General features: G+C 46.1%; 1 protein-coding gene across 2 annotated transcripts; it reads left to right on the top strand.

Moving 5' to 3' along the window:
• The first annotated feature begins 10,731 nt into the window (after positions 1-10,731).
• On the top strand, positions 10,732-51,436 carry LOC114586839 (carbonic anhydrase 15-like). 2 transcript variants are annotated; one of them, XM_028710666.2, is made up of 9 exons: positions 10,732-11,060; positions 33,259-33,279; positions 34,008-34,043; positions 38,500-38,670; positions 39,556-39,716; positions 44,111-44,203; positions 45,731-45,797; positions 47,362-47,528; positions 49,013-51,436. In XM_028710666.2, exons 1-9 carry the CDS (start codon positions 10,991-10,993, stop codon positions 49,223-49,225), a joined length of 999 nt encoding a protein of 332 aa, XP_028566499.2. In that variant the 5' UTR covers positions 10,732-10,990; the 3' UTR covers positions 49,226-51,436. The 2 variants fall into 2 exon arrangements, with proteins under 2 accessions (XP_028566499.2, XP_028566500.2); XM_028710667.2 differs by lacking the exon at positions 33,259-33,279 and having other exon boundaries at positions 10,733-11,060.
• The last annotated feature ends 18,463 nt before the right edge of the window (positions 51,437-69,899 follow it).

Below are 69,899 nucleotides of genomic sequence, written 5' to 3'. Positions count from 1 at the left end.
CTGTATAATGAAATTCAGTCAAGGGAATTTGAGGAAGTCATTTAACTATGATATTAATATTGGACTAAGTTTAGTTATGATTTGTGTTTGTTTGTTTGTTTAAAAATGTGGAAAATCAATAAATTTTTTTGGGGAAAAACCCAAAACCTCCAAGGAAGGAGAGTACCTGAGGGAGACTGTTCTACTGTCTTACTGCCAGAGAGTTTTTTCGTATGTTTAGTCGGAATCTCCTTTCTTGCAACTTGAAGCCATTGGTTCGAGTCCTACCCTTCAGAGCAGGAGAAAACAATTCCCTACCAGAGAAGAATGGCAGATCAAGTTGTTGGATTTTGCTGAAATGGCTTAAAATGACCGGAAGAATCAGAAATCAGGAAGACCAAAATTTTAATAAGGAATGGGGAAATTCTATAACTTGTCTTAAATACAATTGTAAACAGTTAAAATCGTTAGTAGGATTGGAATGTCACTTGTAGTTTAATGGTGAATTTTGGACACAATGGAGAGGTAAAAGATTTGGATTATTATAAAAGATGCAGGAGGAAATGATTAAGAAAAGGACCCACAGGGGAGGAGGGAAGTCCAAGAGATTCCTCGGAATCTTGCTTTTTACGTTGTATGTTGTTGTTTAGTTGCTTAGTCGTGTCCAGCTCTTTGTGACCCCATGGACCAGAGCACGCCAGGCACTCCTGTCTTCCACTGCCTCCCTCAGTTTGGTCAAACTCATGCTGGTAGCTTCGAGAACACTTTCCAACCATCTCGTCCTCTGTCGTTCCCTTCTCCTTGTGCCCTCCATCTTTCCCAACATCAGGGTCTTTTCCAGGGAGTCTTCTCTTCTCATGAGGTGGCCAGAGTATTGGAGCCTCAGCTTCAGTATCTGTCCTTCCAGTGAGCACCCAGGGCTGATTTCCTTCAGAATGGATAGGTTTGATCTTCTTGCAGTCCATGGGACTCTCAAGAGTCTCCTCCAGCACCATAATTCAAAAGCATCAATTCTTCGGCGATCAGCCTTCTTTATGGTCCAGCTCTCACTTCCATACATCACTACCGGGAAAACCATAGCGTTAACTATACGGACCTTTGTTGGCAAGGTAATGTCTCTGCTTTTTAAGATGCTGAATGTATGTTGGATATGTGACTGTAAAATTTTAATCTGAAAAACCAAATAAATAAAATTTTAAAAAGAAAAGAAAACAAGCTTGTTCCCTCTTCCATGTGACAGCCCGGAAGATAGCTATTATGTCTCCTCAGTCTCAGTTTTTGGGGATTGAACCTGGGACCTTCTGCATGGAATAATAATAATAATAATAATAATAATAATAATAATAATAATATCATGTCCATTTGACTGCATTTCCCCAGCCACTCTGGATGCCAAAGCAGTCGCTGTGCACCTCAGCTATGGCTCCAGATAAGACGATTGATCCCACCACGGTGAAACTTCATTGGGACTAAAAGTTTGTGAGGCAGAGCATCAAGCCGAGCATTGGGCTCGTTGGCTGTGATTGCGACCATCTGTTCAGCCAGGTAGTTGAGGGTTAATTGCCTCGGAAAGAAGGCTTTTGTCTTAAGCTTGGGGCAGCTGCAAAAATCGCCTGCCCCCACCGCTATCCAACACAATCAGCCATTGAGCGCAGAAGAACAGGGAATCCAGAACAGGGCCATGGAGCTGGGAGGAGTCCTGAGGACTCAAAACTGGGCTGTTCTCTTCCACCTCTGCAATCCTGCCAACTGCCCCAAAGATCAGCTATGCTAGCAAATGCCGCTGGTAAGGGGAATTTGGCTGTGCTTGCATTTTCATGTGGTTCTACCTTTAATTTGGCCTTCCTGGAACTGAATGCAAACAAAAGGGGACAGCTATCCTTCTAACGTGGATTTCTGGGACGCGGGTGGTGCTGTGGGTTAAACCACAAAGCCTAGGACTTGCTGATCAGAAGGTTGGCGGTTCGAATCCCCGCGACGGGGTGAGCTCCCGTTGCTCGGTCCCTGCTCCTGCCAACCTAGCAGTTTGAAAGCATGTCAAAGTGCAAGTAGATAAATAGGTACCGCTCTGGCGGGAAGGTAAACGGCGTTTCCGTGTGCTGCTCTGGTTCGCCAGAAGCGGCTTAGTCATGCTGGCCACATGACCCGGAAGTTGTACGCTGGCTCCCTCGGCCAATAAAAGCGAGATGAGCGCCGCAACCCCAGAGTCCTCAGCGACTGGACCTAATGGTCAGGGGTCCCTTTACCTTTTATCCTTCTAACTGTGTACGTCTCTGAATTTTGTGATGCGGTTCTGTAACCAAAAAGGGGCGCACAAACATATGTACTTTACGGGAAATCGTGCATAAAAATGTGTATGATTTTAGTAAAAGTAGCATGTGAAAGAGCATTGCATTACAGATAAGAGCTTGCAAAGGTGTTTCTGTTAGGTGCATGGATGGTGGGGAAATTTGATCAAGGTCTCATTTGAAGTTGAATCGATCAAATCTGCACTTTCTGAAAAGATTATGAGAACTGGATCAGAGCTAGCCCTCAAAATTTGAACTCATCGGAATTTAGCTATGGAGTTATCCAACCAAACAATGTTCACCAAAATGCCTATATTAGGGGAAAGCTTGCCTAAAAATGAACATATTGGTGAAGAGAACACAGGCACAAACATATTCTGTTAGGGGAAGTTGCATTAAAAATGTGTATGGTAGTCAAAACTGCATATGGAAATGGGTTGTCAGAAGAAATCCACACTAAAATGCCAATGAATTTTCAGGAGGATTTTTTAAACCCCCCCCCCCCCCAATTGCTTCAAAATGGGGAGAATTGAATTTATGACTGGGAAAATGAGAAATGGAGAGGACCGAAATTGACAGAGCCCTCCATCGCTAGTGAGAAATGAAGGGAACTGGGAGATGAGGATATATCCCGCAGAGCTGAAAAAGGCTCCTCGCTCATGTCTTAGAATTTGGGCATGTTTATCTAGTAGCTGGGACGCGGGTGGCGCTGTGGGTAAAAGCCTCAGCACCTAGGGCTTGCCGATCGAAAGGTCGGCGGTTCGAATCCCCGCGGCGGGGTGCGCTCCCCTCGTTCAGTCCCAGCGCCTGCCAACCTAGCAGTTCGAAAGCACTCCCGGGTGCAAGTAGATAAATAGGGACCGCTTACTAGCGGGAAGGTAAACGGCGTTTCCGTGTGCTGCGCTGGCTCGCCAGATGCAGCTTTGTCACGCTGGCCACGTGACCCGGAAGTGTCTCCGGACAGCGCTGGCCCCCGGCCTCTTGAGTGAGATGGGAGCACAACCCCAGAGTCTGTCAAGACTGGCCCGTACGGGCAGGGGTACCTTTACCTTTTTATCTGGTAGCTACTATATTCCCTGCTTTAGTAAGGTTAAAGCTTACTGGGAAATGATATACAATGCACTGAAAAGGATGTTCAAAATAACTTTTGTAAAAACAAACAAACCCAGAAGCTTTTCTTTTGGGAATTATGGAGACAGAACTACCTAAATTGTATAGAAATGTATTTACGCTACTTGCCCAGAAGTGGAAAGAAGCAGAAGTCTCAGTAAAGGAAGAACTGATACAAGAAGTGATGGAATATGTAGAAATGGCAAAACTTAAGGACAAAGGAAAAAATAAGGACTCAAGATAACAAACTTTTTTTAAATAAAAGAATGGAAATGGTTTATTGAATATTTACAGATAAATTGCAAACAGATAAAGACATGAACAGGATTACTGTAATAACCTGTAGTTTCCTAAGAGTATATATTTAAAGCAGATAATGAAATGAGCAAATTAAATGATCTTGGCTATGCAGAAGATTAAATAAATAAGTAAATTTAAGGAACCACAGAAAGGGGGAGGAAGGAAGTGAAACTTTGAAATGTTGAATTGATTGTACAGTGGTACCTCGGGTTACATATGCTTCAGGTTACATACGCTTCAGGTAACAGACTCCGCTAACCCAGAAATAGTGCTTCAGGTTAAGAACTTTGCTTCAGGATGAGAACAGAAATCGCTTGTCGGTGGCACAGTGGCAGCAGGAGGCCCCATTAGCTAAAGTGGTGCTTCAGGTTAAGAACAGTTTCAGGTTAAGAACGGACCTCCGGAACGAATTAAGTACTTAACCCGAGGTACCACTGTAAAACGAATGAAATGTATAAACTTGAAAAGTATAAATAAAAACTTAAAAGAAGAATAAGAAGAGTGGTACAGGTCCCACAAGGTAGATTTAATGTGGGACTCTGAGGCTCCTGAAAGGTTGTGGTTCGGGTTTCAGTCCTCTGCCATTTATGATCTAAAGGATGGAGCATCGATCTCCTGTCATTTCATGGCTCAATGAATTGCGCCCAAGTGCTGAGCAAGCTAATTTGGTAGGTGAGTGCAGAACTCAGCGTTCTGAGATTTCCAGCTTCCTTAAAATAGTAATAATTGCAAGCTTCCAGTGCTTCTTTGTTGTTTAGTCGTTTAGTCGTGTCCGACTCTTCGTGACCCCATGGACCAGAGCACGCCAGGCACTCCTGTCTTCCACCGCCTCCCGCAGTTTGGTCAGGCTCATGTTTGTAGCTTTGAGAACACTGTCCAACCATCTCATCCTCTGTCGTCCCCTTCTCCTTGTGCCCTCCATCTTTCCCAGCATCAGGGTCTTTTCCAGGGAGTCTTCTCTTCTCATGAGGTGGCCAAAGTATTGGAGCCTCAACTTCAGGATCTGTCCTTCCAGTGAGCACTCAGGGCTGATTTCCTTCAGAATGGATGGGTTTGATCTTCTTGCAGTCCATGGGACTCTCAAGAGTCTCTTCCAGCACCATAATTCAAAAGCATCAATTCTTCGGCGATCAGCCTTCTGATCATACTAGTACTTCTAGTATGTGGCAAAGTCTCAGAATCCAGAACTGGGGCTGATCAGGATACCAAGGGTTCTTCGTCGCCCCAACCACTTGCTTACTGGCAGAAGGAAAATTAACATTTTACCTGGTATTTGAATGATTGGTATTAATAATTGTATTATAAATTGGTATTGTCATAATGAGGCTATTATTGGGTTGTAATTGAAAACTAATAAAAATCATTATTAATTGTGCAAAATGAGCAGATATTTGCAGATTGTCTTTGAGTTTTCAAAGAGAATACTGATGTGGAATCTGATTTTTCTTGTTTTTTTTTTCCATTTTGCTTTTAGCTCGCAACCCTCCTATTACATTGTAAATCATGTTGCATGTATTGATCGATGACAATAACGGCTACATGCACCCGGTTAATGTTGCTTACCATTTCTCAAAAATGACACTTAGGGCATGTGACTTCTCTTAATACATAACAATGCAGAGAATGAGCTCTCGCCAATATGGTGTTGTTCAACTGTACATTAAAGGTAAAGGTACCCTTGCCCGTATGGGCCAGTCGTGTCCGACTCTAGGGTTGCAGCGCTCATCTCGCTTTATTGGCCGAGGAAGCCGGTGTACAGCTTCCGGGTCATGTGGCCAGCATCACTAAGCCGCTTCTGGCGAACCAGAGCAGCACACAGAAACGCCGTTTACCTTCCCACCAGAGTGGTACCTATTTATCTACTTGCACTTTGACATGCTTTCGAACTGCTAGGTTGGCAGGAGCAGGGACCGAGCAACAGGAGCTCACCCCGTCACAGGGATTCAAACCACCGACCTCCTGATCGGCAAGTCCTAGGCTCTGTGGTTTAACCCACAGCGCCACCCGCGTCCCAACTGTACATTAGGCTATGTGTATATTCCACATCCTACAAGTTACAACCATAGCCGGAGAATCTGATTCCCCTGCATCTTTAAAATATCAAGCAGCTAGCCCTCATGGTGGAGCAGAGACCATGTTTGAAATGCCTTCACTATCCTTCCTGATCTGGATTCCCTTCTGCTTCCTTTTCTTTGTCCAAAATTCCAAGTGCTTTGAATTAACGACTTGTTTTAAAAGCCAGTGTGCTAGGCAGAACAAAGCAATAGTAAATTAGAGCCTCTGTGGTTTATTTAACAAAATGCATATACCACTTGATTGTAGGAAAACCTCCAAGTGGTTTACGAGAAATGCTAAAACCATCAATAAAAACAGTTAACAACAGTCAAAAACAGATACAGTGGTACCCTGGGTTAAGTACCGTATTTTTTGCTCTGTAAGACACACCAGACCACAAGACGCACCTAGTTTTTGGAGGAGGAAAACAAGAAAAAAAATGTTCTGAATCTCAGAAGCCAGAACAGCAAGAGGGATCGCTGCGCAGTGAAAGCAGCAATCCCTCTTGCTGTTCTGGCTTCTGTGATAGCTGCGCAGCCTGCATTCGCTCCATAAGACGCACACACATTTCCCCTTACTTTTTAGGAGTGAAAAAGTAAGTCTTATAGAGCAAAAAAGACGGTACTTAATTCGTTCCAGAGGTCCGTTCTTAACCTGAAAGTGTTCTTAACCTGAAGCACCACTTTAGCTAATGGGGCCTCCTGCTGCCGCCGAGCCGCCGGAGCCTGATTTTTGTTCTCATCCTGAAGCAAAGTTCTTAACCCGAGGTACTATTTCTGGGTTAGCGGAGTCTGTAAGCTGAAGCGTCTGTAACCTGAGGTACCATTGTAATTAAATTTAACAGTAAAAAGAAAAAGATTAAAACACCTCAACATCTACATGTCTGGATAGGTTTGCCCAAACATAAAAGTTTTAAGCAGGTGCTCACAAGAGTGCAGCCAAGTCCTGGGTTCAAATCTCCCCAACGCCATGTTTTCACATCTTGCCTCTGCCAGGCCTGCGTCATCTTTCCATCTATTAACTTCTATTGCCATGGGAGGAACGGAATATGCTGGGAAACTGTATAAGTGGCTGGAGCTCTGAACAGCCACTTGTTCAAGCTTTCAAAATAAGGACAAATGAAGAGCCCTGTTGGCTCTGGCAAATGGCCCATCTAGTCTACCATCTTGTTCAGGGGTAGGCAACCTAAGGCCCGGGGGCTCCGGATGTGGCCCAATCACCTTCTCAATCTGGCCCATGGACGGTCTGAGAATCAGTGTGTTTTTACATGCATAGAATGTGTCCTTTTATTTAAAATGCATCTCTGGGTTATTTGTGGGGCATAGGAATTTGTTCATTCCCTCCCCCCCAAATATAGTCCGGCCCACCACATGGTCTGAGGGATGGTGGACTGGCCCATGGCTCAAAAAGGTTGCTGACCCCTGATCTTGTTATTGGAGTGGCCATCCAGATGCTTCTGGGATGCTTGCAGGAATGGCTCTGATGACTGCTGGGGCACCAAGTTGGGGAAGGCTACCATACTTTTCCATACTTTTATGGTGCTGGAGGAGACTCTTGAGAGTCCCATGGACTGCAAGAAGATCAAACCTATCCATTCTTAAGGAAATCAGCCCTGAGTGCTCACTGGAAGGACAGATACTGAAGCTGAGGCTCCAATACTCATGAGAAGAAAAGACTCCCTGGAAAAGACCCTGATGTTGGGAAAGATGGAGGGCACAAGGAGAAGGGGACGACAGAGGACGAGATGGTGGGACAGTGTTCTCGAAGCTACCAGCATGAGTTTGACCAAACTGCGGGAGGCAGTGGAAGACAGGAGTGGCTGGCGTGCTCTGGTCCAGGGGGTCACGAAGAGTCGGAAACGACTAAACAACAACAACAACCATACTTTTCCATCTATAAGACAACCTCATGTATAGGATGACCCTATTTTGGGGGACTCTTATTTTGGGGGGGAGATGGCACAGAGTTGTTCAGCTTTTTTTGGTGGAGGATTGCCCAGAGTTGTTTAGGGGGAGATTGCAGAAAATCGCTCATCCACACACGTCCATAAATCCGCCTCCTGCCTGTCCCATCACTGGCAGAAGCTGCAAATCGCCCGTCGAACTGCTGGAGCATCGCCCAATCAACACCACCCATTGACACAGCAACCAATAGCATGCACAATAGCCGCTGACAGCTTCAGCAGCAACCAATCAAGCGTCCACCCTATGCACTACCCATGTATAAGGCGACCCCAACTTTTTAGCATGATTTTTACAGAAAAAAACGTAGTCTTATACACAGAAAAGTACAGTAATTTAAGGTATGGCATGCACATATATGTGTGTGTGTGTGTGTGTGTGTGTGTGTGTGTGTGTGGTTTTTCAAATTAAAGTTTTACAATCACATATCCAACATACATCTTAAAAACAAGATTCCAAAGAATCTCCTGGATTCCCTTCCTCCCCTTTGTGGATCCTATTGTTAATCATTTCCTCCTGCATCTTTTATGATAATCCAAATATTTTACCTCTCCATTGTGTCCAAAATTCACCCTTAAACTGCAAGTGATATTCCAATCCTACTAACGATTTTAACTGTTTGCAATGGTTTTTTAAGGTAAGTTATAAATTTTCCCCATTCCTTATTAAAATTTTGGTCTTCCTGATTTCCGATTCTTCCGGTCATTTTTTGCCATTTCGGCATAATCCATCAACTTGATCTGCCATTCTTCTCTGGTAGGGACTTTATCTTCTTTCCATCTCTGGGCCAATGACATCTGTGCAGCCGTGGTCACATATATAAATAGTCATTTCTGCTACTTAGAATTCCTAAAAGGAAGGCTTCAGTAAGGCATGGCTTATACAGAATGACTAAAACAGTGGTGCCAATAAAGAAATAAGTAAGTAAGGATGTACTATTGAATAGAAGGCAAACACCTGTTTGCTTATCTGCAGTAAGGAGCAAGGGACATGCTCTGTAGCATAGATGCAAACTGTATACCTGAAGGAGCGTCTCCACCCCCATCGTTCAGCCCGGACACTGTGGTCCAGCTCCGAGGGCCTTCTGGCGGTTCCCTCGCTGCGAGGCTACAGGGAACTAGGCAGAGGGCCTTCTCGGTGGTGGCACCCACCCTGTGGAACACACTCCCATCAGATGTCAAGGAAATTAACAACTATCCGATTTTTAGAAGACATCTGAAGGCAGCCCTGTTTAGGGAAGCTTTTAATTTCTGATGAATTATTGTATTTTAATGTTTTGCTTGAAGCCGCCCAGAGTGGCTGGGGAAAGCCCAGCCAGATGGGCTGGGTAATAATACTAATACTACTACTACTACTACTACTACTACTACTACTACTACTACTAATCCTAAGGTCCTCTCCTTATTTTGCAATTATGCTGATTTGAGCTCATGAAGGTACTGGGGCCATTATACATGATGATATGGCTTTCATTATTTGTTTGCCAGTGTGTTTTTTTTGGGATGGACACACTGCTTTGTGTCTAGTTCATGCATGTCTTGTAACATCCTGCTGAAATCCTGCAACTTTTTATACCCCAAATCTGATTATTTTTTTTTGGTCCTCGTTCCCCCCACCCCCAGCAAGAGTGCTCATCTAGACAGTAATGACACAGCAACATTGGGGGAGCATTGTAGAACGAAGAATAAAGCAAAAATGATCACTCTGTTGGTCATGCACTGGCATCAATGAGATATAGCAGAATACACCCCCCCCCAAAAAAAAAATCACCACTCTGGACTGGTCACAAGTTTTGCAATCAGCTTGCTTAATGCAACAGAAGGATAGCTAAGACATCCTCTTTTTTTAAAAGGCACCCAGCAATTTTTTAAAATAAAAAAATTCCCTAAATCCAAACCAGGACTATGATTAATCAGATCCCTAGAACTTAAATAGGGACTGCTTACCGGAAAGATAAGAAATCAAGATAACAAACTTTTTATATAAATGAATGGAAATGGTTTATTTAATATTTACAGATAAATTGCAAGCCGATAAGAACATTGTAACCACCTGCAGTTTTATAAGAGTATATGTTTAAAGTAGGTAAATAAACGAGCAAATTAACTGAATTTGGATCTGCAGAAGATATTAAAAAATAAATTTAAGGAACCGCAGAAAGAGGGGGGAGGAAATCAGGTTTTCAAACATAGAATCATAGAATCATAGAGTTGGAAGAGACCACAAGGGCCATTGAGTCCAACCCCCTGCCAAGCAGGAAACACCATCAGAGCACTCCTGACATATGGTTGTCAAGCCTCTGCTTAAAGACCTCCAAAGAAGGAGACTCCACCACACTCCTTGGCAGCAAATTCCACTGTCGAACAGCTCTTACTGTCAGGAAGTTCTTCCTAATGTTTAGGTGGAATCTTCTTTCTTGTAGTTTGGATCCATTGCTCCGTGTCCGCTTCTCTGGAGCAGCAGAAAACAACCTTTCTCCCTCCTCTATATGACATCCTTTTATATATTTGAACATGGCTATCATATCACCCCTTAACCTCCTCTTCTCCAGGCTAAACATGCCCAGCTCCCTTAGCCGTTCCTCATAAGGCATCGTTTCCAGGCCTTTGACCATTTTGGTTGCCCTCCTCTGGACACGTTCCAGTTTGTCAGTGTCCTCCTTGAACTGTGGTGCCCAGAACTGGACACAGTACTCCAGGTGAGGTCTGACCAGAGCAGAATTGTAAAATTGGAACGATTGTAAAATTAATGAGATGTATAAACATGAAAAACATAAATAAAAATTAAAAATAAATAAATAGGGACTGCTGTTGGATATAGCAAGCCTTTCTTGTCCTTAAGATCCTTTTGATCACATTGGCATCGCTTCCTGCCCAGCCCTAATGTCAGATACCAGGGCTGGCAAATACATATTCTTTTTCAAGTGGGTGTTAACCCTCCTGTTGCCCCTCATTTTTGAGCTTGCTTCTTGTCAGGAGACAAAGAGTTAAGCGCTCAGCCTTGGTCTCCTTGCGATGAATATTTAACAGCAGCCGGTACAGAAGAGGCTGGCGCTGGAGATCCCTTCTTCCCCTGCTTCTCTTGACAGCCGTGGCTGGCTGGTGTAGAAGGAGCTTCCTCTGGTCGGGGGATTGATGCCCGGGGACTTTCTCCACAGCAGCAGGAGGAAGAAGAAGCAGAAGGGCGCAGAAGACAGACCTGAGGACACCGCTTGCTGGATCCTTCCCCCTGCCTGGGGTTTCCAGCGCATCTCATCCCTCGGGGAGTCTCCTGACTGCCAGGACCCGTCTGGCTGCAATGAGGATGCTGCGTCTTCCTGGGATAACTTTTCTCACTTTGCCTTTTGTCATTCAAGCGGGCACAGCAGGTGAGCTGGTCACTGAGAGATGATGCTCTTTATCTCTCTTCTGAATGGATGTGGTTAGGGATGGGTGCTTTAGTCAAATTTCAATTTCTCGGTTTGGTCCAGTCTTCCCTTCCGCTCTCCACCTTTTGCCCATCAATTTACATTTTAAAGCAAAACAAAACAAAATTCGCAGTCCCTGTGAGAATTCGTGTTAGTGTCAATATCCTCGTTTTTTCCTTTGTAACCTTACCTAATACAAACATTTTTTATGGCAAAGCCGGTTCCTCATACACCATGTTTTTTTTTAAAAAACAAATATATGCATTTTAAGGCACGTTTTGCTCTAGTGTGTGTCGTTTTTTGTTTTTGTTTTAAAAATACATGTTACCTGCTGGAAAAGTGCAAATTTTGATGAGTGGCTGTGGTCTGGTTCAAATCGGGTAGAGTTTGCCTTGAATTGTGAACTGAACTGAATACCCCCCCCCCCCAAATCACGAGTTGGAGGGACCTTTTCAAAGTGTGGGTGATTGCTGGTTAAGACCAGGGTTCAGGAACTCCTTATCTCCCACCTGGACACACCTTGCTCTAGACACCTGTTGGTCCTTGGCCAACTCTGTTGAGGCCCCTCAGCGCTTCCTAATGCTGTTGAACTGAGGCAGAAAAACCTCCCTCAAATTCCAGACTGGGCTGCCATTGTTCGTCCTCGGCTGGGTGTCAATCTCGATTAAGCGCTGTGCTTTGTAATTTGCAGATGGGCTAAAAGAGAGGCATCCCTGTGCCAGAACTTTGAAGTCTTCTCCTCCATATTTAACAGGAGTCACTGATGGGTTCTGCTGCTGTGTGTGAGAGATGGAGATACTTTTCAATGAATCAGAGGGCTGATTCATGGCAGGTAGCATGCACACCTAAGCCTTGAGAATATTCAGACTGGATCTGTGGCCACATTGTAATGGCCACATGGCCGTCTCTCTTGGCACATGCTGGAATCATTCCAGCATGTGCCCATGCTTGTTGCAAAAGGCAGGAATATGTTGGTGCATTGGGATTGAGGTCCATGCTGGAGTCGTTGACAGTGTGTGCATGTCAATGTAAAATTTGGCCACGCATCTTGACTCCAGTGGATTTGATTCTCAGTGTTATGTACTGAGTTGAATAGGATCCAAAAGGCAGCAGTCTGATTGGTCCTAGAACAATAGGATTCAGAATGCAGCAGCCTGATTGGTCCTAGAACAGGGGTCAGCAACCCGCGGCTCCAGAGCCGCATGTGGCTCTTTTACACCTTTGCCGCGGCTCCGGGGCGGATACTAGCGAGGGGAGGAGGCGCATTGTGCGCCCCGACACTCCCCACTGTGGCGGGCGCTGTACTGGCTGTGACATCGCATGGGGTGGTGCGTGCATTAGTCACGCACCGTCCCGATGTCACCTTCCCGCCTGCTGTCAGATCACGGCTCCGGAGATATATTTGTTTAAAATGTCGCAATGGTTTTGCGGCTCCCAGGTTTTTTTCCTTCGGAAACGGGTCCAAGTGGCTCTTTTTGTCTTAAAGGTTGCAGACCCCTGTCCTAGAACAATAGGATTCAGAATGCAGCAGCCTGATTGGTCCTAGAACAATAGGGTCCAGAATGCAGCAGTCTGATTGGTCCACAGGAGCCACCCAATCCAGCTCCAGGTGAAAGTGAATCTGCAACCAGATTGGCCTACAGGTGAATCCCGGAATTAGCCAATCACGTGGGGCCCATTGTGTAAATAATGTATATAAAGCAGACATTCTGGGGGACTTCCATTCCTCCTCACCACTACTTTATTGAGCTGAATAAAGAGCATGAAATCCACTTAGGTTGGGTGTAAATCCAGAGTGATGCAACTGCCCCCACAGGGGAATCAACCACAAATGCATTTTAAGGGGGCAGTTGGTGAAAGTCGATTTGGAGTCACTCTGATTTGCTGATAGGAGGTGATTTTTCTGGACTGATTTCTCAGCTATGGTGAGAGCACTCAAGGATCGCAGTATACAGAAAGCTGGTAATCAAAAACAAAACAAATAGAGAATAGTAATAATAAATGTGTGTAATTCTAACAGAAATGACAATGGGTTATATTCCACGTTAGTCCTACTCAGAGTAGATCCATGGAAGTTGACGTAGATGACTGCTATTATTTATTGCACTTATTAGTCACCTTTTAAAGTGACCAGTAAACTTAAAGCCATTTACAATATAATGCAAAAGTTTAAACTAATATAAAACTAAAACAAATAAAAGCTAAAAACATGTGTATACATAAAAGGCAGTCTAACACACCCCACCAGCTCATGAGGGCCACAGCATCTTAAACTTAATAATAATAATAATAATAATAATAATAATAATAATAATAATAATTTATACCCCCGCCCATCTGGCTGGGTTCCCCCAGCCACTCTGGGTAGCTTCCAACAGAATATTAAAAACATGATAAAATATCAAACATCCCTAAACAGGGTTGCCTTCAGATGTCTTATAAAAGTCATATAGTTCTTTATCTCCTTGACATTGTGATGGGAGGGCATTCCACAGGGCGGGTGCCACTACCGAGAAGACCCTCTGCCTGGTTCACTGTAACCTCACTTCTCGCAGGGAGGGAACCGCCAGAAGGCCCTCGGAGCTAGACCTCAGTGTCTGGGCTGAACGATGGGGGTGGAGAGTTTGGATTTGATATCCCGCCTTTCACTCCCCTTCAGGAGTCTCAAAACGGCTAACATTCTCCTTTCCTTTCCTCCCCCACAACAAACACTCTGTGAGGTGAGTGGGGCTAAGAGACTTCAGAGAAGTGTGACTGGCCCAAGGTCACCCAGCAGCTGCATGTGGAGGAGCGGAGACGCGAACCCGGTTCCCCAGATTACGAGTCCACCGCTCTTAACCACTACACCACACTGGCTCTCAGTGTGGCTTCTCACTGGCTTCTCAGTAAAGAAGTTTGATTTTGGCACACAGACATGCACACGACTGTGCCCTTGCTGACTCCACTCACTAACCCCCTGCCCCCCTCACATTAACCCTCTAGAGTAGTAGCAGCAGTGGCGTAGCGTGGGTTGTCAGCACCCGGGGCAAGGCAAGTAATTTGTGCCCCCTAACCCGTGGATTTGTGCCCCCTAACCCGTGGATTTGCCCTAACCCCAGATGTTGCGCCCGGTGCGGCCGGCCCCCCCTGCACCCCCCACGCTACGCCACTGAGTAGCAGACCTTGGGGTCCCAAATTTCAACGGCACCCTGTGCAATGCCAAAATTTATCGCCCTTTCCTTTCATTACATTTCATGGTTGTAGCACCTCTGGTGGCACACCCAAGGCTTTGTGCCCACTGTGATCGAAAGGGTCACGTTCCCCTCAATTTGCCTCTATCTAGTGTTTCCCCACCCCATGCTAAGCCCGCTTTTCTTGGCCTCTTGAAATTTCCTCCATGAAAATCCAGGATTGTGATGTGGCACTGCCAATCCTCCAGTGGGAGCTGTGTGATGACGACCTTACCTTTTTATGTATATAGGAAAATACAAGCAAGGATGCGACTAAAAACTACCCATTTTAACTAAAGCATGTGTCTTTCACTAAACAACTACAGTCGAACCTCTACTTACCACTGCCTCTTCTTACGGTTGTTCCAAGTCCGCGGCAAACCTAGAAGTAACCGGTGGGTTTGCCACCGTTCACGCATGTGCACAACGGCGCCTCTCCCAGTGACCCGTTTCGACCTCCAGACAGACCTCCGGAATGGATTATGGTCGCAAATAGAGGTTCCACTGTATTGATATGTTCTTAAGAACTCAGGAGAACTCCACTGAGCCTTATGTCTGTCCCTTTCCACACATATCCAACTATATTTTATTCAGAATAGAACCATTGAAATTAATAGGCCTAGGTTTGTCATGGCTATTATTTCCCATGGGTGTACTCTGTGTAGGGCTGTCTTTGGATATTACTTGTGGAGTTACACACAAAGACACACACACACACATGGAAGGATTGGACCCTTACTTTCAAGAAGAGATAAACAGTTGGTTAAAAATAAAATATTTCTGGCCCAAGTACTACCCTGAGAGACCATTTCATTTCTAAGTGAGAAATTAAAGTGCACCACCACTTGAACCACAAACATTAGCTTTCTTTCTTGCATGGTTCCCGCCAGCTGTGGCTCTCAGATCTCCTGGTTGTTAAGCTAGCTGTTTCTAATTTTGACACAGATATAGAAACATATATATTTTTTAATGGAAGAGCATTCATCTTTGACCCTCCAGATACTTGGAATGAATGTCAATGACCAATACTTACGCACGCTCTCTCTCTCTCTCATTTTATTGAATCTCTCACTTGTAATGAAGTATATATGCATACAAAATGATTAAAAAACCCCATAGAAATAAGCCCAACGTGTAATGATAACAATTGGGGCAAATAAGAATGACACAGGACAAATAATCCCAAAAAATATTGCAGAGGAAATGTGGAATGCCAATACGTACTAAGAGCATTATATTTCTTTTTATCTCTCAATATAATAAAAACGTAAGGATGTCATTGTGCAGCCGCCATTGGAGGCTGTGTCCTCGCAAATGCTGGATTTGCATGGAGTCAGGGGAGCAAAAGGGAAGGCAGGTTGTGAAACAGCAGCGGCTGAGTAGGGAGTGACATTAAGAGGGGGAAAGTGGTGATTTAAAACAACGACCCAAATTTGAATAAGGTTGGAGTGGGAGAAACCGAGAGGGAAATGGCAGTTTTAAACAAGGGAAGAGGCTTTTAGTAAAGAACTATGGAATACTTGAAGGCTCTACATCCTTGATCTTTCTCAAGCGAGGCGGCTTAGGAACAGAAGAGGGAGAAGTTGGAGTACACAGTGAAAGGAGGAATACTGAAAGGGGGGAAAGCGCCTGCTACAAACAATGGCTGGAGTTTGAGTAAAGTGTGGATGGAGGAGGAAAATGGTGGTGTTCCACAACAGCCAGGGACTTGACTAAAGCAGGGGCGGAAAAGTACTAAGAGGGAAAAAGTGACAATTTTAAACATTGGCAGAGGTTTGAGCAGGAGGTGACACTGGGATCGGTGAAGGGGCACTTAAAAACCAGGGGCTGAGTACAGTGTGGTCGGAAACTCTCTTGTTGTGTTAGCTTTCTGGTGTTAGCTTTTGTGTTGCACCCTTTTCTGTTATTTCTCTTTGTTAACAATGACAACAACAAACAACAAACAACAAACAACAAACAACAACAACAACAACAACATATTTATACCCCGCCCATCTGGCCAGGCCTCCCCAGCCACTCTGGGTGGCTTCCAACAGGATATTAAAAACATGATAAAACATCAAACATTAAAAATTTCCCTAAACAGGGCTGCCTTCAGATGTCTTCTAAAAGTCAGATCGTGGTTCATTTCCTTAACATCTGATGGGAGGGCACCACTACCGAGAAGGCCCTCTGCCTGGTTCCCTGTAACCTCACATATCACAGTGAGGGAACCACCAGAAGGCCCTCAGAGCTGGACCTCAGTGTCTGGGCTGAACGATGGGGGTGGAGACGCTCCTTCAGGTATACTGGGCCGAGGCTGTTTAGGGCTTTAAAGGTCAGCACCAACACTTTGAATTGTGCTCAGAAACGCACTGGGAGCCAATGTAGTTCTTTCAGGACTGGTGTTATATGGTCTTGGCGGCCACTCCCGGTCACCAGTCTAGCTGCCGCATTCTGGATTAGTTGTAGTTTCTAGGTCACCTTAAAAGGCAGCCCCATGTAGGGCACATTGCAGTAGTCCAAGCGGGAGATAACTCGAGCATGCACCATTCTGGCGAGGCAGTCCGCGGGCAGGTAGGGTCTCAGCCTGCGTAGCAGATGGAGCTGGTAGACAGCTGCCCTGGACACAAAATTGACCTGCGCCTCCATGGACAGCTGTGACTCCAAAATGACTCCCAGGCTGTGCACCTGGTGCTTCAGGACCAGGGAATCCTCCACACCTGCCCGCCCCCGCCCCCCAAAAAACAATACTTCTGTCTTGTCAGGATTCAACCTCAGTCTGTTAACTGCCATCCATCCTCCAACCGCCTCCAGACACTCACACCGCTAGTTTGTTAAAGCTAGTTAGTTTTTTTAAAAACAACAACTCAGCAGTGCCCAATCCCTCAACGCCCCCCAGTGACCTCTCACCCCCTTTGTCCTTCACTTCCACTTCCTGTGAATCCATTGGCTATTTTGAGCTCCTGAGCTCCCTGGTGTCACTGGGGGGTGGATGGATGGATGAATGAAATGAGCGTGCAGTATTTTCTCTGCAGTGCCATTCAATTTGTAGCTCAGCAGGGATGGCGTTGCTTCCTACCGTCAAACACATTTGTTCTCTGCCAAGCAGGATATGAGTGTTGGGTTTTTTTTACTTGGAGCCTATTACTTAAAAAAGAAGGAGGAGGAGGAGGAGGAGGAGGAGGAGGAGGAGGAGGAGGAGGAGAAGAAGAAGAAGAAGAAGAAGAAGAAGAAGAAGAAGAAGAAGAAGAAGAAGAAGAAGAAGAAGAAGGAAAACCACCAACAACCTGAGTCAACATGTTTGGAGCTGATTCAATGTAATCTCATTGGAATTGGTGGGTATTTGGTAGGAAGGGTTTGGGTGCTCAAAAAATAAAAAATGTTAAAAATATTAGCATGGAAAAGATTCACTGCTGAAAGTGGCAACTGAGATGATTTAGCTTTGAAATTTGGGGATGAAATCAATGGTGCCTGGTAGGTTATATGTTATAGGTAGACTAAATGTAATGCTGAACACTACCCTGGGATCTTTTGATAAAGGGTGATATATAAATCAAATTAACAACAACAGCAATAGTAATGTGCTATTTTTCTAGAAAAAGAGGCGCTGGAACTTTCCATGAACTTCTCCCTTGTTACCTTAGGAGGGCAATGGCGTCCACCTAAGAGGTGCTGGAGCTGAGCTCTGGTGAGCTCTGGTTGAAAAAAGCCATAATAATAATAATAATAATAATAATAATAATAATAATAATAATAAAGCAGCTGCTCTATCATTGAGCTACACTTCATCCCCTGAATACAGGAATCTGTCTGCTGGCAAGTCCAACCATTGATCCATCTAGCTTAGCATCCAAGAGCACTGGTGTTTACAATGCATCAGTCAAATCTCAACCGTGGAATAATAATAATAATAATAACAATAATTTATTTATACCCCGCCCTCCCCAGCCGAAGCCGGGCTCAGAGTGGCAAACAAGAGTAAAATGATACAGCATTCTAAAATCATTTCATTATAAAATCAGTTCAAATCAGATTAATGGCAACCATTGGGATAGAGTTCTGTGAGGATTGCCAAAGGAGGGAGTCAGGCTGTGCCCTGGCCAAAGGCCTGGTGGAACTGCTCTGTCTTGCAGGCCCCGTGGAAAGATGTCAAGTCCTGCAGGGCCCTAGTCTCTTGTGACAGAGTGTTCCACCAGATCGGAGCCACAGCCGAAAAAGCCCTGGCTCTGGTTGAAGCCAGCTTAACCTCCCTGTGGCCTGGGACCTCCAAGATGTTTTTGTTTGAAGACCGTAAGTTTCTCTGTGGGGCATACCAGGAGAGGTGGTCCCGTAGGTACGAGGGTCCTAGGCCGTATAGGGCTTTAAAGGTTAAAACCAGCACCTTAAACCTGATCTTGTACTCCACCGGGAGCCAGTACAGCTGGTATAGCACCGGGTGAATGTGATCTCACAGCGAAGAGTCTCTCAGCGGCATTCTGCACCCGCTGGAGTTTCTGGGTCAGTCTCAAGGGCAGCCCCACGTAGAGCGAGTTACAACAATCCAGTCTGGGGGTGAGACTTCATAAGAACATGTCTTTTGGGGCCAATAAGAAAATTCCAATTTTGGACAGCAGATAAACACAAGCTTAAATAATTAGCTTCCTTCATTTAATCCAACTAACAGAGCAGTCCTAACCAGATGTACTCAGAAGCAGATCCTACTGGATAGGGCAGCCAAGATGGCAAGCAAAATGATTAAGGGGATGGTCTGACTTTCCTACGAGGAAAGACTGCAGCGCTTGGGACTTTTTAGTTTAGAGAAAAGGCAAGTGGGAGGTGACATGCTCACTTAAAAGCAGATCAGACAAATCCATGGAGTTCAAGGCTATCAGTGGCTACTAGTCATTGTGGCCAAGTTCTCCCTCCACTGTCAGAAGCATTATGCCTCTGAACGATTATCAGTTGCTTGGGAATTGCAGGTGGGCAAAGTGCTGTTTTGTTCATGTCTTGTTTGCAGGATTCTCACATGCTTTCGGTCAGCCACTATGAGAACAGGAGGCTGGACTAGATGGGCCAGTGGTCATCCGGCAGGCTTGCTTAGGTTCTTATATTCTAATGGGATGCGGGTGGCGCTGTGGTCTAAACCACTGAGCCTCTTGGGCTTGCCGATCGGAAGGTCGGCGGTTTGAATCCGCGACGGAGTGAGCTCCCGTTGCTGTGTCCCAGCTCCTGCCAACCTAGCAGTTCGAAAGCACATCAGTGCAAGCAGATAAATAGGTATCGCTCTGGCGGGAAGGTAAACAGCGTTTTCATGCACTCTGGTTTCCATCACGGTGTTCTGTTGTGCCAGAAGCGGTTTAGTCCTACTGGCCAAATGACTCGGAAAAGCTGTGTGTGGACAAACACTGGCTCCCTTGGCCTGAAGCGAGATGAGTGCCACAACCCCATAGTCACCTTTGACTGGACTTAACTGTCCAGGGGTCCTTTACCTTTTTTACCTTTTATATTCTAGTAGGTAGACAGGATTAGGATTGCAGTCATCACCATCAAATTCTGTCAGCCCATTCTGGATAGTTTATTTCTTTTATATAGCGGAATTTTGGCCCCATCAGTTCCTCCTGTGCTCAGGCTGTGAGTGCTGTTGGCTCACATAGTGAAAACAGGAACACAAGATGAAGACATCTGCAAACATGGGTAAGCCCTCAGGTTTGCAGAAGTTCAAAAAATTGCCAGGAGGACAAACCCTTAAAGGAAAATTAATAAGCATCGCCATGAAGTGCTGAAGTGCATTTGGAGCATGTTCACTGTCTATTGGGAAGTGAAAAATGCAAATATGTGGGAGGGGGAAATGTTGATGTGATAATTCTTCAACATTAACTTTGTTGGACTGGTCATGTTGTGCAGATGCCTGATTATTGTCTTCCAAAGCAACTACTCTATTCCGAACTTAAAAATGGAAAGCGTAATGCTGGTGGTCAACAAAAGAGGATTAAAGACTCTTTCAAGGCAAATCTTTAAAAATGTAGTATAAACACTGACAACTGATAAACACTGGCCTGCGAATGCTCCAATTGGAGAACAGCCTTTCCCAAAGGTGTCATGGGCTTTGAAGATGCTGGAACTCAGGGTGAAAACTCCCGTCTGGAAACCTATGTCCCCACTGTGGAAGGATGTGTGGATTGAGAATTGGTGTGCTGATCTGGGGGGGTTACCATGCAGCGAGGTCCGAGTCCAGTCTGGGTTCAAGGGTGTGGTATGGAGGCTGTCCGTCAAAGCTGAAGCGGGGTCCAAGGCAAGGAGTCGGATGAGATCAGGAACTCTGGCAGAAGAACAGGACAGGGTGCAGGCAGGAACAGGCTACCAACAATGTTGCTCCCGCAACCTGGGACTGGGGCTGGCTGGCTTTTAACTGCCCTGAGGCATAGGGCGGCCCCGGTCCACAGGTGACTCGTCTCTCCTGGCCTGGAGGCGAGCACTCCTCCTGCGGGAACTTAGTTCCCTCCACCTCTCTGCCCTAAGCCTCTGCAGCCCAGGAGAGGCCGGAGGGTTACCGGACCCAGAGGCAACCTCAGCTTCCCCTGATGGGGCTGAGAGTGGAGAACCTGCAGGCAATGGGTCCTCCATCACCTTGGGGGCCAGAGCAGACTCAGCTGGTGCCTCCACCTGAGGATCCAGCACAGGTGAGGACCCTTCAGGCTCAAGCCCCAGCCCCGGCTCAGCTGGTTCTGGAGGCGGGGACTCCTGTGCAGGCTGGGATTCCTCAGGTTCAGCCTCTGAGTCCGAATCCCAGGCCATCACAACTGGCCTCCACAGTCACTTACGGACTCACAGTTAAGACCATGTTTATCGAAGACAACCTTACTTGGCTATGAGGGCTTGCCAAAGAAGAAGAAGTTAGCAGATCATTTTTTATTTTGCACATGTCAGCAAGAGCAAGAAAGGATCCACATGGAGTTTCCTTTCTGGATTTGTAGCTTCTGTGGGACTGATAGGGTGGAAGGCAGGGAAGAAACCAGTAGGGGACACCAAAACCCCAAAACCAATTGACAGGCAGAGCTAACGATGACCGGAGGCAGCTAATTCTCTCTCCCTCCTCCTCACTGCTGAGCCAATACTGAAAGGAGGAAGAAGAAGCTGGCAGCCTGGGCCATGCCCTGGGCTGGGTGTCAGTAAGAAGGCAGACCAGTGGAGCCTAACTGAGGGCAGACTGAGCCTGGTGGGGCAATGCCCCATTTCACCAGCCGTCACTTTTTAAACAGAAGGAAAGGCTTGCTGTCAATGACAGGACAGCTGATATTTGTTGACTTTCTCCTTCTGAAGGGCAGTGGAGTTTGATGCCATGACCACTAGATGGTGCTCTTTGCTCCTCATCATCTTTGATTTCAACTCCACTCCCTGGCTCTTACTTACAGTCTCAGCCATGGATAGCCCTTTCCTCCATGAATTTGTCCAATCTTCTTTTAAAGCCAATCAATTCCTCTTCCCAGAGAACTCTGGGAACTATAGTTTTCTGAGATAAGTAGGGAGCTCTAACAACTCCCAGCACTCTTAACAAACTACAGCTCCCAGAATTATTTGGGGAAAGCCATAACTGTTTGAAGGGATGCAGGTGGCGCTGTGAGTTAAACCACAGAGCCTAGGACTTACCAATCAGAAGGTCGGCGGTTTGAATCCCTGCGACGGGGTGAGCTCCCGTTGCTCGGTCCCTGCTCCTGCCCACCTAGCAGTTTGAAAGCACATCAAAGTGCAAGTAGATAAATAGGTACCATTCCAGCGGGAAGGTAAACGGTGTTTCCGTGCGCTGCTCTGGTTCACCAGAAGTGACTTAGTCATGGTGGCCACATGACCCGGAAGCTGTACATTGGCTCCTTTGGCCAAAAAAGCGAGATGAGCGCTGCAACCCCAGAGTCGGCCACGACTGGACCTAACAGTCAGGGGTCCCTTTACCTTTACCTTTGTAACTGTTTGAAATGGTCGGATGCTGCATTTAAGGTGTAGAGCCGGTGGGGTCTCGGACTGCATCTGATACCCTTCAATATTCTCTGTGAAGTGGAGATGATAGCGCTGTTAGAGTGGTGGAGCACCTTCAGTTTTGGGGGCCTCATCAAATGTTCCATCTTCTGGAACCGGCCTTCCCAGCTGCCATCACTTGGACCGTCAAAGGGAAGCGCTCTACAGGCCAGTCACTATGAGAGACAGACAGACAGACAGACAGACAGACAGACAGACAGACAGACAGACATGTGGGAATGTAGATACTAGGAGAGGATATATTGATTTAATAGCTTCCTTCCTAAATCACGCTTATGAGTCAACAGAAGAGTGAAATTCCCCAATATATAGCAGGAAGCTAGTTGGCAGATTCGTTTGAATCTCTTTACGTAAGCAATCCAATCTGGCTTTGTTCAAATTGGATGTGCTGGTCCCGGGGGGGTGTGTTACCGTGAGACGTGGTCAGAGTCCGGTCCTGGGTCGAGTGTCTGGAGACTGTCCACCAAGGGCAAAGCGTTGTCCAAAGCAAGAAGCCGGGCGTGGTCGGGAACTCTGGAAAAACAGGTCTGGGTGCTGGCAGAAATAGGTTTCCAAGGACGTTGCTCCCGCAACCTGGGACTGGGCTGACTGGCCTTTATCTCCTCTGGGGCCTAGGGCGGTCCCGGCCCACAGGTGACTCACCTCTCCTGGCCTTAAGGCGAGCACTCCTCCTGATAGAACTTAGTTCCCTCCGCCTCTCTGCCCTGAGCCTCTGCAGCTCAGGAGAGGCTGGAGGGTTACTGGACCCAGAGGCCGCCTCACCTTCCCCTGACAGGGCTGGGAGAGGAGCACCTGCAGGCAATGGGTCCTCAATCACCCCCGGAGCCAGAGTGGATTCATCTGGTCTCTGCTCCTGAGGATCCAGCACAGGTGCAGGCGCTTCAGATTCAAGGCCCTGCCCCGGCTCAGCCGGCCCTGGAGGTGGGGATCCTGTGCAGGCTGGGATTCCTCCAGTTCAGCCTCTGAATTGGATTCCCAGGCCATCACATTATGTTACATCCTACAAGACAGACAGACAGACAGACAGACAGAGAGACAGACAGACAGACAGACAGACAGACTTTAGCACTTATGGAAGATCAGGCTCTGTTCCGTCCCCCACGGTCAGAGGCAATATGCTTCAGAATTCCAAGTCCTGGGAATCACAAGTGGGGACAGTCGCTGCTGCACTCAGGTGACACTGCCACCCCAGCCTGAGACCAGGTGCTTCAATTTTCCAATGCCAAACTGAGTTTAATAGACTTTGAAAACCTGCTTTCCTCCTGGCGAAAATAATAATAATTCTGGATCTGCAAGATAAATCTCACTTAAAACAAAAATTTGGAAAGTTGGAACGAAAAGGATTTGCTTGAGGGTTCGCCTCAACACCTCTACCTGCCTGCGCCTCTGCTTTGGTTCAGACACGGCTGTCGCCAACCAATAAGCGAATCAAAGGCTCCTCTGGTTTTTCTCCAGCTGGGAAAGGATGGAGCAGAATGACTGATATCTAATCAGTGCACAATGAGGAGGCCACAGGGTGGAACTCACCCTGTTCTTGCTGCACAAAACAAACTTCCTCATTACTTCCATCGGTCGCAGCCTGAGAAGGCAGGGTTGGCAGCGTTTGGGTGTGTGTGTGTGCAAGAGTCTTATGCTACCTGTGCTCATTTCTCTGGGTTCACCGCCTCTTGGATGACCTTCCAAGCATGGTGGAAACCAGCCTGCCGAACAGAGCTGAGTCCAAATCCGACACTTGCTTTTCCTGGTTGGTTCTATGGAGAGGGAGGGAGTGAGGAACCTAGGAAACTACCTTAAACTCCAGCTAGCTCCATACTGCCTGCACTGACTGACAGCAGCTCTTCAAGATTCCATGCAGGGGTCCTTCCCAAGTAGGGAAACCTACTTGGAGGTGGAACCTGAGACCTTCTGATGTTCTGCTGCTGAGCTCTGACTCTTCCCCTACTAAGAAGCAGCCATACTGAGTCAGGACCTGGGACCTCCAGGAGGCAGTGAGGGCCTCCAACTTCAAACATCATCATCATCATCATCATCATCATCATCATCATCATCATCATCTGTTATTTATACCCCACCCATCCACCCATCTGGCTGGGTTTCCCCAGCCACTCTGAGCAGCTTCCAACAGAATATTAAAAACACAACAAAACATCAAACATTAAAAACTTCCCTAAACAGGGTTGCCTTCAGATATCTTCTAAAAGTCAGATAGTTGTTTATTTCCTTGACATCTGGTGGGAGGGCATTCCACAGGGCAGGCGCCACCACTGAGAAGGCCCTCTGCCTGGTTCCCTGTAGCTTCACTTCTCACTTTGAGGGAACCGCCAGAAGGCCCTCGGAGCTGGACCTCAGTGTCCGGGCTGAATGATGGGGGTGGAGATGCTCCTTCAGATATACTGGGCTGAGGCCATTTCGGGCCTTAAAGGTCAGCACCAACACTTTGAATTGTGCTCAGTAATGTGCTGGGAGCCAATGTAGTTCATTCAGGACCGGTGTTATCTGGTCTCAGCGGCCACTTTAAAAGATAATTGAACAAACTCATGGGGGAGAAAGCTATTGATGGCTACGAGTCCTGATGGCTCTGCTCTGCCTCCATGGTTGGAAGCAACAATGCTTCTGGGTACCAGTTGCTGGAAGCCATATGAGGGGAGAGATAATGCTGTGCTCACATCCTCCTTGAGGGTTACTTGTAGGAAGTTGGTTGAACGCTGGGAGGAAAGGGTTGTAGGTTTGATCTAGCTGGTTCTTATTTTCCAAGGAGGAGGGAGCTAGGAGGCAATGACATCCCCTGGACAGGTTTTAGGAAGGAAGGTGGCTGGAATTGGCTGAGGGCCGCTGATATTGCTGGAGGAACTGCCACATTTGCAGGCCTTAACTCAGGCATAGGCAAACTCGGCCCTCCAGATGTTTTTGGGACTACAACTCCCATCATCCCTAGCTAACAGGACCAGTGGTCAGGGATGATGGGAGTTGTAGTCCCAAAACATCTGGAGGGCCGAGTTTGCCTATGCCTGCCTTAACTGCACTACTGCTAGAAAGGGCCCAGATCCTGAGCTGAAGTCTTTCTTGCCTTTGGGGAAATGAGAGAGAGAGAGAGAGAGAGAGAGAGAGAGAGAGAGAGAGAGAGAGAGAGAGTACTGGTTGTCAGTTTGCATTTCTTAGTGCAGAAAGGATTGATCTGATGTGTAGAGATCTTTCCTATTATAATTACTTCATGAGGGTTCTGGAAGCTTCTCTGTGTGATAGAAGCAGAAGGTTCATGATGTTTGGGTTATTCCTTCAGAGAAGCTGAATGCAGTTTGCTTAAACTGGGTCTGTTATCTCTTTCTGTCAAGGTCCTGCTGACTATAAAAGTAAGGCCAGAAGGAGAGCCTGGGTTTCACTCTTTTCTGTCACTTTTCCCCCTTCTGGTATGGTGTTTTGTACATAGTATGCTTAGTGTTAAGCTTTTAGTCTTATTATAGGTTATTGTAAGTTTAAGTTAAGTCTGCTGCAACTGGATTTATTATGGACAGTGCCAGTTCTGAATGTATTGGATTTCTGACTATTATGCTCATTTGCCTTTAGTAGCAGTAAAGCTCTGCTGAATGAAATACAATTGCCTCTGGTCTACTTTTGGGGAATCCTGCAACATGTTTATATTTTTACTCTGCTAACTATACGTTGGAATCTGCTCCGGATCAATACTGATTAGAATTTCAATGACAGTGGTTGGGGAAGCAATTTGGTTTGGTGTGGATCTTAATGCAACCCTACTGTTATGTACTGAAGTTCTCACCCTGGGCCAGCAGGGGGATACTGTAGATAGTTATGCAAATAAGGGATTGAAAGTGACGTTCAGTGATTGGATAGTTTTAGAAAATTGTTACAGTTACATTGTACTGGAAGCAGGCTGACTGAACCCTTCAGTTCAGTTCTGTTCTGGCCTGTGAATAAACAAGAGCTGTTTGAAGAATCGCTGTGTCGTCTGATATGTTCACCCACAACCTAACACCTACCAAATTCACACTTTTGAAAACGACACACCAACTGAAGTACAGCCACCTTTCCCCCCGCACTCCGTACTTCTACAGATGTTGTGATGCAGTTCTCCAACCCAATTCTGGGTACAAAATTACTTACATTAAGAAAAATGTGCCTAAAGAGGGCATAACTGTGTGAAAGCAACATATAAAAAATGCATTACATCGGGGGAGTATTGATCGCACAAATGTGTATGTAAGGAGCAATTTGCACCGAAATGCTGACAAAAGATTTCTAACTTAATTTTTATTGGTTTTTCACAGATGCATAAAAAGATAAAACGAGATAAACTAAACATGGGCATAAAAAAATAACACAAACGTTTCCCCATCGCACGAACATCTTTACAATATTCATTCCTCTATTTAGTTTTGCTACGGGATTCTAATGATGCTATTCCTTCAGGGTTGTATGGAAACATCTATTCCCGGCTAGATCATCTTCTCCAACTAAATTATCAACAGGCTTACATGTGGCGACTGCCAGCTTTATAGTAATGAGGCTGATAACGTATTTTGTAAACCCTTTTCGCTAGTATATAAAACAATTGAATCTTCAAGACTTAAAAAAAAGAAAGGAGCTCAGCTGGTTAGAGCACGGTGCTGATAATGCCAAGGGAGTGGGTTCGATTCCTGTATGGGCCAGCTGAATATTCCTGCAATTTAGGGGGTTGGACTAGATGATCCTTGGGTCTCTTTCAACTCTACAGTTCTATGATGCCAAAGGCGCATTTGGAAGAAACTTGTCAGGGAACTGCCATCAGCTCAGAGGCGAGAGGTGGAAGGGCAGTTGGGTTACAGGGAGCCTCCAAAGATTGTGAGAAGCAGCACTTCCTCCGCGGAGGAGGGAAGCCACAACTCTAGTGGGGAAGGGGTGCAGGGCTCGGAGGACGCAAGGGAGAGCCACGACACCGAGCCTGAGCAAAGCGGGGCGGGGGGAGGCAGGTCCCCCTCTGCCCACGCCCTCTCTGCGCAGTCGGTTTACGCGCAGAGAGGGGAGGCGTAGGATGGGGGTCAAAAGACTACTCTGCTGGGGAAAGTTTAAGGACCGCCCACTCCCAGATTTTGCTAGTGACTGAGCAAGACATGGAATTGAGACGTTCTGCACTGTGAATGTTTTTGAACTGATAATAAAGCCTTGAAAAGACCAGTGGGGGTCTTGCCTGTTCGCTCTCGAGCAACCATGCCGGCACACATAACAAAACTGATTTTCTGGATCCATTTCAGTCGGGGTTTAGGCCTGGTTTTGACACAGAAACTGCTCTGGTCGCCCTGTACGATGACCTCTGTCGAGAGAGACAAGGGAAACATGTCCCTGTAAATTGTTCTTGGCCTCTCAGCGGCTTTTGATACCATTGACCATGGTGTCCTTCCGGAGCGAGTCTCTGAACTAGGAGTGGATGTCACCAATTTGCAGTGGTTCCAGTCCTACTTAGATGGTCGTTCCCAGAGGGTGTTGCTTAGGGGATGCTTTTCAGCCCTGTGGTACCTTCAATGTGGGGTTCCACAGGGCTCAGTCCTATCCCCCACGTTGTTTAACATCTACATGAAACCGCAGGGTGGGATTATCCAGAGGTTTGGAGTACATTGTCTGTAGTATGCTGATGACACTCAGCTCTATTTCTCCTTTTCATCTGCAGGTGAGGCAGTGGAAGTGCTGGACCAGTGTCTTGTCTCAGTAACGGACTGGATGAGAGCCAACAGACTGAAGCTCAATCCAGATAAGACTGAGACACTATTAGTGGGTGGTTCCTTGGAACAGAGGGATGGGAGATTGTCTGCTCTTGATGGGGTTACACTTCCTCTGAAGGAGCAGGTTCGTAGCTTGGGGGTTGTTGTTGTTTAGTCGTTTAGTCGTGTCCGACTCTTCGTGACCCCATGGACCAGAGCACGCCAGGCACTCCTGTCTTCCACTGCCTCCCGCAGTTTGGTCAAACTCATGCTGGTAGCTTCGAGAACACTGTCCAACCATCTCGTCCTCTGTCGTCCCCTTCTCCTTGTGCCCTCCATCTTTCCCAACATCAGGGTCTTTTCCAGGGAGTCTTCTCTTCTCATGAGGTGGCCAAAGTATTGGAGCCTCAGCTTCAGGATCTGTCCTTCCAGTGAGCACTCTGGCCTGATTTTCTTCAGAATGGACAGGTTTGATCTTCTTGCAGTCCATGGGACTCTCAAGAGTCTCCTCCAGCACCATAATTCAAAAGCATCAATTCTGTGGAATGCTTTCCCCAGGGAAGTTTGCCTGGAGCCTTCATTATACTCCTTTAGGCACCATGCAAAGGTCTCTTTAACCAGGCCTTTGGTTGATCTGATTTACATCCTATGCCCTTTTAAAATGTGGGGTTTTTTTGTGGGTGGTGGGGCTATTGGGTTGTTGTTATTATTATTTTTATTGTGTATTTTGTGGTTTTATATCTTGATTTTATTCTGTGAACCGTCCCGGGTATAGGGCGGTATATAAATTCAATAAATAAATAAAAGGTGGAATATTGGCCTGGAAAAATGAGGGACGGAAACAGTTCTATCCATCCTTAGAGAGGCGTAGAAGGGAAGGAAAGAACAGTGAAAGTTTTGTGGGAGAAATAAAGAGCACAGCAGGAGCAGGAGCAGCCAGAGTCCCTCAGGTCTCCCGGTCTGGCTGTGCCTTCCCGCTACCGAAAAAGAGAGATGTGTGTAATTAAAGAAAATGGGAGCCTCATCTTCTCTCAGTCCCATGGTTCTGTGACTGGAAGTCTGCCGATAAGTCCTTTCCCCTCCTCCTGTGTTTGCAAGGCATCTCCATGTACTTCAAAGATGTTGTTTGTTTTAAGACGCTCCTCTACTGAAGCATTCAGTAAGGTTTCATTTATGTTATTTATTTAAAGGAAACTGACCGCCCTGTGTGGTGATCACACAGGGTCCCCAGACGTTTCACCGTCTATTGATCCCTGTGCCGCCACTTTATTTCTCGCTGCCACCACCCAGGCCCTACCTGGTGCAATACTGAGTCCAGTCAGGGTTAAATTGGAACATAAACTTCTGTTTATTTATTGCAGTTTAACAAGCGTGTGGTTTCATAAGCAGGACACACAACAACACATTTTAAATAATTCCCCTCTGAAACATAAAACCACTGTATTTCTTCTGGATCTGGAGCTATAAAATGTTAAGCGCTTTTCTGGAAGAAATAATAAGGCCAGATCTCACGAGTCTTGACAGGGACCCATATTGTGGAAATATTTAAAGAGTAGCTGGAAGGGTAACTCTAGCGGAATTTCATTTTGATGAAATCTGACGTAAACACCCGGCAAAGGGCACCCGGTTAAGAGGAGATGTAAAGAAAAGAAGGAGGAGAAAGACACATACACACACAGACAACTGCATGCAATCAGTTTACAAAGGGGACGCTAGGAAAACAAACACAGGCAGTTTTCAGGGATAATTAGAAGAAAAAAGCAAATATTGAATGCCAAATAAGAGATTCTCTTGGCTAAATAAAATACAGGCTCTTCAGATCTATTATTAATAGACAGAAGATGAAAGCAAAAATATAAAAAAAATCAACCCAGATAAAAAATAATAATCCAGGAGGGGTCTGAATGTTTGAATTTAAGGGGTGGGCAGATTTGTCGCTCCCTTTGAAGAGTCCAAAAGAAGGCATTAAAAGGGCCTTTAAGAAAGGGAATGAGTTTGGTTTTAATGGGACAGGTGGCGGTTAATGGTTCGGGGACTTTTTGTGTGGACTGGGGGCCACATATCTGTCCAGGCAACCTTCCAGGGGCCACATGGGGGCGGGACCAGAGGGAAAAGTTCACAAAGCAATTAACGTAACTTTTGCCTTTGTGCAGTAGTCTAGTTTCTGTACGCAGTCATTCTCCCTCCTCCATACAGGCAGGCAAGAGGCGTGAGCAGAGTTCAAAGGCACATTCTAGCCAGTCGAAAGCATACAATGGTGATGTATATCTGAGGAGGGATGTGGCCAAATGGAGAGGCCTCAGGGGCCATATTTGGCTGCTGGGCCCAAGGTTCATCATATAATGGAAGGGGAAGACTAGGACAGTCCGCTTCCTTGCACAACGGCCTTGCGAAGTAGGCTAGTTGCAACCCCCATGGCTGCCATAAGCTCATCGGAGATTACTTGATAGTTTATGAGCAGCGGACAGGGATTGCAATGTCCCCTTTTGCCGCTTGAAGTGAAAGCCCCTCTGTCGCTGGCACTGCAACCATGCCACCTGCCTCCACCGGCGTCCCCACTGCGCCACTTCCACCTCCAATTTCTGGTGAGATCTCACGAGATCCGTCTGTGTCTGGTGGCTCTTGATGCACTAACTCCAGCCTCAGTCCACTCCTTGTGAAAGTCCCTAAAACGTTCGAATGGTCTTTTCCTGACAATCCTCTCCAGGCTGTGGTCATCCCTGCTGCTTGTGCACCTTTTTCTTCCACACTTTCCCCTTCTGCATAACTTTCCATTAATGTGCTTCGATACAGCACTTCGGGAACATCCAACTTCTTCTGCAATTACCTTTTGAGGCTTTCCCTCCTTATGGAGGGCCTCAATGATGGCTTTCTGCCCAACTGTCAGGTCAGCAGCCTTCCCCATGATTGTGCTTCCTACTGAACCAGACTGAGAGACCATCTAAAGGCTCAGGAACCCATTGCAGGTGTTATGGATTGAATAGCTACTGCACCTTTTCATAATATTCTAATTTTCTGAGATTGTTAATTTGGGGTTTTCATCAGATGTACCCCATAATCGTAACAATTATAACAAATAAAGGCTTGACATATCTCGTTTTGCATGTCATGAGTCTATCTCATATATTATTTTCACCTTTTAAGTTGAATTACTGAAATAAATGAACTTTTCCATGATATTCTAATTTTCCGAGTTTCACCTGTATTTCACTCTGCCTCCCGTTCTGGAAGTCTGATGATTTGAAACAGATCAATCACAATAGAATTGTTCTATATTTTTACAAGCTAGCCTTTAGCCTTGGATACTGGCCTTAAATTACTTGAATCATTCTGACATACCCTCCAACGTTTCTCTGATGAAAATAGGGACGTCCCATTCCATAACGATAATTTCCCTATTTATACCCCACACATCTTACTGGGTTGCCCCAGCCACTCTGGGCAGCTTCCAAAATATATAAAAACATAATAAAACATTAAACTTTTTTTTAAAAAACGTTCCCTATACAGGATTGCCTTCAGACGGCTCAGGGGTCGGATAACTCCATACCCTCCAACATTTCTTCAATGAAAACAGGGACATCCTAAGGAAACGTGGGACATTCCAGGATCAAATCAGAAACTGGGACGGCTTTTCTGAATCAGGGACCTCCCTGGGAAACAGGGACACTTGGAGGGTCTGTTGTGACAACTCCCCACCCACATAATTCCGGTTGGTTCATCCCGGACGATTTCTGAAAGCGTGCGATGAAGTTGGACCTGACTTTATCCTCTGAGAAACAACTTGAGGGATCACTCTCCCCAAAGCACGATGCATGGAGATTAATCACTGTACATTCTTGGTTGCAATCCATCATGTCCTTAATCGATGCCTCGCTGTTCTTTCTTCAGCCCACTTTGAATTCCTCTGGGGAGATGCATTAACATGCTTCACTGAACCCAAGACACCATAGATATATAAAGAACCACCCTCCATTTGGTCATCCCACCAAAATGGAAGAGGGACAGTACAATTATGTGGCTGGTTGGTTCTTTATGATCAGGGGGAGGCTGTAGCTCAGTGACAGAGGATCTGCTTTGCAGTCACAGAATCATGGAATTTGGAAAGGACCAAAGGGTTCTCTAGTCCATGGGTACGGAAACTAAGACCTGGGGACTGGATCCGGCCCAATCGCCTTCTGAATCCGGCCCACAGATGGTTCGGGAATCAGTGTGTTTTCCACATGAGTAGAATGTGTCCTTTTATTTAAAATGCATCTCTGGGTTATTTGTGGGGCATAGGAATTCGTTCACCCCCCCCCCAAATAATATAGTCCGGCCCCCCACAAGGTCTGAGGGACAGTGGACCGGCCCCCTGCTGAAAAGGTTTGCTGACCCCTGCTCTACTCCAAACCCCCTGCAATGCAGGAATCTCAACTAAAGCATCCATGACAGAAGGCCACCCAACTGCCGCTTAAGAAATGCCAATGAAGGAGAATCCACAACTGCCTGAGGGAGTCTGTTCCACTGTTGAACAGCTCTTACCCTCAGAAAGTTCTTCCTGGTGTCAGAAGATCCCAGGTTCAATTCCTGGCACCTCCAGGTAGGGTTAGGAATGTCCCCTGCCTAAAACCCTGGGGAGCTGCCACAGTTCAGTGTATTTTAGAAATAATAATAATAATAATAATAATAATAATAATAATAATAATATTTATACCCCACCCATCTGGCAGCTCCCAACATAATTAAAAGCATAATAAAGCATCAAACATTTAACGCTTCCCGATACAGGGCTGTCTTCAGTTGTCTTATAAAAGTCAGGTAGTTGTTTATTTCCTTGACATCTGGTGGGAGGGTGTTCCACAGGGCGGGTGCCACCACCGAGAAGGCCCTCTGCCTGGTTCCCTGTAACATCGCTTCTAACAGTGAGGGAACCACCAGAAGGCCCTCGGAGCTGGACCTCAGTGTCCGGGCTGAACAATGGGGGTGGAGATGCTCCTTCAGATATACTGGGCCGAGGCTGTAGCCTGTCCTGAACGAGGAAGACCAATGGCCTGACTCAGTATAAGACAGTTTCTTTTTAAGGGAAGGCTCATAGCTCAGGGACGGAGCTTCTGATTTGCAGGAACAAGGTCCCAGGTTCCATCCCTGGCAAGGGCTGAGAGAGACCCAAGGAAATGAGGCACAGAAACTTTTCCAATCCAAGCATTAGATCAAGGGAGCTCTCTTCTGAAGGTCTCTTTTCATAATCACTTCTCTCTCTGCTTCTCCTTTCTCTTACTGCTGCAGGCCCCAAGAGGAAAGGAGCAGGTATGGTTTGGCATGCTGGCTTGGGGGAGATTTGGACATTACAAGCGGAGAAAGGAGCACGACTGCAGATATTTTTTGGGGGGGGGCGGGGGGCGGGATTAAGGAGACAGTGTGTATGTGTGTGTGCACGCGCACGTGTGCATGTCTGTGTATAATGAACGGCTTATGGCAATATTCCAGCCGAAAAGTGCTCTGAAACAAGTGCTCTGAAACAAAGCTGCAAGATTCCTGACTGGGGTTTCATTTATACCGCATAGGACCTCTTTTTTAAAATAGCTGAACTGCTTGCTTCTGAGCCAGATTCCCCTGCAAAAGTCCTGGAGGGAGGGAATGGGACACCCCGTTTTTTATTGCGAGGGAATGATGGCTATTTTGGTTGCCGTGACCTCACGCGATCAATGCCCTTTTCTGCACCAAGCCCAGCTCTATGATCCTTTCATTTGTTTCGTTGGAGAATGCATGTCTGCCCCCCCCTTCAATCGGAAGTAGCAGTCAGTGGCGTAGCGTGGGTTGTCAGCACCTGGGGCAAGGCAAGTAATTTGCACCCCCTAACCCGTGGATTTGCGCCCCCTAACCCTAACCCCCAGATGTTGCGCCCGGTGCGGCCGGCCCCCCCTGCACCCCCCACGCTACGCCACTGGTAGCAGGTCCTGGTTCTTGGCTGGTTCTTCCCTTCCGATCAGCTTACATGTTTTCTTTCTTCGTCCCTCCCCTGTCCTCTAATCCAGGTACCTGGTGCTACGATTCACAAGATCCTAAGTGTGGTAAGTACTTGAATTGAGGTTTTCAAGTTTTCTCTGTCTGCACTTCCATTTCTTCCCCAAAGAGCCATGGGAAATATAGTCTGTTAAGGGGGCTGCGAAGTGTAGCTCTGTGCAGGGCAAATGACAGACCCTGGGATTCTGGGATAGAAGTCACGTGTATCTAATGTGCTTTAAATGCATGGGGTGTCTGGGCCCTAAGACAGTTTCCCCTCAACCTGGGGCCCCGAAAGATGTTTTGGACCACAACTCCCATCAGCCCCAGCTATGTCCTCCAGGCCTCTTGGTCTAGCTCGGAGCTTTCCAAACTTTCCATGTGACACACTTTTTCGACACGCATCATTTCGCGACACAATAATTCACTTTTGCATCATTTCACAAAACTTTATAATTCAGTTTTACTAGCAAACTGGAGGTTAAAAGAATCCCTTTCCCTGGATTGTAACTGAAAACTAATAATACACCCACCCACAGTGGAAGCTTGGTTCTCAAATGGCTTAGTTGATGAACAAATCAGAACCCGAACGCCGCAAACCTGGAAGTACGGTAAGTGTTCCCGTTTGTGAATGTTTTTCGGAAGCTGAATGTCCAGTGCGGTTGTAGGCTTTTGTTTCTGGGGCACCAGCACCAATTGGAAGCTGTGCCTTGGTTTTCAAATGTTTTCGGAAGTCGAATGGACTTCTGGAACCGATTACGTTCGAGAACCAAGATACCACTGTATACAGTCACACCTTGGAAGTCAAACGGAATCTGTTCTGAAAGTCCAAATCACGGGTTCTGACTGGCTGCAGGAACCTTCCAGGATGCTCCCAGAGGCTCCAAGCTGGTTGCCTAGTAAATTATAAAGACAAGGAAAAGTTTCTTACTGTCCTTTCTTTATTTCAATCTTTACAGAGAGAGGCTATAGAACCCAGCTTCTTGGATAATGGCATTGTCCCGAGTGAATCTCCACCCCCGTCTCTCCCACTTCCTCATTCATCACTTCTACGGGTGCTTCTATGTGCCCTCTGTCTTTGAGCTCTTTGCTCTCCTACTTTTAAGGCTCACCGGGTTCTGGAAGATAGAGGGTCTGGGGTGCTTTCTAAAGACACCATGTCAGCCAGCTGCTGCTCCGCTTCTGCCTCCTCCTCTTCCATTATTTCCCAACTTTCCCCCTCATCTGCCTCTGAGCTGTGACCTCCCTCAAACCCCTTGTTGTCAATCTATACTGTCTTCCTCTTCCTCCTCCCTGGAAGGGTCAGGATGGGGAGGCGGTCTCCACCATTCCTCCTCCTCTGCCCAGTCCCTCACATTATCTCTCAGAACAACTGAAGAATCATAGATGGGTCTTATGTGGCAGAAAGACGTGGGTGCAAATGGTGTCCAGTCCAGAGCTTTTTTCAGCTGGAACTCACGGGAACTCAGTTCTGGCACCTCTCAGGTGGGCGCCATTGCCATTCCCTTGGTGAGTTCTGGCACCCCTTTTTCTAGAAAAATAACACTGGTCCAGCCTACCTAAGGGTTTCAGGCAAAAGGTGCTACCTAAATATGATGCAGATTGAACCCGAGTCCTTCTGCATGCAAGATAGATGCGCAGCACTGAGCCACATCCCTTCTCATAACAGTCCTCTGTAAAGCAGGGATGATGTGCACTCACAATATATGTATATATTCTGCCCCTGAGCTGTAGCCAATCCAGGGATGCCTTGAGAGAAGGTGGATATAAATAGGAATTTGGAATGGAATCTGCTGTTGGTCTTCAGAGGCGATAATGCTCACCAAAATAGCTCGTTTAGCTTGTCAGACTAAAGATAGGTCCGGCGAGGAAACCCTGCTGAATTATAAATAAGAAAAAGCCCTGCTTCGTGATTATTAATGAAGGTCAGCTCAGCCAGAGGGCATCTCCTGTTGGTGGCAGGAGTCGAGGAAGGAACAACAAAGAGACTAATGAGTGTGTTGGCTGAGGCATCCGCGTAGCAGAGGTTTGCTGGCGGAGGTGTTGATTTTAATCGATACAAATAGCCTCCATTTAACTCAGGTGCAGGGGGAAGCCGTTTCCAATCCGAGGACCGCATTCCCTTCTGGGAAACCTTCCAGGAGCCGCAGGCCAGTGCTAAGTGGTGGGTCCAAGGGAAGCGGAGGGGAGAGCGACGGATGAGACTCTTACCTTCGTTGCATGTCGAAGTCCCCCAGGCCACCCCAATAACTCACACTTCACACATCAATTTTTGTTAAAGGTTTTTGGCATGAATTTGGCCACAACTTTATTTAAATACACACACGTGAGTGGTTGCTTAGGCATTGGTTACGACTATCTGTCCTTGCCCCGGGGACAGAACTGACCTCCGGATTCCAGCGGAAGCCAGTCAGGGAGAACCATATTGGGGAGAAATGAAACTGGACATCAGTCCCCCATCTCTCACCCTCATGCCCCCTGGGGCTTGCACGGCCCAAGTCTGATGCCAGGGATTAGGATGAAAGGGATGGCAAGCCCCTGGATTCCTTTAACGGAATTCCTTTCAGCACCACCTTTGGAGGGGTAGGCATTTACCCCTCCACCAACCAATTTTAACCAATGCCTAACGGCCAACATTACAAGTTGTGACGATTTGCTACGCAGTAGGCAGAAACCAAATGGCAACAGCCAATCAGCCAAATGGACAAAATTCCTACCAGGCCCCTGCCCCAAGGCAGACAATCCCATGACAGGCAAAGCAAGGTCAGAGGACAACGAACCCCCCCCCCCCTTTTCAGGGAGGGTGGGCGGGTGATCCGGTGCACGCAGCCCAAGAGAAGGCCCCAGGCTGCGAGCCCTGTATTTAAGACCTCTGACCCCTCCCACACTTTAGCAACACTCCTTGCCCAATCACAGCATGTGGCCAATTTGCCCAACAACAGTGGGGTGGCCTTTGTGGCCCCCACCGCAACATGTGCTCTCTATTATGGAGAACACGCTTTCCAGCCTTGAAGGGAGGTCAGGTGACCGCCTCGGGTGGCAGGATTCCTGGGGGAAACAGATGTGGACTCCAAGGAATGCATCGCCTGCTGCCACTGCTGCAGCCGCAGTGTGCTGACGTCACTTGCGCAAGCTGCGGGGCCGTGCGGATGCCCCACGGCTTGACCGCATAATACGAGCACACCCTGTGGTGTGTGTGCATGGCCGCTGCAGAACTTTGGTGGCGGCCGGCCCTTTTATTTGAAATTTTTGGGGAGCCCAGGCCCCCTGGCCTCCACTACTCAGAGCCCCTGAACAACGGTGTCACAAGTACTCAGCCAGCCGCCCCATTATGGCCATCACGGTCAGGATGCTGTCAGTGGCTCCTGGCTGGTTGCCCAGGAAAGTATAAGGCAAGGGAAAGTTTCATATTGTCCTTTTTTATTTCAGGCTTTACAGAGAGAGGCTATAAAACCTCTTGGATAATGGCCTTGTCCTGAGTGAATCTCCACCCCCCCCCCGTCTCTCCCACTTCCTCATTCATCTCCTCTACGGGGGCTGCTATTTGCCCTCTGTCTTTGAGCTCTTTGCTCTCCTACTTTTAAGGCTTGCCAGGTTCTGGGTGTGGATATTTCACCCCTCCCATTGCAAGAATCTCCTGACAATGTTTTCAGAAAGGAGGAGGCGGAATCTGCTCATCGCTTTTTCCGCTCCAGCCTGACTCTGTGGGAGTCTGAGTGTTATCTGTGTAGAGATAAGATGACTGCTTAAGCAACTGTAACACTCATGCAGTCCAGTAGCCTCTGATAGTCTTTAGATTCTAGTTTATTTTAGTTTGCAGTAGTTGTAAAAGAATAAGGAAGTTATGCTTCAGAGCCATCGTTCGTGTAGTTCATACTCTGCTGTGCTCTGCTGACTTTGGCACTGAGTTTGGTGCTCACAGCTCAAAGTTGTGAGTCCATTGCCCTTAGACCTGCTTCTCTTCAGCGGAAGGTCTCTGGAACTGCTTTCCCGGCTCGCCTGGCCCAATCGAGGCTGAAGAGGTTGAGCCCAGTCATTGGCACCGGCTTAAGGGCGAAGCTGACACTGGGAGATGGAGGGTCTGGGATGCTTTCTAATGACAAGGTGTCAGCCGGGTGTTGTTGTTCCGGCTCTCCCATTATTTCCCAACTTTTCCGCTCATCTGCCGCTGAGCTGCGACCTCCCTCATACCTCTGTTGTCAATCTATACTGTCTTCCTCTTCCTCATTCCCTGGAGGGGTCAAGATGGGGAGGCAGTCTCCACCATTCCTCCTCTGCCCAGTCCCTGACAATCACATTCTGCACCAGGCCCAGGGATAGCCCCACATAGAGTTCATTGCAGTCATCCAGCCTTGAGGTTACCAATGAATGGGCTACAGTGATCAAGTTGTCCCCAGAAGGATAGGTTTCCCCTCACCTTCCTTCCAACAAAAAGCTTTGCTTCTCCAGCTTTTGTAGAGTAAGGATTTCATCTGCCTTCGGGCCCATCTCTTCCTTTCTACCTCACTCTTCCCTTCTCCTTAGGTCCTTTGCACTGGAAGGACATCATGATAACCTGTGGGGGAGAGAACCAGTCGCCCATTAACATCGACAGAAGGAAAACTCAACGAGACAGGAACCTCGACGAGATCTTGTTTGAAGGCTACGACCAGGCGCCTCCTGGCAGGTGGAGACTGATAAACGATGGACATTCAGGTGGGCATGGAGAGGACACAGCTTCTTCTGGAGAGGCTTTCCAAGGCCACATTCACACCATACATTTAAAGCACAATGAGAACACGTTAAACAGTCATGGCTTCCCCCAAAGAATTCTAGGAGCTGTAGCTTGTTATGGGTGCTTAGGAGTTATGGGTTGTTAAGAGAGACCTAATTCCCTCCCAGAGCTACAATTCACAGAGTGGTTTAACTATCAATCCCACTTCTCTGGGAACTCTGGGAACTGAGGGGAATAGAAGGTCTCTTAACAACTTTTAGCACACTTATTGAACCACAACTCCCAGAATTCTTTGGGCAAAGCCATGACTGTTTAACATGGCATCACAGTGATTTAAAGGTCTGGTGTGAATGTGGGCCAAGTGTTTTTCATATAGTACTCATTTTTGCATCCTTAAGATATCAATGACGTCCCTTCTTCTCTTTCCATGGTTCATTTTACATATCATAAATCCCTGCATATTTTACAGAAATTATACCATTCAGTATTCCATTTTTACATCCATCAAAACTTATTTACACTGTTGAATTTATCTTAATGCCGCCAACATTTTCAAGTGTACACAATTTCCCCCCATATATTCAATATACATTTTCCAATTATTCTATACATATATACAATATACATTTTCCATTATTCTATACGTTAAGTCTCAACTTGAGTTGCCATTCTTCTTTGGTTGGGACCTCGCTCGCTTTCTATTTTGGGGCTAACAAAGCACGGGCCGCAGTAATAGCATACATAAATAACCTTGGGCCAAGTGTTTTCTAATGCAGGTTTAGAGAACCTTTCTGGGGTCTTGTGTTGCATTAGTGTAGTACTGTCTGTCTCTGATCTCTCTCTTTTTGACCGGGCCTCCTTGGCAGTTGTCATGAACCTAGATGGAGCATCTGCTGCAGATCAAATTAACATCACCAAAGGAGGACTTCAGGACACGTACCGGGCCTTGAGTTTCCACTTCCACTGGGGGGACCTCAGTCGAAATGGCTCAGAGCACACCGTTGATGGTCAGCAGTACCCAATGGAGGTACATTGAGCTTCCCAAATTTTATTTTGCTACCAATGTTGTGCGGCATTGAAAAGGCCCCACCTAGAATAGTCATAGGCCACGTTCACACTATACATTAAAATCACTAGGATACTACTTTCAATAGTCATGGCTTCCACCAGAGAATTCTGGGAGACGAGGTTCATTAAGGGCGCTGAGAGTTCTTAGGAGAGACCCCTGTTCCTCTCACAGATTGACAGTTCTCAGACTGGTTTAACAATCCCTCCCTCTTCCCAGGGTGGCGCTAAACCACTAATCTCTTGGGCTTGCTGATCCGGAGGTCAGTGGTTCGTATCCTTGTGACGTGGTGAGCTCCCATTGCTCTGTTCCAGCTCCTGCCAACCTAGCAGTGTGAAAGCACGCCAGTGCAAGTAGATAAATAGGTACCACTGCGGTGGGAAGGTAAATGGCGTTTCCATGCACTCTGGCTTCCGTCGCAGTGTCCCTTTGTGCCAGAAGCGGTTTAGTCCTGCTGGCCACATGACCCAGAAATCTGTCTGTGGACAAATGCCGTCTCCCTCGGCCTGAAAGCAAGATGGGCGCCACAACCCCATAGTCATCTTTGACTGGTCTCAACCGTCCAGGGGTCCTTTACCTTTTTTTAACCTCCCCAGGGAACTATTGGAACTGTGGCCCTGTGAGAGGAATAGGGGGCTCCTAACAACTCTCAGCCCCCTCAACAAACTACACTTCCCAGAATTCTTTGGTGGAAGCCATGTCTGTTTGAAACTGTATACTTGTGAAAGCCAATGTGGTGTGGTGGTTAGAGTGTTGGACTAGGACTGGGAGACCAGGGTTCAAATCCTCACTCAGCTATGAAGCTCACTGGGTGGTCTTGGGCCAGATACTGCCTCTCAGCTTAACCCTCCTTGCAGGGTTGTTGTGAGCTTAAAGCGGGGAGGGACAAACCACATCTACCTCCTTGAGCTCCTTGGAGGAAAAAGGGGATATATAAATGCAAGAAATAAGTAAAAATTGTTCTGCAAATCTGTGGTGCGAATGTGTTTTTAGTCATAATCACAGCGTAGACCACATTTCCCCCAAGTACATTTATGCTCAAAGAGGTTCGTGTAAAACAAAACAAAAATACAGTACAGTGGTAGCTCGGGTTAAGTACTTAATTCGTTCCGGAGGTCCGTTCTTAACCTGAAACTGTTCTTAACCTGAAGCACCACTTTAGCTAATGGGGCCTCCTGCTGCTGCCGTGCCGCCGGAGCATGATTTCTGTTCCATCCTGAAGCAAAGTTCTTAACCTGAGGTACTATTTCTGGGTTAGCGGAGTCTGTAACCTGAAGCGTATGTAACCCGAGGTACCACTGTAGTACTATAAAATAAAATCAAGAAATACAGTGCCTGAAATGACGCCCATAATCACACCATCTCCAATTTTCCAAGACTGATCTATTCAGAAATTGATCTGTCTCCAACCTTCAGGGTAGAAGTGGAGACAAGGTTCTGATATTGTTTGTTGGAATAGGGAACAGCCACTCCATTAAATGGCGTACAGTGAATAACCCTAAATCAGCTCTCTGTATTATATTTAGCAAGAAGCTACTAATTAGGCAAGACCCCTGGCCCTTCCACCTTTTGATCTTGCTAAACGATGGACAAACCAGCCATTCATCATGATAGCTGAAATGAAGATGACATGAAAGGGTTCTTTTTCATTATTAAAAAAAGGAAGAAGACTCTGGGATGATCACAGGCGACTAGTCCTATCATTTCGATTATCTTTAGCCGTTAAATACAGAGTATGAAAACAGGTTGTAAAAATATAATGAGGTGTTTTGTTTTTACCTCAGAGCTACAATCGGCCATTTTGGGGACAGCATGTCAAATGCCATAATAGTGCCATGGAAGTGGTATCGGTCTACAAAATCACACACAGAGCAATTCCGCAGGGATAGTGGAAGTGGCGAGAGAAGGGGTAAAAGACATATAGGTCCCGTCCAAACCATACGCTCATAGCATGACGTCCCTTTCATAGTCATGGAGCATCCTGGGAACTGTCATTTGTTAAAGGTGCTGGGAGTTGCAGCTCTGTGATCTCAGTCCTCTTAACAAACCACCATTCCCAGCATTCTCCGTGACTACTACCGTATCTTTCGCCCCATAAGACGCACCTGACTGTTAGACGCACCTAGTTTTTAGAAGGGGAATGCAAGAAAAAAATATTTTTTTTAAAGGGAGCGCCGAGCAGAGGCTGTATGCATCCCAGGCTCTGCTCAGCGCTCCCTTTCACGAGCCGCGTGGAGCCTGTGTGCGGCGCTTGCAGGCTTTCCCCAGGAGGGAGAAGCTCCCAAGAGCCCCACACACGCTCCACGCAGCTAGTGAAAGGGAGTGCGGCTCTTGGGGGCTTTTCCGGGAGGTGGGGGGAGGGGCTGAGGGGCTGCCCTCTGTCCCTTCCCCCACCTCCCACAAAAGCCAGCAAGAGCCGCGCGCTCTTTAAAGTGTGCACGGCTCCTGCGGGCTTTTCTACGAGGAGGGAGAAGGGACTGACGTGGCCAGTCAGTCCCTTCTCCCTCCTGGGGAAAAGCCTGCAAGAGCCGCACGGAGCGTGTGTGCGGCTCTTGGGGGCTTTCCCTGCCCGCCTCCCACCTGCATTCACTCCATAAGATGCACAAATATTTCCCCTTACTTTTTAGGAGGGAAAAAGTGCATCTTATGGAGCGAAAAATACAGTAAATAATAATAAGAATAATAATCTTTATTGTGGTCCAAAAACCAGCAACATAGATTCAGAATAAAATGCAGATTCATACAGACAACCCCCCGGGAGAGGGAGACCGAGACAATATTTGTTTAGTCTTAATGCCACCTTCCCTCTTGTACCATCTGGGTTATGATATTGCCCTTGAATCTCTGAGGCAAAGGCTTGGGACGTATCACATAGCGATCTCCGATCTCAATCTCATGTTATCTGAGGTCTGATAGCAGTAGGAATTCATTACGGGTACGATTTTCCTGCATATCTTAGAAATCTGTCTGTGCCAACTTATCGACTTCTCTTTACCAAAGCCAGATTAAATGTATTTCCATCAGAAGTGCTAAATGGCAGACTAAGAGGCATCCCTTATCAGAATAGGCTCTGTGTATGCTCGGGTGGCGCTGTGGGTAAAAGCCTCAGCGCCTAGGACTTGCTGATCGAAAGGTCGGCGGTTCGAATCCCCGCGACGGGGTGCGCTCCCGTCATTCGGTCCCAGCGCCTGCCACCCTAGCAGTTCGAAAGCACCCCCTGGTGCAAGTAGATAAATAGGGACCGCTTACCAGCGGGAAGGTAAACGGCGTTCCGTGTGCTGCGCTGGCTCGCCAGATGCAGCTTGTCACGCTGGCCACGTGACCCGGAAGTGTCTGCGGACAGCGCTGGCCTTCGGCCTCTTGAGTGAGATGAGCGCACAACCCTAGAGTCTGGCAAGACTGGCCCGTACGGGCAGGGGTACCTTTACCTTTACCTTTATGCTCTTAGGGCGTCAATTGTATGAGGCATATCCTACTGCATTGCGGACAATATGAGCAAGCTAGGGAACTATTGGGATGCAGGTGGAGCTGTGGTCTAAACCACTGAGCCTTGGGCTTGCCGATTGAAAGGTCGGCGGATCAAATCCCCGCGATGGGGTGAGCTTCCATTGTTCGGTCCCAGCTCCTGCCAACCTAGCAGTTCGAAAGCACGTCAAAGTGCAAGTAGATAAATAGGTACCGCTCCGGAGGGAAAGTAAACGGCATTTCCGTGCGCTGTTCTGGTTTCGCCAGAAGCAGCTTAGTCATGCTGGCCACATGACCTGGAAAAACTGTCTGCGGACAAACGCCGGCTCCCTCGGCCACTAAAGCGAGATGAGCGCCGCCACCCCAGAGTCGTTCACGACTGGACTTAACTGTCAGGGGTCCTTTACCTTTACCTTTTAAGGGATCTATTGATTAAATCCCTACTGGCAAATTGGCCTGGTAAATCTGAACACTACTATACTAAATATCTTCTGGACGACAAGTTTAATGATATCACAGTAGCCGTGGCAAAGTTTCTTTTGGTAGTCTTACTAAATAGTGTATTAAGTGTAACCATAAATGATAAAGGGACCCTGACCATAAAAGGGTGCATAAAGATGTTAAAAAGCATCGGGGAGAGAATTGCGCCCTGCGGCACTCCACACACCAAGGAGTGGCGCGACATTTCCCTCCCTAGTGCCACCCTCTGTCCCCGACCAGAGATAAAAGAGCACAACCAGTTAGGGGCTATGCCCTGTATCCCCCGTCTGCGAGGCGGTGGTCCAGAAGATCATGATTGATGATACCCCTCCCCTGCTTTAAAGTCTGCCAGTGAATGAATATCCCCAAAGTTGCTCTGAAAAACTCTCATTTTGTTTTGTTTTCCACAGCTCCACATTGTTCACATGAACACCAAGTACAAAACCATCACAGAAGCCAAAGGGCACCCCAACGGACTTGCTGTCTTGGGCTTCTTGTTTAAGGTATCTCCCGAGAAGCAGCTGCTGTTACGTTATTTAAAGTACTTACAGGAGACACACATCTATCTATCATCTATCTATCTATATCATCTATCTATCTATCTATCTATCTATCTATCTATCTATCTATCTATCATCTATCTATCTATCTATCTATCTATCATCATCATCATCTCTATCTATCATCTATCTATCTATCTATCTATCTATCTATCTATCTATCTATCTATCTATCATCTATCTATCTATCTATCTATCTATCTATCATCTATCTATCTATCTATCTATCATCTATCTATCTATCTATCATCTATTTATCTATCTATCTATCTATCATCTATCATCTCTATCTATCTATCATCTATCTATCTATCTATCTATCTATCTATCTATATCATGTATCTCTATCTATCTATCATCTATCTATCTATCTATCTATCTATCTATCTATCTATCTATCATCTATCTATCTATCTATCTATCTATCTATCTATCTATCATCTATCTATCTATCATCTATCTATCTATCTATCATCTATCTATCTATCATCTATCTATCTATCTATCATCTATCTATCTATCTATCTATCTATCTATCTATCTATCATCTATCTATCATCTATCTATCTATCTATCTATCTATCTATCTATATCTATCTATCATCTATCTATCTATCATCTATCTATCATCTATCTATCATCTATCTATCTATCTATCTATCTATCTATCTATCTATCATCTATCTATCTATCATCTATCTATCTATCATCTATCTATCTATCTTTCTATCTTTCTATCATCTATCTATATCTATCTATCTATCTATCTATCTATCTATCTATCTATCTATCTATCATCTATCTATCTATCTATCTATCTATCTATCTATAATCATCTATCATCTATCTATCATCTATCTATCTATCTATCTATCTATCTATCTATCTATCTATCTATCTATCATCTATCTATCTATCTATCATCTATCTATCTATCTATCTATCTATCTATCTATCTATCTATCATCTATCATCTATCTATCTATCTATCTATCTATCTATCATCTATCTATCTATCATCTATCTATCTATCTATCTATCTATCTATCTATCTATATCTATCTATCTATATCTATCTATCTATCTATCTATCTATCATCTATCTATCTATCTATCTATCTATCATCTATCTATCTATCATCTATCTATCTATCTATCTATCTAATCAATCATCTATCTATCTATCTATCTATCTATCTATCTATCATCTATCTATCTATCTATCATCTATCTATCTATCTATCTATATCTATATCTATCATCCATCCATCCATCCATAATTTAGGTTCATTTGCAAAATTCTAAGTGAAGTAAGTACTTGAAGCAAGGTTTTCGGAGGCCATGTTTACAATGTGGGGAGGAGACTTTATCCTGTTTGGTTACCTTTGTCTGCTTGATGCTGGAGGGGTAACAGCTTGAGGGCAAAGGGAATTTGCAATGGGTCAAGTACCAAAGATTTTTGCTCTGCAGGTATCCGATGCAGACAATACCAATTACAACACCATCGTCACTGGCCTGAGGAATATCACTCGTGCAGGTGAGCATCGAGCCTCAGGCAATCCTTTAGAATGCTTGGATTTGGGTGAATCAGGGCCACATGCACACCACACATTTTTGGGGATTTTGCTAGTGCTTGGTACCAATTGATTATTGCCTAAGGGAAAGCAACATGCCAGCAAGTTTGGGTGAATCTACCAATTTCAGTTTCTTTTCTTTCCAATATTTTTTTTTATTAGTTTTCACTTACAATCCAATAATTGCCTCATTATAACAATGCCAATTTATAATACAATTATGGATACCAATTGTTCAACTACCGAATTATATAATTTAGATAAAGTGGCCCTCTGTGTGCTAGATTTGATGAACTGATTATTTGCTTCATCTCTGTGCTCCAAAATCTTACTCATTTTCATTGCATTGCAGTCATAATAATAATCTCTTATACAACAACTTTTATTCATATTGACACATTAAATCATAGAATCATAGAATCATAGAGTTGGAAGAGACCACAAGGGCCATCGAGTCCAACCCCCTGCCAAGCAGGAAACACCATCAGAGCACTCCTGACATATGGTTGTCAAGCCTCTGCTTAAAGACCTCCAAAGAAGGAGACTCCACCACACTCCTTGGCAGCAAATTCCACTGTCGAACAGCTCTTACTGTCAGGAAGTTCTTCTTAATGTTTAGGTGGAATCTTCTTTCTTGTAGTTTGGATCCATTGCTCCGTGTCCGCTTCTCTGGAGCAGCAGAGAACAACCTTTCTCCCTCCTCTATGTGACATCCTTTTATATATTTGAACATGGCTATCATATCACCCCTTAACCTCCTCTTCTCCAGGCTAAACATGCCCAGCTCCCTTAGCCGTTCCTCATAAATGATTTATAAAGCTACAAATGAGGAACTCAAACTATATCTTCATTCTTCCTGTGTGTGGCAATTATTCTGTCTGTAGTGTTTCTTCCTGTACTTGTAAAATGTTATGTCTTTCTTTTCCCCGGTTGTTGCTGTTAACCATCATGCCTTATTTTTGTAGTCTTGTGTTCCCTCTTCACATCAATTCATTTAAAAAATAAATAAAAGTGCTCATGAAAATCCAGCAGGATCTTAGTGCGAATTTCCCTCACGGGCACGTTTTAGCAAAGCAGTTTCCCCTACGGCAAAGCATTTCTGTACAGTGGTGCCTCGCAAGACGAAAATAATCCGTTCCACGATTCTCTTCGTCTAGCGGTTTTTTCGTCTTGCGAAGCAACCCCATTAGCGGCTAAGCGGATTAGCGCTATTAGGGGTTTAGCGGCTTAGCGGCTATTAAAGGCTTAGAGGCTTAGCGGCTAAAAGGCTATTAGCGACTTAGCGGCTTAGAAAAAGGGGGGGGGGGGAATTGCAAGACTTGCAAGACGTTTTCGTCTTGCGAAGCAAGCCCATAGGGAAAATCGTCTTGTGAAGCAGCTCAAGAACGGAAAACCCTTTCGTCTAGCGGGTTTTCCGTCTTGCGAGGCATTCGTCTTGCAGGGCACCACTGTACGTTCTCCATTTGAAATGGAATTCTCGTTTCCCTTCCTCACACCCCAATTCTCTGTTTCTGTTTCTCTGCTTAGAGGAGTATGTCGAGTTGGCCTCCACGTTTTCTCTGAGCAACCTCCTCCCCAACATGGCCTTACTCTCCAAATATTATCGCTACAAGGGCTCCCTCACCACCCCAAACTGCGAAGAAGTGGTGCAATGGACTGTGTTCGAAGAGAACATCCCAATCAGCAAGACACAGGTGAGAAAACCAAACATTTCCATGTCTCTGTGTTGTTGCTCTTGTTTCTCCTTTTAGCCAAAAAAGGCTGTGGCTTGCGAAAAACAAAAATGGCTCCCAATCTAAAATGACACAAGAAGAGCTTGCTGGATCAGGCCAATAGCCTATCTAGCGAAGCATCCTGTACATGGTACCTCAGGTTAAGTACTTAATTCATTTCGGACGTCCGTTCTTAACCTGAAACTGTTCTTAACCTGAAGCACCACTTTAGCTAATGGGGCCTCCTGCTGCTGCCGCACCGCCGGAGCACGATTTCTGTTCTCATCCTGAAGCAAAGTTCTTAACCTGAAGCACTATTTCTGGGTTAGTGGAGTCTGTAACCTGAAGCATATGTAACCTGAGGTACCACTGTATTCAAAGAAATACTGCCTCTGTCAGTCGAAAACACAGCCATTCTCGGCGTCTGGGCATGCGCAGAAGCGATTTCTGGCACCGCAGACATGCACAGATGTGATTTCCAGCATTGCGCTGCACCAGTCTGGCCCATGGCCAGTAAACCTTGCTGACCCCTGGTATATGTTGTGATATATTGGTATATATTGACATATGTCATTGAAATTCCACTCAGTATTGATCAGAGGCAGATTCCAATGTACAGTGGTACCACGGGTTACATACGCTTCAGGTTACATAAGCTTTAGGTTACAGACTCCGCTAACCCAGAAATAGTACCTCAGGTTAAGAACTTTGCTTCAGAATGAGAACAGAAATCACATGGCGGTGGCGTGGCGGCAACGGGAGGCCCCATTAGCTAAAGTGGTGCTTCAGGTTAAGAACTGTTTCAGGTTAAAAACGGACCTCCGGAATGAATTAAGTTCTTAACCTGAGGTACCACTGTATAGTTAGCAGAGTAAAACCTTAAACACATTGCAGGATTCCCCAAAAATAGACCAGAGGCAATTAATATTTCATCCAGCAGAGCTTTATTTCTACTGAAGGCAAATGAGCATAATGGTCACAGATCCAATACATTCAGAATTGGCACTGTCCATAAGAAATCCAGTTGCAGCAGACTTAACTTAAACTTACAATAACTTATAAAAAGTCTAAACCTTAACACTAAGCATACTATGTACAGAACACCACACCAGAAGGGAGAGTGACAGAAAGAGAAAGTGAAACCCAGGCTCCTTCTGGCCTTATTATTATAGCCAGAAGAGATAACAGGACCAGTTTAAGCCAGCTGTACTCAGCTTCTCTGAAGGAATAAGCCCAAACATCAAGAAGTTTCTGTGTGTTTCTTTCACACAGAGAAGCCTCCAGAACCCTCTTGAATTCATTAGAATAGGAAAGATCTCTACACATCAGATCAACGCTTTCTGCACTAAGAAATGCAAACTGACACTTTCCACATTCAGCGTCGGTTTATAAATCTTTCTAAATGAATACATGCCAGCACCTAGCCCCTAGTAACTGCTAAACCATTCTCTTGTTCCTCTATTTAGCTGAATGCATTTGTCAACACCCTTTACTACAAAAGCGCTGGAACAACTTCCCTGAAAATGACCAACAATTTCCGCCCACCGCAGCCTCTTCATGGTCGCAAAGTCTACGCTTCCAGAGACGCCACCGTTAGCCGTGGCTCCCTTCTGGCTGTCAATCATCTCTTCCCTCTGCTTTTGGCTGTTTTGATTGGCCAGCTTTCTGGCCCCTCCTAGGTGTCTCTACCGAGTTCAATAATTATGATGGGTGATGGCTTCGGGGCATCTTCATATCCATGCTTCTTCACTGTGATACTTTTCTAGCCGCTGATCTGAACGTTGAACGAGTTGGAACAAAACTGGCAAGGAGAAAAGAACGCAACATCTGACGATTGTATTTTGCTTATTTTTTTGGGGGAAAGGTGCTTTCATCCTGTTAACAGACTGGCTCAAAATCCTGAGGTGGCCTCCAGAAATCCCGTTGGCATTGCTGAGGAATTAGTGGCAAACTGGTGTCACTTAGCAAAAAAAAAAAAAAAAAAAAAAGGGTGCTGAATCAAAAAATGTAGGGTGCCCAATTTACTGATGCCTGAAGGCAGCCTTGTTAATCTTTCTGCATTTTCCTGCAAAGATGGCCTGTTTATGTTCTGTGGTGAGTTCCCTCCCCCAGTGGAAATAAAGACACATGACACAAATATTAAGGTTAATGGGCTAATTAAGGCCACAACTTTATTGGTTACAGGTGATGGGCGGTATTGGCTTAGGCATTGGTCCTAACCGACTATATCTGGCTTCAGCCGGTCCGCTTGAAGTCCGGGAAGGGTTAACCACCAGTAGGGGGAGTCCTGCTGATGTGCATCAACTAGGAACTCCCCCGGGGTCACCGCTCGGGGGCGTGCCTTAGGCCCACACCCCCATAGGCTTTGGACAGGGCCACGCCCCCTGGAATCCTTTATCGGACTACCCTTCAATATGCGGGGGAGGTGATGGCGCTTCCTCCCCCCCCTTCCATCTACATAACAATACCAATACCAATGCCTAACCACCAATACCAATAAAGTTGTGGCAATTTGCTACAAGGAAGGCGAAAACCAAGTGGCTGGTGCCAATTTGCCAAGTGGAAAAAATTCCTACCAGGCCCCTCAATGGCGACCAACTGAGGTCCATAGCAAGGTCAATGACGAAAACCTTAAATGGCGGGAGGGTGGGAAACAGGAGCAGCTGGAGGAAGCAACAGAGGGAGATCCCCGGCCATGCCTGTGTTAAATAGGGCAGGCCATGCCCCCGGAGCCAGCCGATTGGCTGTCCAGGGGATGACGCGGCTGGGGATTCCCTCAATTGCGCGGAGGCTGAGCGCCAGCCCGCCGCACGCATGGTAGGGGCGTGAAGCCCGCAACACCACCTCCTTTGCAGGGTGGAAGTGGCTTTATCACAAAAGTTGTGACCTACACAATTATCAAAATTTTCTGATATACCCTCCAGAAAGCACATGGTGCTTCACGCATATCAATAGTACGAGGCTGAATATATAGAGGCAACTTATGTATATAGCAAGATGCTCTTTTAGGGTTCAAAAAACTCTAATTAAACATTAGTCCTGCCCTTGAATTGCTTTGGGGACAGAACTGGACCAGGTCAGCTATTCCCTGTGTGGAGCCCCACCATTAAGATGCTGCAGCCAACCTGTTTTTAGATGATCTCACTTCAGCAAAAGCTCCAGCTGCCCCAGTGTCCTTGTCAATTGGTACCTTTGCCACTACCCAAGTTGCTAGACATTTTGCCGGGTCTGCCTTGCTGCCAGCTAATGTCCTGTAATCCTTGCGAAGGTAGCTGCAGAATATTCAAGATGGGGGGAAAAAACCAACTCGATAGGTTTGATAGACCACTTGCAGAAACCAAAAACGGCAACATTGGTGGCCATTTTCCAAGATGGTGGCAAAGTGCCTAAGCAACAAAAAATTAGCATCCTTGATATTTGAATTCAGCACGCTCCCCCCCCTGTACAGAAATAGTGTCACTTGCACCTAATTCCCCCCTGTCTGTTGTTAGTCTTGGAAAAGTAATCTAGCCCAGACTTGGATCCTCAGATGTTGCTGGACCAGAACTCCCATCATCCCTAGCTGGGAGGCGCCATTATTATAAGATGATGGGGGTTTAATCTAGCTGCACCCAGTAACCCAAAGGGGAAAGGCTGGCCTAGCCTATAAGATACACACCTCAATCTACAAGTTGTGTATAGTTGCATTGAAATGGATAGCATAGCCCCACAATTGACTCGCCAAGTTGGGGGCAGCCTTGGGAACAGAATTGTGCCAAATTTTCAACTTTGCCAGATGTCGTGATCTGCTTTGGGGAAGAGGGAACATAACGCACAATGTGAAACAAAAGCTGAAACGATGTAAACTGAAATTATAATGAATAAATCCAGAGTTCTTAGTTTTTCCATGATGGGAGGCCTCTGTCCCATTCATTCCCCATCCAAAATATTAAATATCTGCTTCACTATCTGTCTCGGGCAGCCCCTTCCTGTTGATGTTGTGGAAGAAGTCCTTGTTAGATACATTCACACTTCCATCGTAAGCGCGCAAGCCATGAAATGCACACACATGAACAATAAGGCAACAAACATTAAGAACGCAGTGTTGTACCCACTGCAATCTCCAAGTGGCGAAAGATGCCATGGTGCTGGGGTGCTTTCCCAGGGTTCAGTTTTGTTATAAGAAGAAACCTGCTCCTTTTCCCTTATGGGGTATTCCAGAGCCCATATAGAGTCCTTAAGTGGGTTCCCTATTGGTAGGCGAAATAACAGAGGCCAGCCAGAGTATATTGAGAAGCAAAGTGGCTAGTAAGCCTGATCTTTATTCAAGGAACTGGTCCCCCCTCACCACACGCAGGAGGGAGCAGAACCCTGAACAATGGTGCACAAGCCCTTATATAGACTTTTGAAACTGCCCACCTTGTAGCCCCAGACCACCCCCTAAAACATCATACATCCATCACAGAAGGAGGCGGTCTACAGCAGAAATCCTGTTTGCCAGGCTACCTGTTAATGGTCACTGACTGCATTACCTGGGCAGCCTAGCCATTCTTTTGTAATGGTTAATAATACTTTAGTTCCTTAATCCTTGCCAACAAAGGTCCGTATAGTTAAAGCCATGGTTTTCCCAGTAGTGATGTATGGAAGTGAGAGCTGGACCATAAAGAAGGCTGATCGCCGAAGAATTGATGCTTTTGAATTATGGTGCTGGAGAAGACTCTTGAGAGTCCCATGGACTGCAAGATGATCAAACGCATCCATTCTTAAGGAAATCAGCCCTGAGTGCTCACTGGAAGGACAGATTGTGAAGCTGAGGCTCCAGTGCTTTGGCCACCTCATGAGAAGAGAAGACTCCCTGGAGAAGACACTGATGCTGGGAAAGATGGAGGGCACAAGGAGAAGGGGGCGACAGAGGACGAGATGGTTGGATAGTGTTTTCGAGGTTACCAGCATGAGTTTGACCAAACTGCGGGAAGTAGTGGAGGACAGAGGTGCCTGGTGTGCTCTGGTCCATGGGGTCACGAAGAGTCGGACACGACTAAACGACTAAGCAACAACAACAACAAGTTCCTTAATCCAGGTCACAGGCTCACCCTATCCATACACAAATACTCCCTTAAGACAGGATTTGCAAAAGACAATGGGAAGGCTTTCCCCATTTCCCTCCCTACTGCAGAGGAATATTTGAAGTCATTGGGAGAGTCCAAATGGCTCCAGGATTGCTCTCCCATACTATTTCAGACACATGGTTCATCTCTTTAGACATGTGTGCATTTATGAATATTTATTCTATATTTGAGACCTTAAAATTCTTATAACAGTTTCCTTGGAGGGACATAGCTGTCAACTTTCAGATTTGAAAATATGGGATCGGCAGCCTCACCTATCCGGGATAGCAGCAGGAAGCAGCGGGAAACGGCGCTGGAATAAGGGAATTTCCCACAAAAAAAAGGGAAGGTTGACAGCTATGTGGAGGGAAGGTCAGTGGAGACTGGTGTCTTGAGGACATATGCCCCAGGGAGCAGCTGAGCCACTGTGTTTTGCGCTAGCGGCAGCCTCAAGTTGCAAGTCCTATTTCATCAGGACGGCCAGTATGCTGTGAGCTCAGGGAGGGTGGGCGAGTGGGTGGCCAGAGAAGAACTTCTATCTCTATCCCAGGACAGTAGCTCACTTGCTAAAACCTTCAAGATCAGGAGACCCGTCTCAGTCATGTATTGGTATCTGCACATTTGCACCCACCCACGAGTCTCAGCTCAGTGGTTGTCAGGTGCCAGAGGATCCAATCCCCACAGTAGGTTGCCACGAATGGATAAGGCAAGGAAAGTTCTTACCAGTTGCTTTTTATTCAATATTCACAGAGAGAGGTTTAGAAATGGCTTGGAGTAATGGTGTTGCTTTGAGTGAGTCTCCACCTCCTCCCTCTCTCCCTTCATGTGTCATCACCATGGGTTCTAAGATGTGCCCTCTGCCTCCGAGCTCTGTAATAAATGAAAATCTGCCCTTATTCCCTTATGGGGGACACGAGAGCCCTTATAGAGTCCTTTGTAGGTTCTCCATCGGTCGGAGATAAGAACAGAGGCCAACCAGAGAATATTGAGAAACAAAGCAGCTAGTAAGCCTGATCTTTATTGAACTATTGCAACAGGTTGCCCCCTTCACACGCAGGAGGAGGAGGAGGACCCAGAACCAAGGTGTGTCCGCCCTTATACATTTTACATTGCCCGCCCTGGAGTCCAAGCCCACCCCTAGAAACATCATACCTACATCACAGAAAGGGCGGGCTAAAGCAGAAATCTGAGTGTGTTGTTTACCTCATAATCTGAGTGGGTTGTTTACCTCCTGTCTGGCAAGTTACCTGTTAATGATTACTGGATTGATACCCTGGGGAGCCTGGCCAGTCTTTTGTAATGATAAACACTTAGTTCCTGAGCCAAGTCACAGGCTCACCCTATTCATATGCAGACATACCCTTAAGACAGGATTTGTGAAGGAAAAGACAATGGGGAGGCTTTTCCATTTGACTTTGCAGAGAAAACACCTGGTCAGTTTGGGAGTCAAAATGGCTTCATGGCTGTTCTCCTGTGCAGCTTCAGACATGTGGCTTACATATTTATTTACGTGTTTGCTTGGTACATTTATGAACCTTTATTAAATAGATAAGACCTTTTTTTGTCCACCATCTTTCTTCTTCTTTTTAATTCTTGGCTTGGACTTTTATCAAAATAACAGTAGTAATAATGGCAGCAAAGCTATCTTTCGTTTATCCCGACCGCGCGCTGAAGGTGAGAGAGAAACGCAAAAACAAAACGGGAGAGAGAGAGAGGAAAGAAGGAAGGGTGGCAATGGAATGAGAGGCAGGCGTGCGCGCCAATCAGGGCCGGCCGAACGCTGGGCACGCGCGAAGCAGGCAAGCAGGCGGTTAAGCTGCTTGCTGCTGCTGCTCCCGCCGCTGTTCCCTGAGCGCGAGACGGACTTTCGCTTCTTTCCCCCCTCACGCTCGTGCCGCTACTGCTCTCTCTCTCTCGCACGGCAACAACAGCGGGCTTAAGACCTTAATTTTTTTATTTCAGCTCTCTGCTCTCCTACTTTCAGTGCCTACCAGGTTCTGGGAGGCGGGGGTCTGGAATGCTTTCTAAAGACACTGTGTCTATCAGCTCTTCTCCTCATTCCCCTCTGAGCTGTGACCTCCCTCAAACTCCTGATGTAATTCTGAACTGTCTTCTTCTCTGCCCAGTCCTTGACAGTGGTAGAGAGTTGGTTTTAGATGCAAAAGTTCCCAGATTCAATCCCACCATCTCTAGGCAGGGCTGGGAGAGAACCCCATCTGAATTATTGGAGAGCCATTGCAAGTCTGTGTCGACAACCCTGAGCTGGTTGGACTTGGTATCTGGCAGTGTCCTATGTTCCTACGTCCTTATTCTGCTCCTGCCTGGAGGAAGTTCTGCTCTGTCAAGTCAAGCAATGATCAATGGATGGTCCTTTAGAAGGAACTAATTATAGGCTGAGAGCGACTGAAATACGATGCGAGCAGAGCTGTGAAAAATAGATGGAGCTGCCACGATAGCTTGTCACCCCCGTTCCACTCCATAACTTGCCCCAGGTTAGAATGGGGAGTTACAGGGAAGAGGATCGATCAAGTCTTTCCCATAGAGTTGGTAATCGGAGCAGGGAAGCAAAATGAGGATGGGAGTGAGCAAAAGGGCCTGATCCCAGCACTCTTTAGGGCCTCTGCAGGGGTCATTTTATTGCATGTATGCCAACACCTTGTGCTCCTTGGAGGAAACAGATAAATATGAAAGTACCAAACAGGGGAGAGAGAGAGAGAGAGAGAGAGAGAGAGAGAGAGAGAGAGAGAGAGAGAGAGAGAGAGAGAGAGGCTATGGAATGTCATCCTATCAAATAGTAATAATAATATGATATAAGTTAAAAAACTGCTCCTTTTTCCTTATGGGGTACCCAAGAGCCTACAGAGTCCTTTTGAAGGTTCTCTATCGGTAGGAGAAAATAACAGAGACCAACCAGAGAATATTGATTAGCAAAGCAGCTAGTAAGCCTGATCTTTATTAACTGTTGCAACAGGGTGCTCACAATCACACACAAGGAAAGTGGAGGACCCAGAGCCATGCGTGCAAGCCCTTATATAGACATTTTAAATTGCCCGCCCTCGAGTCCAAGACCACCCCCAGATACATCATACATATATCACAGAAGGGGTGTAGCCCAAGACCACCCCCCAGATACATCATACCTACATCAGAGAAAAGGCGGTCTACAACAGAAATCTGAGAGCGTTGTTTATCTCATGTGTGGCAAGTTACCTGATTGTATTATCTGGGTTTGGGCCACTCTTTTGTTATAATAACTACTTAATTCCTGAATCTAGGTCACAGGTCACAGGCTCACACCCTGTTCATATCTTGAATGTGCCCCTAATACAGGATTTGTGAGATAATGGGGAGGTTTCCCACTTTGACCCTGCAGAGAAATATTTGAGGTCAATTTGTTCAGGACCTAATCTGTGGGGTTTCAGACATGTGGTTTATATATACAGTTATGAACATGTACTTTTTATATATATAACCTTAAAGGAAAAGCGGACCATTCCAGGATCAAATCAGAAACTGGGACGGCTTCTGTAAATCCAGGACCCCCCCTGGAAAATAGGGACACTGGGAGGGTCTGAAAGGGTCTCTGGGACATGGAACAGCACCACTCTGCATTGCAACATTTTGCTGCGAATCCCATCGGTAACAATCCACTTTCCTTTCCAATTTGCACCACTGGAAGTTTGCATTATTTACTTTCCCTAGGCCTGCTGCATAGATTTTGCTCCATTCCTCTCCAGGGGCTTTTAGCACGACTCTGCCATTCCCACCAATTTAAATTTCAAAGGAGCTCTGAGGAGGAAAATCCCATTGAGAAAAGCAGACAGAATAGGCAAACCTCCAACCCCCCCTCCCGTCATTTGTCAGGAAAGCAGAAACCCAAGGAAATTGAGCTCTTCTGCAAATAGCAAACCTGTTAAGGAGACACTGAAATTCCCCCCTTTTGTTCTCCCTAATTGCAGGTTTAAATTTAGCACCGACAAAGAAAGTTCTCCTGTTCCAAAATTAGCTTTGAGAAGAGGCCAGCTGGATCTCAACGTGCATAAAAGGAAAACAAAACACCTACATGCTTCTCGCAAATTAGACTTTTGCTGTGTGTGGTTGTTTTGATTTTTAACAAATTCTTTGGCCTATTAGCCTTGATTCTAATTTCAGCAGGGTACCAAGAGTGGGTGAGATTGGGCCTGGGAGAATAATAGGGATTACTTATTTAACCATTCTGAAGTTTTAACAATCAACCCCTTTTCCCAGGGGATTTTGGGAATTGTAGCTCTCTGAAGAGAATAAGGGGGTCTCCTAACAACTCTCCTCACCCTTAACAAAGGGTCCCTTCTGCTACAAATATGTACAGTTCTGCTATTTAAATGAGGAATTATAATTAGGGTTTCCATCTCGATTTAAATATATTTTTCTGCTTTTGTGTTTTAAACTGCTTTTGTTGTAAACAAAACCTGACCTTCTTCCCTTATGGGGTATCCAAGAGCCTGTATAGAGTCCTTAAGTGGGTTCCCTATCGGTAGGAGAAAATAACAGAGGCCAACCAGAGAATATTGAGAAGCAAAGCAGCTAGTAAGCCTGATCTTTATTAAAGCTGTTGCAACAGGGTGCTCCCCTCACACGCAGGAGGATGGAGGAGGACCCACAACAAAGGTGTACTTGCCCTTATATAGACATTTTAAATTCCCTGCCCTGGAGCTCAAGACCACCCCTCCATACATCATACATACATCACAGAAGGGGTGCAACCCAAGACCACTCCCCACAAACACCATACCTACATCACAGAAAAGGCGGTCTACAACAGAAATTTGAATATTGTTGTTTTTTCCTGTCTGCCAGGTTATCTGATAATGCCTTATCTGATTGCCTTTCCTGGTAGTCTGGCCATTCCTTTGAGATGGTGATTACCCAATTTCTGAGACAATGGGAAGGTTCCCTCACCCCCTCCCTCCTTGCAGAGAAAACATTTGGTCAGTTTGAGAGTCAAAATGGTTTCAGGATGGTCTTCCTGTGCTGCTCCAGACATGTGGTCCACACATCTATGTACGTGCTTGGCTGGTACATTTATGAACATTTATTATATATATAAGACCTTAAATTTTTTATTACAATTTTGATAACCTTATATGTAAATTTGCCTTGAATTAACTGTAAGGTAGCAAGGCAACTTAAGGATATGCAGATCCCAACCACCAGAGCTGGACACATGCCCCATCTGCACTATATGTTTAAAGCAGTTTCATACCACTTTAAATAGTCATAGCTTCCTCCAAAGAAATCTGGGAACTGTGGTTTGTTCAGGGCTCTGAGAGTTGGCGAGGAACTGCTATTCCCTGAACAAAGACTCAGAGTGGTTGACCAATTAATCCTCTACCTGTGGAACTTTGGGAATTGTGAAACAAGCGGACACTGGTGGTAAAGACCTATTCATCCAGCTGGGACAGCCTGTCAGAGCAAAAATTTCATCAGGTGTTTCTGGGATGTGCTGGTAGGGGGTCACCTGTTAGATCTTAGGGACGTGGGTGGCACTGTGGTCTAAACCACTGAGCCTCCTGGGCTTGCCGATCAGAAGGTTGATGGTTTGAATTCCTGCAATGGGGTGAGCTCCTGTCCCAGCTCCTGCCAACCTAGCAGTTCGAAAGCATGCCAGTGCAAGTAGATAAATAGGTACCGCTGCAGCGGGAAGGTAAACAGTGTTTCTGTGAGCTCTGGTTTCCATCACAGTGTCCCGTTGCACTAGAAGTTGTTTAGTCATGCTGGCCGCATGACCCGGAAAGCTGTCTGCGGACAAACGCCAGCTCCCTTGGCCTGAAAGCGAGATGAGTGCCGCAACCCCATAGTCACCTTTGACTGGACTTAACCGTCCAGGGGTCCTTTACCTTTACCTTTTTTACCTGTTAGATCTTGAAAGGCATGCTGTTTCACAGAATAGTTGGTTCTGATGAGGCATCAGCAAAGTTTGGGCTTGGGAGGGGGGAAGATGATCTGTGGGGTGTGAGGGAGACAGGGTTGACTGTGTTTATTTGTGTCAGAGTTTGTAAATTGCCAGTTTAACAATCAGTACGGTTCACAACGATCCCAAGCACGCCCTTCATTGCGGGAACACAACAGCTCAATTACACTCAAAGCCATCGAACGAACGCCTGTCACTCTGCCGATCCCAGCAGCTTCCCGACGAAATGATTGAAGTGGCATCATTACAAGATTGACTGTACAGAAAAATAAGCAGCAGGAGGTGACTGTGTCTTCTCTGACGACTGGTGGGGATGTTTTGTCCCAATGCGTCAGATCTTAACCAACTGATGAAGTCTTTGATTCTTTCAGGAAGGAAAATTTGAAGAAGAGTTTGGATTTGATATCCTGCTTTATTACTACCCAAAGGAGTCTCAAAGCAGCTAACATTCTCCTTTCCCTTCCTCCCCCACAACAAACACTCTGTGAGGTGAGTGGGGCTGAGAGACTTCAAAGAAGTTTGACTGGCCCAAGGTCACCCAGCAGCTGCATGTGAGGAGCAGGGAATCGAACCTGGTTCCCCAGATTACGAGTCCACCGCTCTTAACCACTACACCACGCTGAAGGTGGAGAGCACACTATTTTGTCAATGTTAAGAAGCTCTCCAAACTGTTTGTGCTCTATATATTTGCACACTCAAAGGAGAATTCCAAAAGAAGTGTTAACGGGGGTGGAAATTGCGGGTGCTCGCTTATTTGTCCCATGTCCAGAAGCAAAATCAATCCAATTGTTTTCAGTCTGCAAATGAGACATAGTTGATTATGTTTCCCCCTGTCAATTTGCATAGAGTTTTCTTTGCATTAAAATGAATGGGGTGGAATAACGTAATGGTAATAATAATAATAAATTTTATTTATACCCCGCCCTCCCCAGCTGAGACCGGGCTCAGGGTGCCTAACAACCAATAATAAAAACAAGTTGATTAAAATACAACTTAAAAAACAAGATTAAAATACAACATTAAAACATTAAGTTGCAGCCTCTTCACAGAAGGGGAAAGGAAAAAAGAAAGAGGGGGAGGGAATCAAAATGACTCTAAGCCAAAGGCAAGGCAGAACAACTCTATCTTACAGGCCCTGCAGAAAGAAATCAGATCCTGCAGGGCCCCGGTCTCATGAGACAGAGCGTTCCACCAGGTCGGAGCCAGTGTTGAAAAGGCCCTGATTCTGGTCGAGGCTAATCTGACTTCCTTAGAGCCCGGACCTCTAGGGTGTTGCTATTTATGGACCTTAAGGTCCTCTGTGGGGCATACCGGGAGAGGGTCCTAGGCCGTGACATAATTAACCACACAAACATGAACTAAATCAACTTTCTCCCCCCATCCTTAATCGGGAGACATAGAAAACTCTTAACTCCCATGTATCCTGGCAGAAAATAAAGATGCTTCCCTCCAGAGCGTAATAGCAAGGTCTCTCCTGACCTCAGTGAGGACTCCTTGTCATCGGTCCCCACTTCTGGTCCACCCCCATCCCTAATCAGGAGACATGGGAAACACTAATTTCCATGCATCCTGGCAGAAAATAAAGATGCTTGCCTCCAGGCTTAGCAGTCCTGTTTTCAGTGAGCCTTCTTTATCGCTGGTTCCCTCCTTCTTTGAATGGGTATCACAAGACTTGTTTATGCATTACATTGAACACAGGTCCAAGCTGTCTCTCTCTCTCTACGCACAAACTTATTTATTCAGGTCAGCTAAATTTATGCAGAAGGGACGCAGGTGGCGCTGTGGGTAAAAGCCTCAGCGCCTAGGGCTTGCCGATCGAAAGGTCGGCGGTTCGAATTTCCGCGGTGGGGTGCGCTCCCGCTGCTCGGTCCCAGCGCCTGCCAACCTAGCAGTTCGAAAGCACCCCCGGGTGCAAGTAGATAAATAGGGACCGCTTACTGGCGGGAAGGTAAACGGCGTTTCCGTGTGCTGCGCTGGCTCGCCAGATGCAGCTTTGTCACGCTGGCCACGTGACCTGGAAGTGTCTCCGGACAGCGCTGGCCCTCGGCCTCTTGAGTGAGATGGGCACACAACCCTAGAGTCTGTCAAGACTGGCCCATACGGGCAGGGGTACCTTTTTAAATTTATGCAGAGACTATGCACTCGCTGAATGTTACATGTGAACAACTCAATATACTGCTCAAAGTTTTCCTGTACACAGATGACTCACTTGTTGCGAAGATCCCTTAAATGTACAGTGGTACCTCAGGTTACATACGCTTCAGGTTATATACGCTTCAGGTTACAGACTCCGCTATCCCAGAAATAGTGCTTCAGGTTAAGAACTTTGCTTCAGGATGAGAAGTGGCAGCAGGAGGCCCCATTAGCTAAAGTGGTGCTTCAGGTTAAGAACAGTTTCAGGTTAAGTACAGACCTCCGGAACGAATTAAATACTTAACCTGAGGTACCACTGTATTTCAGAAGTGGGAGGAGTGGGCAGGAAAGGTTTGCTGATAGCAAGGGGGAAACTGTTGCAAGGCGGGGCCCAAACCTCTGATAATAATTTGGGCTGGACATGTAATGGGCTATGGATTTCCAAAGTGTCTGTGTAGGGGCTGATGAATTTGTTCATAATCCAAATCCCTCAAGGGCTGATACCGGCCATCATTGTTAGTTTGAATCTACAGAAAGCACTTATGCTTGCTAACAGACAACCTCCCTGATTTATTAGGTCTGCGTGGTCTGTTCTGTCAAGAGTGCCAGAAATTCCCTGCTGATCTATTACTCACCCAGCAGCTCTCAAACACTCCTAATTGATGTAACAGAAACATATTGACAGCGACACAGTAACGCACTCTATGATAGGGTTGCAGAAATGGACTAGACGGTTGTTCCCTGAGCTTCAGTGCCCGTTGACAAATGAAAATCCATCTTCCCTCACAGATCAGTGTTTTTTCCCCTCCCCAGATCTCACACTGAAATTAAGAAGGCTGGTTTATGCATTATCCATATATCACAGCAGGGGACGCGGGTGGCGCTGTGGGTAAAAGCCTCAGCGCCTAGGGCTTGCCGATCGAAAGGTCGGCGGTTCGAATCCCCGCGGCGGGGTGCGCTCCCGTTGCTCGGTCCCAGTGCCTGCCAACCTAGCAGTTCGAAAGCACTCCCGGGTGCAAGTAGATAAATAGGGACCGCTTACTGGCGGGAAGGTAAACGGCGTTTCTGTGTGCGGCTCTGGCTCGCCAGAGCAGCGATGTCACGCTGGCCACGTGACCCGGAAGTGTCTCCGGACAGCGCTGGCCCCCGGCCTCTTGAGTGAGATGGGCGCACAACCCTAGAGTCTGTCAAGACTGGCCCGTACGGGCAGGGGTACCTTAACCTTAATATATCACAGCACCCGTTGTTTGAATGTTCCATGTTGTACCAGTAAGTTATCAAAACTCCAACTATTGGAGCCTGGGGTTACTAAGGATGAACAAATCTGTCAGTTCCAGTTTCTCCCAGTTTCTCATATTACCAATCCTTAAATTCAGTTCTCCACACCAGTTTGCACTGTTTAAACAAAAAATTCTCAGGGAAATCTGCCAATTTTTTTGGTGTGATTTTCTCTTAGTAGCCACATTTTTCTACATAATTTTGCCTGATACAGTGGTACCTCGGGTTAAGTATTTAATTCGTTCCGGAGGTCCTGAAACTGTTCTTAACCTGAAGCACCACTTTAGTTAATGGGGCCTCCCGCTGCCGCCTCACTGCCGGAGCACGATTTCTGTTCTCATCCTGAAGCAAAGTTCTTAAACCGAGGTTATATTTCTGGGTTAGCGGAGTCTGTAACCTGAAGCGTATGTAACTTGAAGCATCTGTAACCCGAGGCACCACTGTATTCACATTCTTTGCAGAGCAGTTTTCCTAATACGGTGTATATTTGTTTGTTATTGGCACCAAAATATGTATCTGTGTGCCAAATATAGTTACGCATTTTTTTGCACAACTTAACTGGCTGCAGAACTGCATTACAAAAATTCAGATGATGGTGTATTTTGAAGGATGTCTGTTTTTCTGTTTGGATATTGTTTCAGAAGCTGCAAAATAGGTTAGTTTGCCTTTAAATGCAAACTGAATAACATTTCTCCTCAGTCCTCAATCTGTAAGTGTCCTTCAGACTGGAGCAGGGTGGCATACGAATCAGGCTGCATGTAGGATGTTTTAATATATTTTTTAAAAAGCTTCAAAAATCAAAGAAAAGCCCAAATTTTTTTTTTGGGGGGGGGAGTTGGGGTGTGGGGAAGATTGGAGGTAGCTGACATGGTACAGTTCAGATATTCCTGGACTACAACTCCCATCATCCCCCATTGACCATGCTAGCTGTGGCTATCTATATATCATTTCATGTAATTTTTTCTTAAACCATAACATGCTGTCAATTTTTTATCCATATTCCACAATCGTTCCCATGCTTCTAACTCTATATTATGACCAATGTCTATTGCCCAATGTATCATTGAGGATTTTACTTGTTCATCCTTTGTTTCCCATTCCAATAGTATATTGTATATTTTAGACAGCACTTTAACATTACATTCTAACAGGTCTCTCTCCAATTGTGATACTTGTTCCCCAAACTCTTGTTTCTTCTCTTTCTTAAATACTTCATTGAAGTGATAATATTGTATCCCTGTTGTTAACATTCCTGATAAGTTCTCAGATTCTTTTAGTTTAAACTCTCCTCCCTCTTCTCTTAATAAATTTCTATAAATTGCCCAACTTTCCAACATATTCTTTTTCATTACTGCTATGGCTTCCAATAAGGGACACAGGTGGCGCTGTGGGTTAAACCACAGAGCATAGGACTTGCCGATCAGAAGGTCGGCAGTTCGAATCCCTGCGACTGGGTGAGCTCCCCTTGCTCGGTCCCTGCTCCTGCCAACCTAGCAGTTCGAAAGCACGTCAAAGTGCAAGTAGATAAATAGGTACCACTCCGGCGGGAAGGTAAACGGCATTTCCGTGCGCTGCTCTGGTTCGCCAGAAGCGGCTTAGTCATGCTGGCCGCATGACCCGGAAGCTGTACACCGGCTCCCTCGGCCAATAAAGCGAGATGAGTGCTGCAACCCCAAAGTTGGCCACAACTGGACCTAATGGTCAGGGGTCCCTTTACCCTTTACCTTTATGGTTTCCAATGGAGAAAGCCAAAGTGATGTTTTTGTCTCCAAAGAATTTTTATATTTATCCCATACTCTACATAATCCCCCCCCCCATTATATGTTTTGTAAATCCTTTATGTACCTTTTCATGCCACAAGTAGGAGTGCCAATGGTTGGCATCCCTTTTTCAAGCCATCAAAGTTGGTGGCTGCTGCCCCCACATGGTGGTGAATCCCATAGCCCCATTGTTCAACTGTTTGCAGTGTGGCATACTTCCTTTCATCTGTTCCATAGTCAAATTTCACACAATTCAGGTGCATTAGATTACCACAAGATTGTAGTATTAAGAGAGAGCGAGATGAGAGATGAGAGATGGGAATTATATCGAAGAAATATTACCTCAGGTTAAGAACTTTGCTTCAGGATGAGAACAGAAATCGTGCTCTGGTGGCGCGGCAGCAGCAGGAGGCCCCATTAGCTAAAGTGGTGCTTCAGGTTAAGAACACTTTCAGGTTAAGTATGGACCTCTGGAAGTAATTAAGTACTGAACCTGAGGTACCACTGTACTAGTCTTGGATGCAGCTCTGCACATTGAGGTTTCACGGGCAGTAAACATTAGCCTTGTAACAAAAGCAGCTTTCAGACCTTGCATGTTTCAAAACATTTTTTTTGCACCTGTGATACAAAAGTAAACACACCTTCACCCACCAGCATCCAGGAGCCCTCCCCTTTCAGCAACCCCCCCACCCCCGATGATAACTCTGTGGGCTCCCCCTCTTGCTACGCCGTTGCCTGCAACTTTATCCTGCAAGCCCGCTTTTGTGTGGGTGCATCTCCTCCCGGCTGTTGACTGTCTAGTACGCTATCCACTTGTCACAAGATTACCTTTCATTTCCTTTTCAGCGCCGGCCACTTCAAAGCTCGCAGGGCTGGAACTGATAGCAGGGCTCGCCGCGAGAATATTCAGCAGGAAGATCAAGCGCTTGGCAGAGAAAAGCTGCAGCTTAAAAGCCTTGAGCTGTGAAGGAAGCAGTGGCCGGAGGCGTTTTCTCACAGCTGCTCCACAGAGAAGGAACTGGAGTCCCTCTACGTGATGCTGGACTTGGAGCTGGCCCTACCATGAGGCAAGGCAGCTGCCTCAGGCGGCTGATATTAGGGGGCAGCAGCAGCAACAACAACAACAACCCCATGGCTTTTCTTCCTGGTCTACCCTAGTCATCCCCTTCTGATGAAGGGCAGAGCTGTGATGGCCACATGGCAAGTCCTGCACCCCCTAAAGTAATGAAAGATGTTCCCCGCTTTCTAGAATTGAAGAAGGAATCAATCGCTGGCGAAGGTAGCTTCCATACACGGGAATGGAGTGAGGTGGGGAGGCGCCATATTAGGCCAGTCCTGGATGGACTCTAGCTACCACCATCCCTGGTCATTGGCCAAGCTGGCTGGGGCTGATGGGAGTTGGAGTCCAGCAACATCTGGAGGGCTGCAGTTTCCCCACTACCAGGGCCGGATTTAGGTTTGATGAGGCCCTAAGCTACTGAAGGGAATGGGGCCCTTTATATGTCCAGCTGTCCTTTGTCAACAACAAATGGTCGCTGATTTTTGTATTGAATATATGCTGTAAGGTAATTTATGGACCCAATAGGCATCTAAAGCCATTTGCACATAACAAAATATGTATTTTATCAAAGTTTTATCAAAGCAATTGTTGAAAAGTCAATGCAGAATGCAAAGTCTATGCAGAATGTAGGCAGCCTATATATAGAAATGAGCAAACCAGTGATATTTTAGGGGGAAGTACTGTATTTTTTGCTCTATAAGACTCACTTTTTCCCTCCTAAAAAGTAAGGGGAAATGTGTGTGCGTCTTATGGAGCGAATGCAGGCTGCACAGCTATCACAGAAGCCAGAACAGCAAGAGGGATTGCTGCTTTCACTGCGCAGCGATCCCTCTTGCTGTTCTGGCTTCTGAGATTCAGAATATTTTTTTTCTTGTTTTCCTCCTCCAAAAACTAGGTGTGTCTTGTGGTCTGGTGCGTCTTATAGAGCGGAAAAATATGGTATATTAATAGTGAAATACAATTAAGAAGTATATTAATTGTGAAATAATTACTAAGCTCTAACTTAAAATGATTTTTTTTAATAACAAACTTAATGCAAACACATTGGCATTTGGTAATAACAAAAGTTCCTTTAGAAACACAATTTACAAAGACTCATAATTTTTTTGGGGCCCCCAAGAGAGTGGGGCCCTAAGTTATAGCTTGTTTAGCTTATACATAAATCTGGCACTGTCCACTACTCTGAGAACAGCATAACACCCTTCCCCTAATACTATCAATTTGGTATGCAGCTGAACTAGACTCTCTGGCCAAATTCACACCAAGCATTTAGAGCACTAGGCTACTGCTTTAAACAGTCAGAATGGTTAGGAGACTTCCGCTACCTTCCCAGAGCTACAACTTCCAGAGTTCCTTGGGAAGGAAGACTGATTGCTACACCACTCTGGGAACTGTAGCTCTGCAAGGGGAAAGACGTCTCCTATCAACTCTGAGTGCCCCAAACAAACTACAGCTCCCAGAATTCTTTGGGGGAAGCCGCAAGTGGTATCAAAATCCTTTAAATGTTTGGGGTCACTGTGGCCCTAGACCTCTGAGGCAAAGGTGGCGACATGGGAAGGAGAAAACAAGTCAACAAAATCCTGAGGAAATATTTTTTAGCACAGGCAAAACCAGCCAGGGAGAACCCAGAGCTCGTCATTGTTCTGAGCATGCTACCTTCATAAGACTTGTAGTGGTTCCCAAACTGCCAGGTGACCAAAGTTCACAAGGAGCATCCATGCTTTCCTCATTTCCCTTCATTGATGCTGAAGGGGGAAGCTTTGGGCTGATCAGTGAGGTCTGCTTTCGTTGCCTCCACATGGTGGATGAGGTGCCACCGTCCTGGAGGCTACTTTGCTGCTGTAGGTCCTGGAAGCAGGAGGTGCCATCATCTTTGTGGGGTGCTTCTTGGGGGCTGCTTTGGGGATCGCAGGTGGCAAGACAGTGATATTAGGCTGCCCAGGCTCCACAGGGTCTGAATTCGATCTGGACAAGCTTGAGACAAAGCCGTTCTGAGCTGTGATGGTGTTCACGGCTCGGAGCATCGCCTGGTTCCTGCTGGAGATGGGCAGAGGATGGAGTGTCGGCACCGACCAGGATTTGAACTTCTCTTCTGTCGAAACCTTTGCACTCCCCAGCTTGGAAGCCAGGGCAATCCTGTGGTGGCTCCCGTTGAGCTGGTCAAGGAACCGCTCATCGAGCTCCTCAAGGGGGCTCAGGTCTGAAACCTGGAGGAAGTGATGGTCATTATAGGCCTGGACAGTCTCACGGAGGCTGCTCAGCTCTTCCACGACCTCCTTCTTCAGGGACTCGATGCTGGCTGTTACCTCTCCCTTCAGCTCTGCCAGCTCCCTCTGCAACACTTTTTCTATCTCTGCAGGAAGTCCGTTGGTACAGGAGCAGGCGCGGGTGGTTGGGTAACTATGCAGTCCACAGGCTGGGCAATGCTCATCCAACCCCGCATTGCTGCTGGCTGGTGATGCTCGATCATCTCCTTTCCCGTGGACCATTCTCCCCACCAGCTCTGCCAGCTGACTGCCCAGGTTTTGATCTTCTTGCTGTTCCTGGATGGAAAACTGGGCTTGGAGGTGACTCCGCAGCTCGGCCATACGCTTTAGATCTACACTCTTGCTCTTGGACTTGGGAAGTTCAGGGCAAAAACTTTCCTCTTGGCCTTTGTCTCCACCGTCTTGCTCTTCTCCTCTTTCTAGAGACGCAGAGGACTTCTTGCCTCCACCATCTTGCTCTTCTCCTCTTTCTAGAGACGCAGAGGACTTCTTGCCTCCACCATCTTGCTCTTCTCCTCTTTCTAGAGACGCAGAGGACTTCTTGCCTCCACCATCTTGCTCTCCTCTTTCTAGAGACGCAGAGGACTTCTTGCCTCCACCATCTTGCTCTTCTCCTCTTTCTAGAGATGCAGAGGTCTTCTTGTCTGCATCATTTTGCTCCTTCCCTGTTTCTGGAGATTCAACGGACACCTTCTCTCCATTGTTTTGCTCTCCTCCTGTTTCTTGAGATCCAGAGGATGCCACCTCCTTCTTTTTCTTCCCCTCTTTCTTCTCCTTCTTGTGGCCTGGGGAAGACTCTCCGTCCTTCCGCAGCTCCCCTGTCGCTGCGTGAACAAGGCGCACATGATTCCAGGCCTTGGGGCCCTCCGAGGTCATCTCGCACCTACAAAATTATGTAGCAGCAGACAACAGCATGTGTGGCTGTTTCTGTCTGCACACTGGAAGCTGAGTGCTTGACTCTTACCTAACAGATCAACAGATGAGTGCTGGTGAATCCCAAAGGGAAGGTGCAGAGGGACCTGGAGTGGGGCGTGGCCTAAAGCTATTGCTATAGTTACCAAGACGCCTTGGTCTTCCAAAGTTTGTAGCTGCAGTGAATTCTCCAGAGATGCTGCAGCTTATGATGTTGAGGATAGTCTAGCAACCTGGCAAAAAAGGCTCATTTTGGAGAAGAGGGCAAACTGACTTCTCCCACATTCTATGGGATTTTTATCCTCGCCGCTCTGCCACGGATCTCTAATTAAAGAGAGGATAGCAGACCTACCAAGTGTCCCTATTTTCCAGAGACAGTCCTGAATTTACAGATGCTGTCCCAGCTTCCCTATACAGTGCTGCCTTCAGATGTCTTCTGTTTTTTTAAAAAAAGATATTTATTAGAGGTTTAATAGTTACAGAAAAAAGAAAAAAGAAACAATAAAAAGTTCACAATACATCAAAAATAAAAAGAAAAACAAAAAGCAATACAACAAAACGACAAGAAAAGCAAAAACATTTAACAACATCCAATATCTCTACCGTATATCTCTACCTTTCATTTACTTGTATCATCGACCTCCTCACACCTCCCTTTTTGTATTCTTGTTCAATTAGCTATTTCAGCAAATCCTTTCCATCTTTCTTAATTTTTGCTCTATAATTTATCTTAACACAATCTAACCTTAAATTTCCACTTTGGCCCATAATTTATTTTAACCTTATCTTACCATAAAAAAACCCTAAAACTTAAAACTTATTTATACATAACTCCTTATAACATTTCTACTAAAGCCAAATAGTTTCATTCCAACATTTTTCTAACACTCATTAATTTTACAATATTTCTCTAAATAAATTTTTAAACTTTCTTCCAGTCTTCATCCATCGTCTCTTCTCCCTGGTCTCGGGTTCTGTCAGTCCTTTCTATCCATTCCATCTAGTCCATCAACCTGGTGATCTTCTGTCTGAGGCTCTTAACTCTTCTCCATGTCCCTTCTGCAGATCTTCTTCATATTTATACCTGCACTTTACTTTGTCTTCTGCTGATCTTGCTCTCAATTTCCTTCCTTTGTCACTGAGGAGTAGATCTCGGGGAGACTCCAACCTAACAATGTCTTTATCCCTTCTCGACAGATCAGCCCATTCACCATAGTCAGAATTAAAAACCAAAGGATATTTCAAAGCATATTTCAAAATCGCTCCAAAGTTAAAGGCCCCCACCACTCCAATCTCCCCCTGGCCCAAAACCAGATCCCAAAAGCCAGAACATCCCTGCATAAGGGGATCTTTCCAACTTTCCTTCTCCAATCCAAGTGGGGCTCCATCTCTCCAAATCTGGCTTTCTCCAGATTCGGTCTTCAAAGACAACAGCTTATGATCATACAAGGCCGAGGCTCTCTCCACTTGTATTACTTGAGGTTGAACAACACAGATGTCTTCTGAAGGTTGTATCGTTACTGGTCTCCTCAGCTCGGGGGTCACATAACTCCATGTCCTCCAACATTTATTGGATGAAAATAGGGACATCCTAAGGAAAAGTGGGACATTCAACAATGTTATTGTTTAAGAGAAAATTATATGAAAATTGATATATAGATAGCCCCAGCTAACATGGTCAATAAGGGAATGGTGGGAGTTGTAGTCCGAACTGTACCATGTCAGCTACCTCCAATCTTGAGTTGCCATATCTGGATGAGTTGTTGGACCTTTTTGGGAACATCTCCCCCCTTCAAAAAAGGAACAATTTCTTGGATTTTGAAAGCAGCACGATTTGTATGGCAGCCCTGCCCCAGTCTAAAGGACGCTTATGGATTGGGGAGAAATGTTGTTCAGTTTGCGTTTA

The sequence above is a fragment of the Podarcis muralis genome, chromosome 16, assembly GCF_964188315.1.
Source record: "Podarcis muralis chromosome 16, rPodMur119.hap1.1, whole genome shotgun sequence".
Classification (NCBI taxonomy): Eukaryota; Metazoa; Chordata; class Lepidosauria; order Squamata; family Lacertidae; genus Podarcis; species Podarcis muralis.
Note: the sequence above shows the minus strand (reverse complement) of the source record. Positions and strands in the feature narration are given on the sequence as shown.

Excerpts from the sequence above, each read along its gene's own strand:
- LOC114586839 (XM_028710666.2), top strand. The coding sequence starts at position 10,991 with ATGAGGATGCTGCGTCTTCCTGGGATAACTTTTCTCACTTTGCCTTTT. Across the intron at positions 34,044-38,499 it reads TTCACAAGATCCTAAGTGTG|GTCCTTTGCACTGGAAGGAC; the intron begins GTAAGTACTTGA and ends CCTTCTCCTTAG. Across the intron at positions 44,204-45,730 it reads TCTTGGGCTTCTTGTTTAAG|GTATCCGATGCAGACAATAC; the intron begins GTATCTCCCGAG and ends TTTGCTCTGCAG.